Genomic DNA, 72,089 nt, shown 5'->3' with positions numbered 1-72,089 from the left:
CACTATTCTACCACTTTATGTTGATGATATGATCATTATTGGTGATGATACTTTTGGTATTCATGAGCTTAAGCAGTTTCTATGTCAGTGGTTTGAGATGGAAAGACCTTGGTTCTCTTAGCTACTTACTTAGCTTAAAGGTGTTCCCTACGTCTGATGGCTACTCTTTGACCCAAGCCAAGTATGCTTCTGATCTTCTCACACGTGCTGGTCTCATTGATTGTAAGATAGCTGATAGTCCGCTGGAGCCCAACATCGAACTCCGTTCTACTGATGGCGAGCTCCTTCCCGATGCCACTCGTTATCGACAACTTGTTGGGAGTTTGATTTATCTCACTGTCACTAGACCAGACATTGCCTATGCAGTGCACCTTGTTAGCCAGTTTATGTTAGCTCCTCGTTCTGTTCACTATGTAGTTGTTCTTCGCATCTTACGCTACGTGAAGGGAACATTATTTCATGGGCTTCATTTTTCCTCTCACTCATCCCTGACGTTGCAGGTTTATTCTGATGCTAATTGGGCGGGGAACCCTATTGATCGCTAGTCTACCACTGTTTCCTTTTTCCACTTGGTGACTCTCTTATCTCTTGGTGGAGCAAAAAGCAGACTGTTGTACTCGCTCTAGCACTGAGGCTGAGCATCGAACCCTTGCTGATACTACTTCCGAGCTTCTTTGGCTTCGTTGGCTTCTCCAAGATATAGGTGTTCCTTAGCCCTTAAGCGCTCCGCTTCATTGTGACAATTATAGTGCTGTCCAGATTGCTCATAACGATGTATTTCATGAACACACCAAACACATCAAAATTGAATGTCATTTTGTGCGTCATCATCTTCAGGAGGGGACACTTCGCCTCTTGTCAGTTCCTTGAGCTGATCAGTTGGCTGATATCTTCACGAAGGCTCATCCACCTGGTCGCCATCGTGCTTTAGTTTGCAAACTCCAGTTGGCATTTTCGATACCTTGAGTTTGAGGAGGAATGTTAGCATATCTCCCTAATTAAGTTGATTGACCAATCTCCATGATTTGGTCAATCTTCATGATTTGTGTAATTAGATCATGATTTTTGTAATTAGCATTAACATCATTAATAATTTACTTTTGTGAGCTTGCTTCCTTCACCTATAAAAGGATGACCCTTGTACAGTTTTATATATACAAGAATATAGAAGTTATTTACAACTCTTTCTTTCTTCTCTTAGTTTTAACAATTTAAAAAAAATCTCATAGCTTTCGTTAAGCAAAGCAATTTTCGTAAAATTAATCTCAGTCTTATTTGTTCAAAGCAGTCTCACCCAGACTTGGATGACTCCGCCTAAACGGGTTGATCCAGCTCTCACTAATCAATGAAAAATGAGAACATATTTGTGTCCCAAGCCCTCATGACTGAGGATTAACAGTATCGCCACCAAACCAGAAGCCAACTTGTGTGGCGGTGTTCACCCCAAGACCTCATGGTTCAGTATTGGCAGTGTTCCCACTCAGTCACTCCACAAATTACAAGTATAAGCAATTCATTTCCCACCCATATATCGCCACCAAACAGGAAAAAAACTTGTGTGGCGGTGTTCACCCCAAGACCTCATGGTTGAGTATTAATAGTGTTCCCACCAAACCAGAAACCAACTTGTGCTCAGCCTCTCCACAAATTACAAATATAAGCAATTCATTTCCCCACCCATATATATATATATATATATATATATGCATGCCTGTATGTATGTATGTATGTATGTATTTTATTTATTTTACACCTATATAATATATCTTCCTTTGCATGCTTTCACATTAACTACCCCTAACACGATTTCAGTAGACGTTTTATTGAAATTAAGCTTTCTTTGAATATTTCTTAACTCTTAATATGGTCTTATTATTTAATAAATTTCAAGAAAATTTTATAGAAATAAAACTGTAAATACAATCTACATTTTTTTTTATTATAATTAGCTAATAATAAATTATGAGTCTAAACATATATTTGTAATAATATTTTGATCATTGTAATTTTTTTTATTATTATCGAAGTTAGTAGTTACAACATAAAGAGACTTTTTTTTAAAAAAAATTCTATTATTATTATTGTAATGATCTCAAAATCCATACCATTTTTTTTAAATAAAATAAATAAATTGATACTCATCTTACTCTGATACCCCTGTAATGACTACTGAAATACACCAATGCAACACAAAATATAAAACTGTACAACCATATATATATATAATACCAAAATTCAGTATCTTCCCAAAATATACATACACAAAAAACATAATTCTCCAGTATCATCTATCAAAACTTCTGAGATCTACCCAAAAATACTTTTCTTCTGAAAATACTTAACCTACAAACAAGGCAGTGCAATCGACCTCCCTATCTCCGAGCCTGATCTGCTCGTCTAGTTGGATCACTTGAAAAATATAAAATTACTGGGATGAAACGATGCTCAGTAATTCGAAACATGCTATCACCAATGTATGGCAACTGAGTTTATATAAATAATTTACTAATAAATAATTGAACTGAGATATCATGTAAAATATAATACTATGTAACTCACACTTATATGGCTTAAAATGCAACTGTTTTATCTGAGCTTTCTATTTATTCATACTGATAATATTATAATATATTTGCTGTTATTCTGTAAATTTGTGTGTGTGTGTGTATATATATATATATATATATATATATATATATATATATAAAACTGTGAAAACTACCCTGAAAAATTGTATGTCATGATTTAACCCCTCATGATAGGGTTGTGCGGCCCGTAGGCGGAACTTAACTCTGGTTGGCCCACCAGAATAAGTCAACTGATACTCTATCAATCCTCAGACAGGCCTTACTGCAATCCGTCCAAAGGCTCGATAACTGGCCTCTCCCTCGTCAAACCAGCCACCTCTACCCAAAATTATGGGGAGCCTGCAATCCCTCCAAGGCACGGCTGACGGAAATCCACACACTATTTGAGATATGTGGTTGCACTCTGATCTGAAATAGCTATGGTACCGAGCTCTACTAACTGAATCTAACTGAAATAATTCATCACGGTCTGATACTATATAATAATAATATATAAAAATATCTAACTATTTCATCATGATTCCAAAATAACCATAACACTGTAAATCCAATCTAAAAAATACTGTAATATTTGACTGAAATAATTGTAATATTTTATCTGTAATATCTGACTGAATAAATTATAATATCTGAGTGTTATGGTTTTGTAATTTTGGAAATCATGGTATTCTGTAAATACTGTAAAATATCTGTATGTAAAATATCTATCTGTAAAATATCTTCTATAAAATATCTCTCGGTATAATTCTGTAAAATATGATATGGCATATTTTTCTATACAAAAATACTGTATATCTGGATATTCTGAAAACTATATAAATTTTGTACTGAACAAATACCTACTCGTGCCACACAATTAATAAAACTCATGTTCTGAAATATGTAAAACTGTATAATTTATACTTTATATCTTAATAAATAAATACTATAATTTACTGATAAAATTTCTGAATTTACTAGCATAACATATTTCCCTTACCTGGCTACTAAGCTCGTCTGTTTCTAACTCTCACCCACGACGTCCATAATACTAAGATCCTAAAATTACACACACACACACACACACACACACACACACACACACACACACACACATATATATATATTCCCATGCCAATCAAATGAATTTCCCAAAATAGTTTCCATACTCATATTTCCTGAATTTATAAACTATTTATCATTTACCTGGATTCCTAAGAACACCCACTAGGTTCTCTAACCTGCCTGCAATATAAGTCCCAAAACCCTGAATTCAAAACACCCGAATTTAATCATCCCAAACACCAGTATAACAACATCTAAAACCAAATTAGGGTTAAAAAAAACCTACAAGCCAAATAACCCTTAAATAACCTACTTAACTTGATTTTGGGATGGTTCCCAAACTTCTCAAATCGAAATTCTGTTCGAGTTAAGTTGTAGAGAATCTCTCCAGTATCATTGTGGTAGCTCCTAATCGTCGAACGGGGAGAAACAGAGCCGAAAATCTAGAGAGAAGTGAGAAAAACCAAAATCTAGTGTGTGTGTGTGTGTGTGTGTGTGTGTGTGTGAAAGAGAGAGAGAGAGGGAAAATTAGCTGAATTTTTCGCCCAAAATCCGATTTTGTGTATATATATAGACTGCTGTCATGTGACTTCATCGACGAGACACGTGGACTCATTGATGAGTCGAAGAAGAAAGTTCGTCGACGAGAATAATGAGTTCATTGATGAACTAAAAGGTGTGCATGTCCCCCTCTCGGTATCTCTTCGTCGACGAGGCACTGAAGCTTATCCATGAACCATATAAGGGAGTTCATCGACGAAGCCAGGGCATTCGTCGACAAGCCCTGCTTTACCTCCTTAAATTTTTATTTTCCTCTTTATTTAATTACTATTATTTTTTTAGGTCTTTACATTCTTCTCTCTTTATAAAATTTCGTCCTTGAAATTTGCTATCTATGTTGTACACCGTCCTCTGAGGAAAATTGGCTATTTTTTTTTTATTAATTACCCTCATTTATGGCGAAAGAATACCTTGGTTACTTATACGGTTATGGGAGATTACAAATATATGCATAAAAGAAAATTCTCCCAAAACACTACCTATCCTATAACCTAGTATACAACTTGTACATACATCATTCCTCTCTGTATAAAATAAAACCAAACTACATAAACTGAATTTACTTTACCTTAGTCTCTATTATTCTTTCTGTCTAATACTGGTCCCCACTGAATAGATGTGGGTATCTTTGTTGTATATCCTCCTCTAACTCCCACGAGGCCTCCTCCATCGTATGATTTCTCAATAGGACTTTTACTAGTGGAATTCTCTTAGTACGCAACTTTTGTTCTTTTCTATCTAAGATCTACACTAGCGTCTCTTCATATGCTAGGGTATCCCTGAGCTCTATCCCCTCGTAGCTGATCACATAGGAGGGATCCAAGATGTATTTCCTCGTATGGAAACATGGAATACATCATGTATTCTAGATAACGCTGGTGGTAAAGTTAGCCTATAGGCAACTGGACCCACTTTTTCTAGTATCTCGAATGGGCCAATAAACCTAGGGCTCATCTTACCCTTCCTCCCAAATCTCATAGCCTCTCTTAGTGGTGCTACTTTCAAAAACACCTGATCTTCCACATCAAACTCCAATTCCCAGCTACGAATATGTACATAGCTTTTTTGCCGACTCTGAGCTGCACTGATTCTATCTTTAATAAGTCAGACTTTATCGTACGCCTACTGAACTAATTCTGGTCCCAAAACTCGCCTCTCACCCATTTCATCCTAGTATAGGGGAGAATGGCACCTCCTATCATACAATTCCTCATAAGGTGTCATCCCGATGCTGGCCTAATAGCTGTTATTATACGTGAACTCAATCAGCGGCATATACTGGGTCCAATTACCCCTAAAATCCAGCACACACGCTCGTAGCATATCCTCAAGTATTTGGATCATCCTTTATGTCTGCCCATTAGTCTAAGGATGAAAAATTGTCCTGAATGATAACTGAGATCTCAAAGCCCCTTTCAAGCTCCTCCAAAACCATGATGTGAAACGTGGGTCACGGTCTGAGACTATAGATACTGGCACTATGTGGGGTCAAACTATCTCCTGAATGTAAATCTCTGCTAATCTGTTCATAGGGTAGCTAACTTTAATAGGTAGGAAGTGGGTCGTCTTTGTCAGCCGGTCTACAATCAGCTAAATAGTGTTCTGACCATTCAGCGTTGGTGGCAAACCTATGACAAAATCCATAGATATATGGTCCCACTTCCACTCAGGGATGTGGAGTCGCTACAACTATCTTACTAGCCTCTAGTGATCAGCCTTTACCTTCTGGCACGTCAAACACTACTCCACGAATTCCACTATCTCTTTCTTCATGCCACTCCACCAGAAGGATTCCTAGAGATCCCGATACATTTTAGTACTTCCAGGATGAACTGTGTAAAGGGATCTCTGTGCCTCCTCTAAGATAGCCCTCCTAATCTCAGCATCTGTAGGCACACATAGTCTAGTACGGAACCATAAGTCTCCATCATCTGATATACTAAACTCCTCCCCCTGTTTGTCCTACACTTTCTTAATTAGCTCAACCAACTCTACGTCATTCCTCGGGGCAACTTTAATTCTTTCTTGCAAGTTAGGCTATATCACTAGGTTGGCAATGAATGCCTAGTGACCATCCTTTACTAACTCTACACCGAGCCTCTCCAAGTCCATCTGAATCGGATGTTGAATCTCCACTACTGACAATGTTGTATTCACTGACTTTCGGCTCAGCGCATCGGCTACCACATTTACTTTCCCTAGATGGTAGCTGATGGTACAATCATAATCCTTAATAAGTTCTAGTCATCTTCTTTTCCTCATATTCAAATCTTTCTAGGTGAAGAAATACTTTAAACTTTTATGGTCTGTGAAGATTTCGCATTTCCCACAATAAAGATAGTGCCTCCAAATTTTTAGAGCATACACTACGGCAGCAAACTCTAAATCATGTACTGGGTAGTTCTTTTCATATTCTTTAAGCTGCCGAGAAGGATAGACAATAACCTTTCCATGTTGCATCAACACGCACCCAAGTCCCTTCTGGGACTCATCACTGTATATAACAAACTTATCCTCTCCTAATGGAATAGATAGTACTGGTGCAGTGATCAGTCGTCGCTTCAATTCGTGGAAGCTCTACTCATAATCATCAGTCCATTCAAGCCTCACATTTTTCCTTGTGAGTCGTGTCAGTGGATCTGATAATCTGGAGAAGTCATCCACAAAACGTCTATAGTATCCTGCCAGACCTAGAAAACTCCTGACCTCCTGAACATTCACTGGTCTCACCCAATTCACCACTGCTTCTATCTTTCTTGGGTTAACTAATATGTCGTCCCCGAAGATCATATGCCCGAGAAAAGTAACCTGCCTCAACTAGAATTCACATTTCTTAAATCTTACGTATAACTGCTTCTCCATTAACACTTGTAAAACCAACCTTAGATGATCCTTATGTTCCTTAAAACTCTTCGAATAGAACAATATATCATTAATAAATACAACAACAAACTGGTCTAAATACTGATGGAACACCCGATTCATTAATTCCATAAACACTGCTAGTGCATTAGTAAACCCGAACGACATCACTAAAAACTCGTAATACCCATGTCTGGTTCGAAAAGCTGCCTTCGAAGTAGAGTCAAACTCTCACCTGGTGATATCCCAACCAAAGGTCAATCTTGGAATAGACCTAGGTCCCCTGGAGCTGATCAAATAGATCATCAATTCTTTGAAGAGGATATTTATTCTTAATTGTCAGTTTATTTATTTCTTTATAATCTATACACATCCCTATAGTCCCCTCTTTCTTCTTCACAAATAGGACTGGTGCTTACTAAGGCAACACGCTAGGCCTGATAAATAATTTATCCATAACTCTTGCAACTGGTGTTTCAATTCTTTCAATTTAGCAGGAGCCATTCTGTATGGTGCTTTAGACATTAGTGCCGACCCTGGTAGTAGATCCACGGTAAATTCAATCTCTCGGTCTAGTGGTAAGCTAGGAAATTCTTCTGAAAAGACATCTGGAAATTCTTCTAAAAAGACATCTGGAAATTCTTTGACTACTGGAATATCAGACTGTTTCAACTCTTCCTTTGGCAACTCCTTTGTGTAAGCAATATGCCCCTAGCAACCACCCTAAAGCAGTCTCCTTGCCTGAATAGCTGACACCAATTGTGGCGAGGCGTGCACACATGAACCCATAAATCTAAGTTCTTGCTCACCTAGAGGTCTAAAAATCACTTCTTTTCGATGACAATCTATGCTGGCATGATTAGCTGCCAGCCAGTCCATACCCAATATCACATCAAACTCTTGCATGTCTAGTACCACAAGATTGGCTGGTAGTACTTTCTCCTAACTGCCCACTAGAAAATTTTTAAGTCCCCCATACATCTCATTACTGATCCAGTCGGCGTGGCTACTAATAATTCAACATCTAACTGTTGTGCCTCAATCCTAGATAACTTAGCATACCCCGACGACACGAAAGAATGGGTGGCACCTATTTCAAAAAAAACAACAAATTAATATGATAAAGCAGTAAGAATATCTGTCACAACGTCTCCAGAAACCTTGGCATCTCCCGACATCAATGCATAGACCCTCGCCGGTGCTATATTCCTCTACAGACCTCCATGAGGCGCCTGGTAACCACCCTGAAATGGTCTATGAACTGGTGCCTGGACCGACGGTCCCTAACATGACCAAGCCCTATGATCGGATCTCCCACAACAATAGCAGACATTCTCTCCTATCCTACACTCACCTGGATGCCTTTGGCCACATCTGGGGCAGATGGGATAATTCAGCTCACTCTGAAACTCTCAGTGTCCTGTCATCTGCCTTTGGCCTCCTCTGTACCGATCTCCTCTCCATGGGCCCTGATTGGAACCCGCCTGAAAACCTAGAGGCGTGGGCCTCTTCCTCTAGTTTGGTACTCCCAAATCTATCTATTTGCTCTCCTCTGTTACTATGGCTCTGTCAACTAATTCAGTGAAGTCCTCTATCTTTAAAACTGCCACCTGCTTATATATATCTCGCCTTAGACCTTTTTCAAACTTCCTGGCCTTTTTAGCTTCATAGGGCACTACGTATGGAGCAAATTGTCACAGCTCTATAAACTTTGTCGCATACTTCTGGACTGTCAACAGCCCCTGAGTCAAACCCAGAAACTCCTGCACTTTAGCCTCTCTAATAGTGGAGGGAAAATAACTGTCAAAGAATATCTCCCTGAAACTCCAAGTCATAGGCTCTGGTATGGGTCTCTGTTCCTCCAATAATTTCATGGTCGTCCACCATCTCTCGGCTTCTCCTGTCAACTTATACGTGGCATAGAGGACCCTTTGCTCGTCGGTACAGTGAAGCACCGTCAGTACTTTCTCTATCTCCTGCATCCAGTTCTCAGCAACTACAGGATCAGCTGCTCCTGAAAATGCTAGAGGGTTCATCTTAGTAAACTTCTCTATTGTGCACCCTTGTGCTGCAGATGGACCAACTTGCTCCCTGGAGCTCCGTGCAATCTCATCCCTGACCTGCTGAGCTGCGCTGCGTAAAACAACATCTGAGTCTCCGCCGCCCATGCTAGAGGGCCCTGCCCCATCATCGCCGCTAGCATGAGCACTGCTACCTCCAGGGTCCATCTTGTAATAATAACAAATTATTCTGAGAATCTGAGCCTCATAATACTATTCTAACTAAAATATCCCCCATACCTCCTATCACTAATTTAAGGTGTAGTCCTACCGTATAGAAATAGAAACTGATGATAGTTTACTATGGTTTTCTAGAAATTGTCACCCCAGGAAAAAACATAGAAACCACCCCGAAGTTCCTACTTCCAGACTGTAAAACAGAACCCTAAATTCTCATCCTAGTTTCCCAACATTAACTCACTGATATTCTATTCTATCCTTTAAAATTCCATTCCTATATTCTGGTATTGTTTTTCACTGTACTTTAGAGTCTACAGAACCTAGCAACCTAGGCTCTGATACCAAAATGTAATGATCTCAAAATCCATACCATTTTTTTAAAATAAAATAAATAGACTGGTACTTATCTTACTTTGATACCCCTGTAATGACTACATAAATATACATATGTTAGCTTTGGTGCCACCCCAAAAGGGAGGTGAATTGGTTATTTAAAAGTTATCACCTAGGTCAATCTATTTAACAACAGTATTACACAACCTAGGGTTAGTCTACGCAATCAATAAATAAACATACACGTGCAGTAAAGTAAAGTGTGGAAAAAGTAAACGATATACGCAATATGTTATCGAGGTTCGGCCAAAGTGCCTACGTCCCTGCCTTGGCTACACCAGCACAAGGATTCCACTACAGCTCACTTAAACGGGTGGAGTGGCTCCTAATACGACACGCCTTACTAGGGTGGCACACCTAACTTTCCTAACCAGGTTTAAGTCAATATGGGACTATTCCACAGGGCTAGTCTCCTCTTCAGGCCCACGTCTGGAACACAACAAAAGATATGAATTTTTTGTACATGGAAATACGCTTCTTCACAAGCAGATATGTACACCAGTATAGCTCAAGCAATAATGCAAGCACAAATGATATGTAAATATGCTCAGTGCTCTAATGTGTGCTAAACACTTAATCAAGTATGATAATCAATCAAGATCTAGAATGTGTATCTAAGCAAGATTTGAAACACAATATTTGAACATCACAATATCAGATCAAGGTTTCAAATATGCTAACAAGTTGATTCAAACAAACTCAGTAAGATGTTCTCAATATGCTAAGTACAAGGAGTGTTTGAATGCAAACTTTGAAAATAATTTTTGCATACAAAAATATAGGCTTAGGTAACTTGCAATGACAATGCAAGAACCACAACCCTTAAAGTCTTCCCACACTAGATTTATCAAATTAAATCTGTGGAAGAACTTAATGCTATACTCTTAAATAAAATCAATCAAACAATATAGCAAATGAGAGTATGAGCTAGTGAGATTAAGCACAAGCACTTTAGAAATACTCACAACACTTGAAGGATCAAGAAGAATTTAGTGTATAAGTGTTTGGGAGTAGTATAGGCTAAAAAGGGATTTTTGAATTTGAGAGAATTTTGCCTTAATTATTTTTGCTAATCCTTGCTAATTATTGCAAATGAACATATATATATATATAGGCAAGGTGGAATTTTTTACCGTTGGGGACTCAACGGGGATAATTTGAAAATTTAAAACAAGTTTAGAAAAATTAACCCAGTTTACCCCTTTTAATTTTTAGTAAAAATTAATTTAACCCGAGAGATTCGGGTGCTCAGTCTGAGGTTCGGGTGCCCGAATAGATTCAGTCAAAAAATCAAATTTTAAAGGTTCGGGTGTCCGAATTCAAGGTCGGTTGACTGAACAAAAGTTAGAAGCATTCTATCCGCATTTTGGGGGCCTAAAGCTAAGTTTGATTAACCGAACTAGCAAGTTCAGTCGCCCAAGGTCTTTTTGAACGCGAAGGTTTGGGTGTCCAGATTGGTGAAAAGTGTTTTGACACATGTTTGGGTGACCAAGGAACATACATTCAAATTGGTTTGGTCTTCCAAACAAGAAGTCAACAAATTGACCTATCCAGGGTTCGGTCGCCCGAGCTCTCTCAAGATTTTCAATTAAAGTCCAATTTTACCTTATTTAATTTCCCTAATATAATGAGCGATGTTAGGGATTATTTTACGTTTAAGTGCTGGGACCTACGGTCTTTATAAGGTCTTTGAGGACATAAAAAAAATCCGGCATCGGTCGACCATCCCTAAGGTCTTTCTATGGTCTGTGTAGGTACCTAAAGTCCAACTAGGGTCGATTTGAGCATACCTACCTATCATGCATGATGCAAATTATTGCAAGCCATATGGGTGTATAGTCCATAATAAAATTACATCTCAAAATGAAGAAAATGAATAATAATTACAAATACGACACAAATTTCTTTATTCTTCTACTTGATCACTGCACGCCATCATGATATGTCTTTCAGTTCGAGTACACGCGTAGGGTGAACCTGCAAGCAAGTCTTAGTACAAACATCAATACCAAGAATATTTTTCATTATTAAAACTGGGTGTGACCTATCAGGTCAACAATCTATGCAACAGAAAATATAAAACTGTACAACCATATATACAATATCGAAATTCAGTATCTCCCCAAAATATACATACACAAAAAACATAATTCTCTAGTATCATCTATCAAAACTCCTAAGATCTACCTAAAAATACTTTTCTCCTGAAAACACTTACCCTACAAACAGGGCAGTGCAACCGACATCCCTATCTCCGAGCCTGATCTGCTCATCTAGCTGGATCTCCTGAAAAATGTTAAATTACTAGGATGAGACAACGTTCAGTAAGTCGAAATATGCTATTACCAGTGTGTGGCAACTGAGTTTATATAAATAATTTACTGATAAATAATTGAACTAAGATATAATGTAAAATATAATACTGTGTAACCCACACCTATGTGGCTCAAAATACAACTGTTTTATCTTAGCTTTCTATTTATTCATACTGCTAATATTATAATATATCTCTTGTTATTCTGTAAATTTGTATATATAACTATGAAAGTTACCCTAGAAAATTATATGTCATGATTTAACCTCTCATGATGGGGTTGTGCGGCCCGTAGGTAGAACTTAACTCTGGTTGGCCCACCAGGATAAGTCAACTGATACTCTATCAATTCTTAGATCGACCTTGCTACAATCCGTCTAAAGGCTTAGTAACTTACCTCTCCCTCGTCAAACCGACCACCTTTACCTAGAATTCTAGGGAGCCTACAATCCCTCCAAGGCACGGTTGACAGAAATCCACACACTATCTAGTGGTTGCACTCTGATTTGAAATAGCTATGGTACTAAGCTCTACTGACTGAATCTGACTTAAATAATTCATCAAGGTCTGATACTATATAATACTAATATATATAAATATCTTACTGTTTCATCATGATTCCAAAATAACCATAACACTGTAAATCTTATATAAAAAATACTATAATATCTAACTGAAATAACTATAATATCTGACTGAATAAACTATAATATCTGAGTGTTATGGTTTTGTAAATTTGGAAATCATGGTATTCTGTAAATATTGTAAAATATCCGTCTGTAAAATATCAGTCTGTAAAATATCTGTCTGTAAAATATGTTCTGTAAAATATATGTCGGTATAATTTTGTAAAATCTGATATGGCATATTTTTCTATACAAAAATACTGTATATTAGGATATTTTGAAAAATTATATAAACTATGTATAGAACAAATACCTACTCATGCTACAAAATTAATAAAACTCATGTTCTGAAATATGTAAAACTGTACAATTTATACCCTATATCTTAATAAACAAATACTATAATTTACTGATAAAATTTCTGAATTTACTAGCATAACATATTTCTCTTACCTAACTATTAAGCTCGTTTGTTAATTTCTAACCCACACCTACGACGTCCATAATGCTAAGATCCTGAAATTACACACACACACACACACACACACACACACACATATATATTCCCCCGTCAATCAATTGAATTTCCCAAAATAGTTTCCATACTCATATTTCCTGAATTTATAAACTATTTATCATTTACCTGGATTCTTGAGAACACCCACTAGGTTCTTTAACCTGCCTGTAGTATTAGTCCCAAAACCCTAAATTCAAAACACCCAAATTTAATCATCCCAAACACTAGTATAACAACATCTAAAACCAAATCTGGGTTCAGAAAAACCTACAAGCCAAATAACCCTTAAATAACCTACTTACCTTGATTTTGGGATGGTTCCCAAACTTCTCAAATCGAAATTCTATTCTGGCTAAGTTGTAGAGAATCTCCCTAGGATCATCATGGTAGCTTCTGATCGTCGAATCGGAGAGAAACGAAGCTGAAAATCTAGAGATAAGTGAGAGAAACAGAAATCTAGTGTGTGTGTGTGTGTGTGTGTGTGTGTGTGTGAGAGAGAGAGAATTAGCTAAATTTTTTTCCCAAAATTCGATTTTGCATATATATATATATATATAGACTACTGCCACATGGCTTCGTCGATGAGACACGTGGACTCATCGACGAGTCAAAGAAGGAAGTTCGTCGACGAGGATAATGAATTCGTCGACGAACCAAAAGGTGTGCATGTCCCCCTCACAGTATCTCTTCATCAAAGAGGCACTGAAACTCGACCACGAACCATATAAGGGAGTTCATCGAAGAAGCTAGGACATTCGTTGACGAACCCTACTTTACCTCCTTAAATTTTCCTTTTCCTCTTTATTTAGTTACTATTCTTTTTCCAGGTCTTTACAATTATTATTATTATTATTAGTACTATTACTACAGGTTCAACCACCGATTCAACCTACTAGTCCAACTGATCCAACCCACTAGTCCAATTGATTTGACAAACCCAGTGACTTTTTCTGATTGATCACTGGTCTGGATCTTAAAACCATGGTCTTAACTTGTTGGAAATTTAGTGCATGAACATAGTATTAAACCATGGTTAATAGTTCATGCAAAATAATGTAAATAATAATAAAAAAACATTTATATATATATATCGTATGATGAGAGAGAGAGAGAGAGAGAGAGAGAGAGAGAGAAAGAAAGAGAAAATGGTATATATTTCACTCCTTACAACACTAAACAACCATGCCTATTTATAGGCTCACAAACTCAGTAGGTGGCTACACTATTCATATGATGGCTATGCTATTCATATGATAGCTACACTATTCATATAGTGGCTACACTTGGTAGTTAGGCGTCCATGATGATAGCCGACTTGCACCTACCCATTAGCGACAAATCTTGACTAATCTATATTAATTAAGAATGTAGAAGATGTGTCACATTTAACACTCCTCCTTGAAACTCTTTCCATGCACTCCAAGTTTGCTTCACAAGTATTCAAATTTAGCTTTTGGTCATGCCCTGGTTAAAAATGTCAACAATTTGTTCATCTGTCCCGCAGTGTACCAGATTGATTTCACCATCACTTTTAGCTTATCTAGGAAAGTGATATTTAATCTTGATGTGCTTGGTCTTCCTATGTTGGACAGGGTTTTTTATTTATTTATTGCAATAACAGATTCGCTATCACAATACAGTTTGGTAGCATTGTATTGGGTTTCTCCCATTTCTTTTAGAATTCTACTAAGCCAAATTGCTTGATTTGCAGTGGCACAAGCTGCGATGTACTTGGCCTCCACGATGGATTAAGCTACTATATCTTGCTTTTGTGAGAGCCATGAAAATAGACCACTATTGAACGAAAATGTATAACCTGATGTACTTTTCATGTCATCCATTGAACCGGCCCAATCACTATCAGTATAACTAACCAACTCTGAATTGTTTGTTGGTTCATATCATATGCCAAAGTTCATGACACCACTGATGTACCTGAGTAGTCCCTTTGCTGCAGTGAAGTGTACTTGGCTTGGAGTTTGCATAAACCTGGACATTAAGTTTGTTGTAAACATGATGTTGTTAGGCATTTATACTAAAAGACATGCTACATGCTTTTTGTAATCGGTTTTAGTATTTATTAATAACTTCAGTTATTCCAGTTTAATGAGAATCTTTGCAAGCAATGTTTTCCTGACATTATTTATTTAATGATTATGCATGTGTGTCATTTATTCTATATAGCAGGCACTATAGTATGTAAAGTATGGCTTATACACAGAAGATTAGATCATCAATTCTTATAGAATATAAGTTTATTGTTCACAATCTTAAATGGAATTGGACACACCATTGGTAAGACTGTAGCACAAGACTTTAATAGGTCTGTCTTAACTATGGGAGATGGTATAGTTCCAACTCTTTGTGCTAGTACACTTTGTGTGTATTGAACAAGACCGTCTTAGGATAATTGTTTTTATATTGACTATATAAACAATTAATACCTCATGATTATTATGAGTGCTTATGTTATTAATCCTGATATGATTATTGGACATGTGCATGTAGTTTTTATTACTTTGATTCATAGAAGAGTGAGATTCTTTATGGGTCAATAAATTCAGTGAGTTGGGTAATGACATTATATGCATGGTGAACATTAATTATTAATGTAATCCATGTCCTGGTATTGGGATTGATGATACCCCCTTGAGGAAGCTTATAAGTTTTGATTGTGTTAAACCCTGCAAGTGGATGTTGAATCCGACACATCAAATAAGTTAAGTGGAAGGTCTCAGGGAATTAATATGTCAATTAATTAAATTTTCAGTAACTTAATTTAATTAATGGGTATCTGTAATCTTTACGTGGGGAGATAAATAAGCATTTAATAATAGGAGCTTGAAATTTAATTTCGAATATAACAGGGAGTGCAATTATAATTTTTTAGTGAAATGAATTGTAATTAACGTAATTAAGGATTAATCTGAGTCGAATTAGGAATTCTTAATTACGTTGGAAGCCCTAGTCATACTTGCCCAGAGGTCCCTACTGTAGCCTATATACACGCACTCTATTTAGCGGTGAGGGTTAGACGAAAACGCACACATAAGGGCAGACATCTTCATGAGAAGCAAACCCTAGCTGCTGCTGACGAGCCCACTCTTTGAGGAGCAAGGCGTGTTCTAGGAATACAGTAGAAGATCTCTAGTCATCATCAAGAGTTCTTCTTCGATCTCGTAGATCCGGGAGTTCCTCTTTTTTCTTGTAGATTCAAGAGTTCTTCTTCGTGCTTGCAAATTCCAGATCAAACCATAGAGATCTCGCAAGTATGATCCTAATCATGTAATTAGGATTCGTAAGATCGAATTTTTATTGTGATCCGGGTTTGAAAGATCAAATTTTGTTTTAACTCGAGTATGCAAGATCGTTTTTTTTTTTTTTTTTTTTTTGTTATCCGTGTGCACTACAGCCAGATCTTAGGGCTATTCCACAGCAGGCCCCTTCAATTGGTATCAAAGCCTCGGTTGATACGATATACAGATAATAATACCATGTTCTTTTGTTTTCGAACTAGTGCATGTGTAGGGTAGAACGTGTGGATGCGCTAACTTCTACTTTGCAGCGTTCTGCCCAGTTATTATGGTCACACAAATATATGGTTTATGATTGTGATTGTTTAAAAATTCGTAGCATGTGAACTCCAGATAATGAAGGCATAGGATTCTGTAATCTGATGTAGCCTCATTCAAGAAGGAGGCACTCGTAGCATGTGAACTCCGGTTATGGAGTAATCTGTCACAGGTTCATCTAAGACGCATGCACAGTTGCGGCGCATTGCTGTGACGAAAACTAGGTGAAACCTTAGTTGCAGAATAGTAATCAGATGGTCACTAGTGGCACATACTAGTGGCGGAAAAGAAGAAAAACCCTAGAATAGTGTTGTGATTTAAATTTGAATTTGAATTTGAATTTGAATTTGAATTTGAATTTTAAATTGAATTTGAATTTGAATTTAAATAAAAGGTTTATAAATAGACTTGTAGCCACATTCTACAGGCTAGAACCCCGCTGACCGCCAGCACTCCATAATGGCAAGCAAGGAATCACGGTTTTATGATGCGAGCTGCTAGACCATAATAGCTAGGATTTTTATTATATCATATTTCTTGTTTATTTATGCTTGCTTGGCATTTTTTTTGTTCTTATGTTATGCATGTGCAACTAGAGAATAAAATTATTTTCCAAGTTATGAAAAAATTTTAAAATAATTTAAGGGAATTAAGAATTTTATTTGTTGCGTGTATTTTAGTTATCAATATTGGAATATTTTATTGGAATATTAAACACGTGTAGATATGCATCCTTCATGAATTAAACAACTAAGTGGGTGAGGGAATTTATTACGTACAAATCCCATGGTCTCCATCACTAGTTTATAGGTGATGTAATTAATTTTATGAGATGATATTAGTATCTTCCTCCCCATCAAATGGAATTAATTACAGACTCACCAAGTATAAACTCTAGTAATTGTTATTATTGGGTCACCTCTCCATCTGGGGGATTCACTATAAGACAATAGGTCTAGCGTTATGTGATGGTATACACTTAGCTATGAATAATAGTATACTCACCATTTGAGTCATTGCTTTGAGTCATTGCTATTGTTTATAAAACCAAAGCAAAGTTAGCAGTTTAATTTTTCTTGGCATAGTCACTTGCCTAGATAGTAAAATTAATAGGTCCTCACCTATCTACACAAATGTTGAGTAATAAATGACCTCCCATTGAGGCATATTACTCACGGTGTGCTAGGTTGCTGACAAGTTCTTTAAAATAAAAATATTGGTAGAGGGAATATAACTAAAAGTTTATTATTACTCATCATATTTTATTATAATATGTAGCTCTCAGGATTAAAATTTCTTTCAATCCCCTGGCTATTATTCTCAAAGAAAACAAACTGGTTGGACCTAATTATATTGACTGAAAAGGAACTTGGATATTGTGCTGACTGTAGAAGAGTACAAGTATGTGCTCAGAGAGGTATGTCCATAGAATCCCGGTGAAGGGACCGCCGATGAGGAAACTTAGGCTTACTGGAAGTGGATTAAGGCTGATGAGATGGCGTGGTGTTACCTTTTGGCATCTATGTCAAATTTTCTGCAACATCAACATCAGCTTATGCCTTCTACCTATGATATAATGAATAACCTCAAAGAAATGTTTGGGGATCAAAATCGTGCTGCTAGGCAGACTGCTATGAAGGAACTCATGAATATTATTATGGCAGAAGGGACCTTAGTAAGGGATCATGTTCCTAAGATGATTGGTCTTCTCAATGAGCTAGAGATCCTTGGAGCTCAAATCGATGGGGAAACCCAGGTCGATATCATTCTCCAGTCATTGCCTAACTCGTTTAAGCAGTTTTGCCTAAATTACAACATGAATAAGCTCTCTTATTCATTGGAAAAACTACTTCAAGCAGCTAAGGGCCTCATTAGGAAGCCAAATTTTGCTCTTGTAACTAGAAATGTTCTTCTTCTAGGCCAAAAGGTCGAAAGAAGCAGAAAAAGGTTCAAAAACCATAGGAAGCTCCTTCAGTAGTACGTGGGCCGTAGGATGGAGTGAAAAAGCTCAAGGGCAAGTGTTTTCACTACAAGTAGCCAGGGCATTGGAAAGCACAGTGTCCATTTTATCTCGCCAAACAGAACAACAAAGGTATATCTCACTCACTAGTGGTTGAAATATGTTTAGCGATGATATCTACCAGTACTTGGTGTGTAGATACAAGAGTCACTAATTATGTGAGCAATTGTTTGCTAGGGTTCTAGCAAACCTGCCAACTAAGTGATGGGGAGATTCACGTATTTCTGGGAGATGGCATGAGAGTGTCAGTAGTTGTAGTAGGAGATATTCAAATTTCTTTTAATACATATAGGATTTTAATATTTAAAGATTCTCTTTATGTACCTTCCATTAGAAGGAATTTGATTTTAGTTTCCAAGTTGGTGGATAATGGATATTCCATTTATTTTAATGAATCAGTTGTTACTAAATTAAATAAACGTTTTATTTGTTCTGGTACATTGGTGGATGGTCTTTATATTATTAATCATGCTTCTCCTACAGTGCAACTAAATGAGTTGAACAACACTGATAAACAACTATGTAAGAGAAAGAAACCTTCTAAATTGAACCAAACTGATCTTTGGCACTTATGCCTAGGTCATATTAATCTAGGATGGATTTCAAGGCTAGTTTATAATGGGTCATTAAGTTCATTAGAAGTGGAGGCAATACCAGTCTATGAATCCTACTTAGAAGGTAAGATAACCAAGCGGCCCTTTTTCAGCCAAAGGCTATAGAGCAAAATAGGCATTAGAACTGGTTCACTCTGATTTGTGTGGCCCTATAAATATCAAGGCTAGAGGTGGCTTTGAGTATTTCGTTACATTCATTGATGATTACTGAAGGTATGGATATATTTGTTTGATGCGTCGTAAGTCTGAATGTTTTGAAAAATTCAAGGTATTTAAGGTAGGAATGGAGAAGCGTCAGGGTAAATGTATCAAGACACTACAATCTGATCATGGTGGCAAGTACCTCTTAGGAGAATTTGTGGATTACTTATCAGAGGAGGGAATTGAATCCCAATTGTCTGCACATGGTATGCCATAACAGAATGGGGTAGCAAAAAGAAGGAATATGACTCTTATGGACATGGTTAGATCTATGATGAGTTATTCATATTTGCCTAATTTGTTTTGGGGGCACGCACTAGAAAAAGTAGCAAATATTCTGAACTTGGTCCCATCTAAGTCAGTACCTACTACACTCATAGAATTGTGGACTAGGCGCAAACCAAGTCTGTGGCATGTTCGGATATGGGGTAGTCCAGCACACATGGTAAAAGGGAAAACAGATAAGTTGGAATCAAGGACAGATGTCTATTTATTTGTTCACTACCATAAAGGAACAAAAAGTGGTTTATTTTATTGTACTAAGGATCAGAAGGTCATTGTTAGCACCAATGCTTGATTTTTAGAAGAGGACTATGTAATGAACCACAAACCCATAAGTAAGATTGTTCTAGAAGAGTTGATAGGAGATATACCAGTTGTACCAATAGTGCAAGAAGAACAACCACAAAATAGAGTTATTGACATCCCATTGCCTCGTCGTAGTGGGAGGAATGTTGTAACTCGAGCCGAGTCTGACCCATCATGTGCAGCTACCATCAATACGCCAGTGGTACAACCAGGGCAAAATGTTGGTGCACATAGCAAAACGTGCCTCGTCGTAGTGGGAGGGTTGTACACTAGCTTGATCGATATATGTTCTTGGGAGAGTCTTATGACAGGATCCCTGATGAACTAGATACCGAACCTGACAACTACTGTGAAGCATTTCAAGATAAAGATGTAGAACTTTAGCAGAAGGCTATGAAATCAGAAGTGGAGTCCATGTACTCTAATCAAGTTTGGGATCTTGTAGAGCCACTCGAAGAAATAAAACCCATCAGATGCAAATGGATTTATAAGAAGAAGAGAGGAGCAGACAGGAGGGTGGAAACCTTCAAGGCTAGGCTTGTAGCGAAGGGGTTTACTCAGAAAGAGGGAATCGACTATGAGGAAACTTTCTCGCTGGTAGTCATGCTAAAGTCTATCCGAATTCTCTTATCCATTGCAGCTCATTTAGATTATAAAATTTGGCAAATGGATGTCAAGACAAATTTCCTTAATGGAAGTCCTGATGAGGGCATCTATATAGTGCAACTAGATAGTTTTGTAGCAGTAGGTCAACAACACATGTTGTGCAAGTATAAGAAGTCCATTTAGGGACTTAAGCAGGCATCTAGGGCTTGGAACATCCATTTTGATCAAGCCATCAAATCTTATGATTTTGATCAATGCCTGAATGAGTCATGTGTATACAAAAAGCATGATGGAAACGTGATGGTATTCTTAGTGCTATATGTGGATGATATCTTGCTCATCGAAAACGATGTGGGGGTATTATCTTTGCTTAAGGTATGGTTATCTGGACAGTTAGACATGAACGACTTGGGAGAAGCCAATCACATCCTTGGGATCAAGATTTTGTGAGATCACAAGTAAAGGATGTTGGGCTTATCACAAGCTACTTATGTCAATATTATTCTTTCCCATTCTAACATGCAGGATTCCAAGAAAAGGTTACTCCCTTTCAGACATAGAAACTCTCTATCCAAGGATCAATGTCCTAAAACACTGATTGAGGTAGAGAAGATGAAGGCAGTTCTTTATGCATCGGTACTAGGAAGCCTCATGTATGTTATGCTTTGCACTAGACCTGATATCTATTTTGTTGTAGGCATGGTTAGCAGATATCAGTCTAACCCATGGTGGGAACACTGGACTGTGGTAAAACATATAATCAAGTACTTGAAAAGGACTAGGGATTATATGTTGGTTTATCAGGCAGATAGTCTAGTACCCATTGGGTACACAAACTCATATTTTCAGTCAGGTAAGGATTCCAGAAAATTAACCTCGAGAAATGTGTTTACCCTAGGAGGTGGAGCCATTAGTTGGAGGAGTATCAAGCAATCATCTGTTGTCGATTCCACCATGGAGGCCGAATATGTTGCAACCTCTGTGGCAGCCAAGGAGGTCGTTTGGCTTAGGAACTTTATATTGGATCTAGGAGTGGTGCCTTCGGTACAATCACCTATTACACTTTACTATGATAATAGCGGGGCAATTGCTAACTCAAAGGAACCCAGGACCCACAAGAGGGCAAAACACATCAAGCGTAAGTATCACTTGATACGAGATATCGTGTAGAGAGGTGATGTGATGGTGACCAAGATTACATCGGCAAGCAACTTGATAGACCCATTTACAAAGAGCTTACCAGCTAGTACTTTTGATAGTTATATAGAGGGAATGCGAGTGAGATGTATGGCAGCATGGCTTTGAGTCTAAGTGGGAGATTGTTAGGAATTTATACTAAAAGACATGCTATATGATTTATGTAATATATTTTAGTATTTATTAATAACTTCAGTTATTCCATTTTAATAAGAATCTTTATGAGCAATGTTTGCCTGACATTATTTATTTAAAGATTATGCATGTGTGTCTTTTATTCTATATAGTAGGTGATCTAGTGTGTAGAGTACGACTTATATACAGAAGATTAGATCATCAGTTCTTATAGAATATAAGTTTATTGTTCACAGTCTTAAATGGAAATGGACACACCATTGGTAGGACTGTAGCATAATATTTTAATAGGTCTGTCTTGACTATGAAGAATGGTATAGTTCCAACTCCTTGTGCTAGTACACTTTGTGTGTATTGAATAGGACCGTCTTGGGGTAATTGTTTTTATACTAACTATATAAAACAATTAATACCTCATGATTATTATGAGTGCTTATGCTCTTAATCCAGATATGATCATTGGACACGTGCATGTACTGTTTATTACTTTGATTCATAGAAGAGTAAGATTCTTTATGGGTCAATAAACTCAGTGATTTGGGTAATGACATTATATGTATGGTAAATATTAATTATTAATGGAATCCACGTCCCAGTATCAGGATTGATGATACCCCCTTGAGGAAGCTTATAAGTTTTGATTGTGTCAAACCCTACAAGTGGATTTTGAATTCGACACATCAAATAAGTTAAGTGGAAAGTCTCATAAGATTTAATATATCAATGAATTAAATTGTCAATAATTTAATTTAATTGATGGGTAATTGTAATCTTTACATGGGGAGATAAATAAGCATTTAATAATAGGAGCTTGAAATTTAATTCCGAATATGATAGGGAGTGCAATTATAATTCTTTAGTGGTATGAATTATAATTAACGTAATTAATGATTAATCCGAGTGGAATTAGGAATTATTAATTACTTTGGAAGCCCTAGTCATATTTGCCCCGAGGTCCCTACTGTAGTCTATATACACGCGCTCCATTCAACAATGAGGGTTAGACGAAAATGCACACACAGAGGCAAACGTCTTCATGAGAAGCAAACGCTAGCCGCCGCTGACGAGCTCACTCTATGAGGAGGAAGGCGTATTCGAGGAATACAGTAGAAGATCCCTGGTCACCATTAAGAGTTCTTCTTTGATCTCGCAGATCCGGGAGTTCCTCTCCGTGCTTGCAGATTCAAGAGTTCTTCTTCGTACTTGTAGATTCGAGATAAAACTAGAGAGATCTTGCAGGCATGATCCTAATCACGTAATTAGGATTTGCAAGATCAAATTTTTATTGTGATCTAGGTTTGAAGATTGAATTTTTTTTAACCTGGGTATGCAAGATCATTTTTTTTTTTTTTTGTTATCCGTATGCACTACAGCCATATCTTAGGGCTATTCCACAACAGGCACCTTCAGATGTCCGGTCTGGTTGCTGTCAAATACAACAAACTGCCGATAATGCTTCTTTATTGCCTCTCATCAGCATTAGGTGCACCATCATCCTTGGTCAATTTCTGATTTGGAACCAGTGGTGTGGTGACAACCTTGCTTCCTTCCATCTTGTTGGCATAATTTTCCTGGCAGATGAAGATGCCTTCATTAGTTTGAGTGATCTCCATGCTCAGAAAATAGTTCATCAATCCAAGATCTGTTATCTCAAATTCTTTTTTCATATCTTCCTTGAACGTCGTGATCGGAGTGGAACTGCTTCCTATGACAATTAGATCATCAACATACAAAGAAATAATCAAAGTATCAGATCCTTGAGCCTTGATATATAGTGTAGGCTCACTAGGACTTCTCCTAAGCTACAATCTGTAAAATAAGCATCAATTTTGCTGTACCAAGCTCGTGGAGCTTGTTTTAGATCGTACAAGGCCTTTTTGAGCTTTAGGACTTTCTCTTCTTCACCTTTTACCACAAAGCCTGGTGGTTGCTCAATGTAAATTTCCTCTTGAAGATAGCCATTGAGGAAAACAGATTTAACATTAAGCTAATAAAGTTTCCATCCTTTTTGTGCTACTAGTGCAAGAATGGTTCTCACAGTATCTTGTCTAGAATCTGGAGCAAATGTCTCATTGTAGTCTACTCCAAATTGTTGAGTGAAGCCTTTTGCAACAAGTTTGGCTTTGTGTTTCTGCACTGAGACATCTAGATTTACTTTGGTCTTGTAAATTCATTTGACTCCAACAACATCCTTGTGAACCAGTTTTTCAACCAATCCCCATGTTTGATTTTTCTCAATCATCCGGATCTCCTCCTTCATAGCAAGTTGTCATTCTTTGTGTTGAGCTGCCTCATCATAATTGCTTGGTTTATGAACAGCAAAAATAATTTAAAATAAAATAAAAAATCCAACTTTCACAAAGTTACATTTGAGGACAATTTTCATAATTGTCAAATGATAATCTTCTCTTTAGTGGCAGAGATTCAGGAGTTGAGGTTTCACCACTCCTTGGTGAATTTTTTATGTTGAATTGGTTGAACTCAGATGTGGTTTAGATTTCGAATATGATTTTGGAGTCTCTTGGGCCACTAGATTGCTATGTGATAGTTGAGATGGTCCATCATTTTAATCAAATGTTGGAAATACTATTAGTTTTGGACCATGCTTGTTTTCCTCCCAATTCCATGACGCTTCTTCATCAAATGTTACATCTCTTCTTACTAGAATTTTTCCAATTTGTAGATCGAACACTCTATACCCCTTGGATTAAGAGCTATAACCCAAGAAAATTCTTTTTTTTTTCTTTTGCTTCCAGCTTGTGCCTTTTTTCTACAGGATCATGCATGTGACAAACACAACCAAATATTTTAAGGTGTTTGACTAATAGCTTGTATCCTGTCCATGCTTCCAAAGGAGTCATGTTTGGGATAACTTTAATGGTGCTTCTATTCTGGAGATAAACAGTTGAATAACTACTTAAGCCCATAATTTTTTTGGCATCCTTTTATCTTTAATCATGGATCTCGCCATCTCCATGATTGTTATGTTCTTTCTTTCAGAAACACCATTCTGTTGCAGTGTGTATGCAACAATGAGTTGTCATTGTATGCCTTCTTTGTCATAGAATTTATTAAATTTCGTTGAGGTGTATTCCGTACCTCGATCGCTGCATAGTGTCTAAATCTGGCAGCCATTTTGATTTTCCACCATTTTTTTTAAAACTTTTGGAATGTCCGAAATACCTCAAATCTTTCTTTGAGAAAGTAGACCCAAGTCATTCGAGAGTAGTCACCAATGAAGAGGATGAAATATCGAATGTTGTCCAATGATGGAGTTCCCATCGAACCACAAATATCGGTGTGTACTAACTGAAGTTTCTACGTGGCTTGCCTTGCTTCGCCTGTTGGAAACGGTTGTTGGTGCATCTTTCCAAGTTGGCAGCCTTCACAAACATTGTTCAACTCATTGATGGTGGGAAAATATTTCACCATGACTTTTTGGGAAAGCAGTTTCAAACTTTGAATACTGCAATGCCCAAACCTTTTGTGCCAAAGTGAAGTATTCGCTTCAACTTTTGACATCAATAATTTTTCAATGGGATAGTTCCACTTGATTGGAAAAATTTTACTCACCATGTTGACACGTGTTATCTGCTTATTTTGAGGGTCAAAAGTGCACAAGCACTTTCTTCAAATAATAATGAATAACCATTCATCACCATTCGAGGAACGCTTAGAAAATTTTAATCCAAACCAAGGATGTAAAGAACATCCTTGATGAATCTAGTGCCTTTGTTTGGACAACAAAAGTGCATTTTCCTTTGGATTCAACCAAAGCTCCATCACCTATTCAAACTGGTACTTTTACGGTAGCGTCCAAATGAGTGAAAAAGCTCTGATCTTTGTCATATGGTTGGTGCAACCACTGTCAATCATCCACACATCATCCTTCTTTGTCGTGGCAGCTTGACATGCATAGAAAAGGTGGTCCTCATCCTCCTTGGTCTTAGTCACACTAGCTTGCTGGTTTTGATTCGATATGTAAGTTTGGTCGGTGTGACCAAATCTCTTACAAATTTTGCACTGAGGTTTTCCTTTATGCCAGCAATCCTTCTCGAGGTGATTGTTTTTTTTTTTTTGGCAAACACTGCAAGGAGGGTATTTTCCTTTCTTTTCACCTTCCTTGGAGTTGTTTGCGATGCATTTGCCCTTCTTATTTTTTCCACCCTTAGATGGAAATCAATTCTTGTGTTGCAACTGAAAAGAGCCTTCCATCGAAGACTCGTTTCGTCGCAAAATCCGCTGCTTGTGAGCTTGTAATGAACCCACAAGTTCGGTGACTGATAGCTTGGATAGGTCCTTCAATTCTTCGATAATCCTCACCACTGAATCAAATTTTTCAATGAAAGAAATTAAAATTTTCTCAACCACTCTTTGATCCATGATGTTGTCGTCGTAGACCTTGATTTGGTTAACAACTTCAATAACTCGCGATGAGAAATATTTTATGAACTCTCCATCTTTCATTCGAAGATTCTCGAAATCTCTTCATAGAGTTTAAAGTTTAATGGCCCGGACTTTGATGGTACCTTGGAATTTATCTCGCAACGTGTCATATGCCTATTTTTTCGAAGTCGAATTCATGATTCTTAGAAAAATGGAGTCAGTGACAGCTTGATGAATTTTGGCTAGTGCGTTAGCATTTTTTTCATTCATTCCTTCATCGGAACTGTCGGTGACAACGTCATCGAACTCTCAGATGATGCGGGTGTAACAGGCAGTTCTTTCATAGTTTCCATTTTTGTTTTTGACGGTTATACGGGTTTTGGAATGCCGCTCTCGACTACATCCCAGAAGTCGTAGGTTTGTAAGATCGTCTTGATTTTTATGCTCCAAAAATCATAGTTTTCTCCAGTGAAAACATGTACTAGTTGACTTGAGCTGGATGAGGCCATGTCGATTTTGTCGGTGTTGCTTTTTGTCGGAGTAGTGCCGAAGTAGTGTTAGACTAGTGTTTGAATTGTGCTAGCGACGTACTAGAATCATGCCCGTCGTGATCAACTTGGGCTCTGATACCAATTGTTGGAAATTTAGTGCATGAACATAGTATTAAACTATGTTAATAGTTCATCCAAAAATAATGTAAAAAAATAAAATAAAATAAAATAAAAACACACACACACACACATATATATATATATATATATATTCGTATGATGAGAGGGAATGAGAGAGAAAAAAATGGTATATATTTCACCTCTTACAACATTAAACAATCATGCCTATTTATAGGCTCACAAACTCAGTAGGTGGCTGATATTGTATATTTAATTTGATTTACTAATACGTAAGTTTACAGAAACTATAAATCAATATATTACATTTTAGATGCCTTGCATCTTTTAAACTTCTAGTAGCAGTTTTTTCTACTACTAAACAAGCAAATGGGGTTTTATTGTGAGTCTTTAGCAGTAGTTTCTATACACTTTACTAGTGATTTCTATAACCATTGCTAAAAAAAAATATCTAATACTGTGACGGTTACACTATTCATATAATGGCTACACTATTCATATGATGGCTATACTATTCATATAATGGTTACACTCGGTAGTTAGCCGCCTATACTGATAGCCGACTTGCACCTATCCATTAGCCCTAATTCTTAACTAATCTATATTAATTAAGTATGTAGAAGATGTGTCACATTTAACAAAACTTATTACACTTAGTTTATTTTGTAAAAAAAATTAAAATCTAATTTATTCTTATAAGATCAATTGTGAGGTACACCTCATGCATGTATATATGTGTATATATTTTCAAATGTTTGGTAGAGGATGAGAGGGGTGGGTGAGGTGGGTGTAATTCATTTGAGCTGGCCAATTGGGGAGGCCATAAGGACCTTTACACATTGAGAATTGAGATCTCCTTAACAAGCTAAAAATGGTGATGCTCCAAAGGGAAAACTAGCAAACGGAATAAATGGAATATAGGGATTCATGTCATTTTCATTATATTATTATTATTATAAAAGCATGGTCCACCATTAGAGTTTTAAAATGAGATGAACTCACATTTGAGTGCCGACGTTGATAGCACCCATTAACCAAGTCTTTTAATGTGAAAAGAGGGTAAGAAAGTTTTATAAAACTTTTTACTCAACTGGCAAGTTCCAAAATATTGAAGCATATAAAAACCCAAATATATAAATATATGGATGCATCCATTTGTTATAATCTATCTTATTTCTGCATTAAAATACAATTCATGAAACTCTTTTTCTACACATTGTGTTCAAGTCAGGTCAATACTTTGAATTGGGTGATATTTTGGTGCATAAGAATTAAAAAATAAAAAAATTATATAGCAAAAATTTAAAATTATAAACACAGAATCATTAAATATTATAAAATGATTAAACATCTGCTTCATTCAGTTCTTTTTTCTTTAAAGAATTCTGAGGCTGTCGCATCTGTCATAGTAGCCTAAACAGTCGTATTCTGTAAAAATTCACAAGAGACCAAAACAAAACGAAAACACCAAAAAAAGTTGGAAGAGTCAAAAAATGAAGGTATCATCACAGATTCACCATGTACCAGAGGGATCTACCTGGCTAACTTCAAACTTTATAAAATCGGGCCACTGGTATATACCATACACTTATTCTCTCTCTCTCTCTTTCACTTTCTCTTTCTCATCTATCCTCTGACAATTCTAACCTCTGAGAGACACATGCACACAGAGACGGGGAGAGAGAGAGAGAGAGAGATGGGTGCCATGCGTCCATCCTCAAAAGCAAAGCACGAAGCAAGGGAGGTAGCTGCAGGAGTATCTCAACCGAAGGACCTAGACGCTGGTGCTCTCTTTGTTCTCAAATCCGAAGGTAACTACTCAATCACCAACAGATAGATATGTTTCCTTTTATAATTAATTAATTCTATAGGAATTTGTAATCATTAATGCTAATATTCAAAGGGAAGCCCACTCGAGAAATAAAGAAAGAAGAAAGATCAATCGAGTTAATAATGATATATGATGATGCTTTTGCCTTATTTAAGTGTTACAAAAAATAATACTGATGTACATGTTCGTATGTATGTATGTATGTATGGGCAGGATCATGGGTGCACTGTGGGTACCACCTAACGACATCGATAGTGGCTCCGGCGCTGCTGAGCCTGCCGTATGCCTTCGCCGCCCTGGGATGGGCGGCCGGAATTCTAAGCCTGGTGGTGGGGGCGGCGGTGACTTTCTACTCCTACAATCTGATGTCTCTGGTTCTGGAACACCACGCTGAGGCCGGCCACCGCCACCTCCGCTTCCGGGACATGGCCAACCACATCTTAGGTAGGTGTGAGTGTTGCACGTCTTGACTTGTTTCTTTATTTCCTCCTTTCATTTGACTTCCTACGTCCTATTCATTGTATAATGCTTAGGATACGTTTGGTTCCATTGTTAAACAAGAGAGAACAGAGCCTACAAATGCATGAGTACTCTCTTCTTTCTCTCACAATGTGAGCATTGAGCATGTAGTCGTAATGAATGAACAGCATGATCACTTGCCAATTGCTCCTCCTCCTCATTTTTTTTTATATGTCCTTTATTAGGGCTCTGCAATTAATTTGTAGTTTGGCCCAGATTTGCATACTGAATTAATAATGTGATGTTATGTGTTAAAATTTTAATTTCATAAAATGCAAGCGCACCCTTTAAGTTAACGTGTAACTTTCAGTGTACCCTAAAAATATTAGGTAGACCAATTAATGGCGGGACTACATTTATAGGGTTAAGAGGACAGAGATAAGTAGTTTGAATAACACAACGAGAGATAAACATGTATTTGAGGGACATCCAAAAAATGAATGTAGGTTCAAGTTCCTGGTTCTAGACCTTGCAAAGGAGTGAAAGAAATCATAGAATAGAAAATGGAGTTTGTTTTATTATGAATCCAGCCTGTATAATGAAAAAAAAAAATGAAAGAAGTTATGACTATACATATACACAGACCCATGTGTCTTGAGATCTGAAATTTTGAATATTGAATCATGATTATTATAATATCCATGGAGAGGAACGGCGGATTTGTCTACAAGAACAGGATTGTTTGGTGACTTTTGAGTTTTGACTGCTTGGTGCCTTTCTCTCATGAGAGGCCTCAGTGTAGCACATTGGACTTTTCAAAGGAAAGCGAAGTTAGACCAAGAAGGGCCTGTATCCATCACCATTATGGGCTTCACCCAGTGAGGGTGCTGCTGAGGGAGTATTATACTATTATATCAATACTATTGTTTCATAGAATCTGAGAGCTTGAAATACTTTCACAACACCACAATTTTGACAATGCTAATGATTTTTCACATGTTAAACAAGGCAAAAATTAAGGATTTTTTTTATGTCCATTATATGTCTAGACTTGACCTGGTAATTCATCTCGTCTCTTGTACCTCATTCCTGCTCAAAATTGAAATAAATCTTCAGCTCAGAACTAAAGAAAAGTTCATGTTCTAACCATCAAGATGTCCCAGGAACATAAAAGGGCTTTAGTCTCAATACGATGAAGTTATATATTTAAAAAGAAAAAAAGGATAGAGCCAAATTTAACGAGGTATATGGGAACTTGGGATGAATGCAGGGCCAAGATGGGGTCGATATTATGTTGGCCCAATTCAGTTTATGGTCTGTTATGGTGCTGTGGTTGCTTCTACTCTTCTGGGAGGACAGTGCATGAAGGTCATTACTACTCTCTATTATCTTTTTCTTTTTTCTCCCTCTTAAATTTTTTTTAATCAAGTCTACATTTGAAAATAGCCAAGAAAAGATTCAAATTTCTATGAATGTTTGTACTGTTTGCAGACAATTTACTTGATGTGGAACGCCGAAGGAACTATGAAGCTTTTTGAATTTGTAATAATATTTGGAGGGCTGATGCTGATTTTAGCCCAACTCCCATCATTTCACTCGCTCAGGCACATCAACCTGATTTCCTTGTTTCTATGCCTCACTTACAGTGCCTGTGCGTCTGCTGGGTCCATTTATATTGGTATGTGCATATATATAATGTTGAACAAGAGATACTTTCAAGCTATTAGTTTGATAAGGATCATTCAACAAGAGCAGTGTCGGCAGTTCAAACAAAAGAATTTATATGATAAGAACTTTACTTTCTTTGTTTATTAGGAGAATCATCAAAGGGACCAGAAAAAGACTATTTCTTGACTGGCAGTAGCGCAAGTAAAACTTTTGGGGTCTTCAATGCAGTTGCTATTGTTGCCACGACTTTTGGCAATGGAATCATTCCAGAAATACAGGTTTGTTGTTGTAATTCAATTCCCACATCCTCCTTGTTTTCATTTTTCTTGAATTTTTTAGTTTATTTTTCTGCAGATGTTGCTGCTGGGATCTATTATACTGATGCTGACATTGCAAATTTGTGTTTACAGGCAACACTAGCACCCCCAGTGAAGGGGAAGATGTTCAAAGGGCTCTGCATTTGTTTCGCAGTACTCATAGTGACTTTCTTCAGTGTAGCCATTTCAGGCTACTGGGCATTTGGCAACCAAGCTGAACCCCTCGTCCTTAGTAACTTCTTGGACAACGGGAAACCTCTGGTGCCCAAATGGTTTATTTTGATCACCAACATCTTTGTCATTCTCCAACTTTCTGCTGTTGGTGTGGTGAGAACTGTCACCTCTCTCTTTCAAAAGTGCGTTGATCTTTAGCTAATTCCATTGTTCGATGCAGGTTTATTTGCAGCCCACAAACGAAGTCCTTGAGCGGATGTTTGCAGACCCAACAAGCAGTGAATTCTCTCCCCGAAATGCCACCCCTAGGTTGATATTTAGATCACTATCTGTTATCATAGCAACAACTATTGCAGCAATGCTGCCGTTCTTTGGGGACATCAACTCTCTAATCGGATCATTTGGTTTCTTGCCTCTTGATTTTGTCTTGCCTGTGGTTTTCTTCAACTTAACGTTTAAGCCATCCAAGCGGGAGCCCATTTTCTGGATAAATGCCAGTATTGCAGTGTTTTTCTCAGCATTAGGAGTCATAGCAGCTGTTGCAGCAGTAAGACAAATCAGTCTTGATGCCAAAACTTATCGATTATTTGCTAACGTATAATCAAGGCAAATGAGCCATTACAATATTCATAGCCAGCAATTCTACATATTGTATGACCATTTCAAGATTCCTCTCTTGACAGGGAAGGTCCTCTCAAGGATCATTTGTAGCATTTATTATGTCAATCAGCCTTATATTGAGAAGTAGAAACCTGGTAGTTTAATCAAAGCAACAAAATGAAGCATTTCATCCCACCACACACTCACACTGTAGCCCTTCCATCAATATTGCGATCTGAAAAGCCACCAAGTTGGTATTTAAAAAAATAGTGGGATGAGACCAACAAACCGAATGCTCATTCACGCATTGCCACACACCATTATACAGATGGATCTGACATCTACCATTTCTGATGGAGCTGAACCTTTAGCTTGACCAATTTTCAGCTGGAAGCAAAATTTCATGCTGTTGACATAACCCACCTGGGTTCTCTTCGTCTAAACAAATAAGACATGTATAAACAACTAGAACAAAAAACCAAAACAAATACATAGTAGAGCTAGTTATGGTGAAAACTCTTGCTGCTACAACTGGTGTTTAAATTAACTGCAACCAGCCCTGCCTGGGTCTCTTTTCGGTCTCCGTTGTCCACCTCAAAGAGAGATATAGAGAAAAACCCTACTTCTCAGGGACACTGGCATTGATCTCAGGAGATGTCATTTGTTCTGACAGGGGCTGTGTGGGCTGTGAGGGCTGTGAGGTGTTCCAACAGACACTGTCAAGAGAAGCAAAGTTCACATTCTGGTCACCATTGATGACGTTACTTGCCCCTCCATTGTTGGGTTCTGACAGCTCTGATGTTGGCGTCGTCACACAGTTCTCCTCACCATCCACCATTCTGGCTGCTGGTTCTGGAACTCTTGCCATATCAGAATTCCCTGGGGCACCTGCAGCCATTGAAGATTCTGCGGACCGCTTCCGTTGGAGTTCCTTCTTAGCACTTTGCTTGAAACTTCCAACTACCAGCTGAAAATTCAACAAGAACCCACTATGATTCTTACAGTAGATGACAGTAATTACAGTGGCAATAGTTGATGACTGTTAGCAATGCCAATGTTAACCAAAATGATGCTTTAGCAATGCCATCAATACAGATATAAGGAAGGAATGGCTTACTTGTATTGGACCAGCTGCTATTAGTGAACCTGCAACAGCACCACCAAAAACCCGTCCATCGGGTTTGGCTAGGGAAACACTGAGCATGCCAATTTTGCGGCGTGCACCTGCAGATTCACCAAACGCATATGATCCAGATAGAGATAAGATCTCGAAGCGGCCCTGCATCAAGGGAAAACAAATGGAGAAGAATAAATTAAAAAGGTTGTCATTTTTTCCAACAACAAAATTGTTACAAGAAAAATATATATCTTGCTTCCACCAAAAAAAGAAAGAGCAGCAGCTGTTGAATTCAATGAGGATGATGCTGTCATGATTATCATCATCATCATGTCACTTGTTTCAATTAAAATTTCTAACTGTGCTACACTTGTGATGCAACTATATTTGCAAGAGTACGAATTATGGCTATTCTTATAACAAGCTTTGAGAGGCTAAAAAGTTGCCTATATTAATCTATGAATATGGTATAACTTTTGTTTACCATTTAAGGCAAAACTTTCACATGGAAAAAAAAAATACCTGCATATAACCGATTGGGTTATATTCATGTATTATTCCCCAATCGGCGGTGTTCTGGTAAATCACTAACTCGATTTGCTGAAATGATTTTGGGGGAGCATTGGGCACATATAAATGCAGCCCATGCAAATGTAGCCCATGCTTGGGAGAGGCTACATGAAGAACACAATGGATGTAGAAAACAAAAAGAAGAGATGAGGGGTTGATTTTTTACATACATCAGAGAGTTCAAAGGCTTTGGCTGGATATTTTCATGTTCAAAGGCTTTTGCAAGACACACACACAGAAGAGAGAAGAATGTGTTGGTTTGAGTTCGGAGGCTCCAGGTGGGCGTAAATTTATTGCTACAACTTCTTGCAAATATGGAAAAGAAATAAATGTAGGTAGTTGTGAAATTAATTTCTTGCCAAACTGGATGCCACACAGACTCTTGACTAATTGGTTAAAACGACATAAGAGTGGTTGGCTACACTTAAATATTTTTCCAAAACAGGTGGTGTACATTAATTTGGTTTCCATATGTGATATATTTATATATATATATATATTCGGTGTTTGTTGTAATTTATTTTATAATATGAAAGAAAATCCAATTTAATTGAATTTCCAAATATAGCTTTTGCAATTAATATTACTCCTTTCCTAGTTATTATTCGTAGTTTAAATTGCACAAAACACCTTGGAGCTAAAAACACAAAACCCCCTGAACTATTTATAATTATCACTGCCGTCCCCCTTTCTTCCAACTTTAAAAATATCAAATCACATGATACAAATATTGTTTCATTGAAAATATCCTTGTTTGGATGGACGAAAAATTACTCACTTGGTATGGGGAAAAGAAAGATGAAAGACAACCCAACTTTTTCAGTGGCTATGCCTAGGCAACGCTATAGAAAGTTCTATGTGAGTTATAAGTGATGCTTGACAAATTGGAAGCCAGCATTAAGCAAGAATTAGATACTGGCATTGCATGGACTGATTCCTTCCAAAATTCTAACAATTCATTGATTGTAGGAGGGACAGTGACTATTATAAGTATAGTATGATTGGGCGTCAAATGATAAACTTTTTTGCTTAAGGGAGTATTTTGAAACAAACCTTTGGTACAAGGGGTTTTTTTTGCAATTACTGTTGTTTGTATTATTATTTTTATTTTCTTAAATTAAATATCTTTTCTTACATTTGCCTCGTATGCTAGCTCCAACTAACTTTCTAGTTTCTATCTTGTGTTTCAAAGCCACCAATGGTACATCTGTTGATGAACTTCACCTAATAATCTGATTGGATGTTTGATTGTTGACATAATTCAAACAGTCACGAGGTTGTGTAGGTTCTTTTTGGTGTGTTTGTGCTCAATATATACATGCAAATAAGCAAAACCCGTATATATCACCAAGTATATTTACAGAATTAACACTCAATCTTTCTAAATTTTTGTGAAAGATGCTTATACCTTTTCCATTCCACACATCTTTAAGTAGGGGTGGATGCATAGGCCTTCTAACATAATTACACTAAACTTCGTGAATAAATAGTGCATTAGTTTTAGCCACTGAGGCATTAGTCTGGTGGTAAAACAAACAAATGCTAATACCCTAGGATGAGGTGATTCCAGGTTCAAGTCCCATCAATTTATTGGTTATTCTTCCAATTATATGCTTCCTGGTAGTCCCACCTAGAGTGGATTCTTCTGTGTTTGTGTGCATTTTCAAATTTCTACACCATTTTTTTTGTAATTTTCTCCATACACATATTTCTTGAAATGTTTTCAATCCTCATGAAGTAGAAATTGGAGCCGGAACTCCAAACCAAACTGGCAATTAATACCCATAGAGGGGCAGCAAGGAAGTTGGAACTACACTTTTATTGTACCAAAGACATAATAATAGACTGTGAAAACTAAATACTATCTGTATAGCACGGAGAATAAAGAGATGAGAATTCTCAAAACAAACACAATATTGAAAAAAAAAAAAAAGTTTACAACAAAGGAAAAACAGGAGGAGAAGAAGATAGAGCAGCTTGCGCTCCTACCTCATATCTCAAAGTGCCGCTGGAAGAACCAGGTTGGCGAATAATAACACTGGAAACAGTGCCAGTAGCAGAAAGAACACACATTGCTCGAGAACTTTTTTGAGAAAAAGATAATATCTTTCCAACAACATCCTGGATAACAAAATAGAACATCATCCAATAAGCCCCAGGTAAATATTAAATTAGAAGAGCACTAAGAAAAATTATTATTATTATTATTATTATTTGCTCGTACAATATTACCTCCCCAGCATGCACAGTTTCCACATAAGGGGTGAAGCTTCCCCCAGCTGTATTGCTAAAGACCACACCTTCAGAAAAATACATAATAAGTTCCAGATGTGAGGGGGAAAAGTAGGGAAATGAAATTTCATTCAAGACAATAAATTCAATTCTTGAAATGAAAATATTGAATTCAAGAGCACATCTCTTTATTCAAAAAATTAGGGAAAGTTAAACAGGGAATTCAGGAAGGATAGAAAATAAAAAAAGCACTGATTAATTGCAAATAACTGAAGAACAGAACAGGCAGATGGCAAGCAGAAAGAGTAATTGGTAATGGATGAATTCTACTGGAAATAATTACCTCAATAACCAAACACAAGAATTTATATTTAACTAACCAGCTGGAAATAATATCTTCAATTCTTTCAATATAATAATTTACCTTCTAACTCAGTTATAACCTCTGTAGTCATATCTTCCATGCAGAAGTCCTATTTTGTATCTCATCAAGGGGAAAAAAAAGTCCCATTCTAGTAGATGAATGATCCAGCAGCACATATTCAAGTTGTGGGTGCTGTGTGCTATGTTCCATTAAGCTTTTCAGATGCACTTGGTTCATTGTGTAAGTGTTTAACTTGATGCACTGGTTATTCTCTTTGCTCTAGTTTCTTAATCTCAAGAGTCAAATAAAAAGGCAAGCAAGCAGTAGCCATTGCAAAGGAAAGCTAACCTGATAAATTGGTTCATTCTAAAAGCAGTGCCTCTTATTTAACCAGAGTATCCTGCATTGGTACAAGGACCTAGGTTCCTTAATAGACAATGCATTGAGCCAATAGACTAGAAATCTTGCATGTAACAACCCCTAATCATGGATAGCAACATAAGCATGGTACCACTGTCCTTCAAGCTTGAAAATGTCTGAGCCACATACCAACATGCAATAAACATAATCTTCCATGATATGATTAGAAGATCACCAAAATATATGTTGATGAAGAATCAATTTTATCAAAGGGGAAAAAATGGCATTTGCATAAACCTTATAGGAGATAGGGCTGAACCCAGTCGCACATGGATTAGATCTCATCAATAACACCATTGAGTTTGTCCACCCAGAAGGAATTGAAGTGGATGAAGCATTTGAATTTATGAGATATCACAATCTAAGGATGAAACCTTTCATGAGTTTTTTCAAGGACTTGAACTTTTATAGACCAGCAACGAATTGAAATGGACAAGATTCTGCTTAAGCAGTTCCAAAAAATCAAGGTAAAGTGCAGGGACTAACTGAATCAGATTAACGTTCTATCCAATTTTATCTCAAATTTAATCAAAATTCCTGTTGATATAAAAATTAGTCCAAAATGAGAATGCCTGCCATACACAAAAGGAATGTCCAAGTCAGTTACCCACTAATGCTAATCTGAGGCCTTACATGTTCATGACAGATCTTAGTTAGCAAATTCTTCAAACTAGTTGACAATTTCATTTTAGAACCCTGATTCCACCAACATTTAAAATTTCAATTTCGACGGTTAAAGCTACGAAAGTATGGAAATTTTAAAAGAAATCTCAATAATATTAATTTCAGTTTTGATTTTAAAAATTGATGGAATTAGTAATGAAGCATGATGAAAGTCATAAACTGTTAATAAACATAATAATGCAAAATTTAGAACTAATGTGGTGTATAGGGTGCAACAATTGTAATATAATAAATATATTAATTATATTCAATGAACCTAAATGATATTCATAAAATCAGTTAAATATTAGTTATTTCGCATAATTTAGAAGATAAAGGCTAAATAAAATGTTATAGCTAATATGCAATATCTAAGTTCAATTTTGCAAAAAATATCAAAAATCTAAAAGTTAGCATTCATATCCTTCTCCTAAATATATTTACTTTCAACTAAAAAATAATAATAAATTATGAGAGAAATTTAAAATTGTGTTTTATATTCAAATGTTTCAAAAAGAAACAAATCTAGCTAAAAATTCAAGGTTTTGATAAATTTTGGTAAAATAGATTTCAATAAATTTTGGATTTGTGGAAATTTCAGAAAGCAATTTTATTAGGCAAAAAAAAAATTGACGGCCATTTTAATTTTGAGAGTGAACAGAAACTGTAAATTCCAACAATTTTGTGGAAATTTAACCATGTTCCCTGCACAAAAACCTTGACAAAATCTTGCTCCAACCCTGATAGAACCTCACCTCCATCACCATGAACCTCAAAATACTTTTACTAGGACATATGCTTAGGAGTCTTTTATTTTGGAATAAATAGAAATGAAATAAGAGTATTTTTTGGAACTTTCTTTAAGGCATTGTTTCAAAAAATTCCATTTCTACATACTATTTTAGTTTACAACAATAACAATGAACCAAGCCTTATGTCTCACTAGGTGAGGTCAATTACATGAATTCTTTTTCGCCAATTTACATGATCTTAAGCAAATTCCTCCGACAATTTGAGGGTTATTAAATCCTTACTATCTAAGTTATTTAGGTCTCCACTCACCAATTCTACTACCATTAATAGTAACTATATTAAATTATAACTTGGAATTAGATATACGTGTTTTTGAAAATATTATATGTTAGTTTGTATTATTATTTTTTTAAAATTTTGCAAGTATTTTTGCCAATATTATACATAATTTCTAGACTCTTCTAATGTTTGACTCTTGTACATCTCCCCTCATATTTGCTTCACGTAAGTACGTGATAGATTCCTACCTTGAAAAAGTTGATGAGCAATTTCCCTCCTAACAAGTTGCAGACTTATTAATTTATGAAGGGGTTGGTGTTTTTTCTACTAAGCCAACTTTAAATCATTTGTTTCTCTTGCACACCATTTTGCCCCAAGGTGGGACTTGTTTAGTCCAACCAAGGCAAATGAAGCACTAATAGAATTAGTTTTTGCCCATAATTAGTGAAAGTGCTCATCATTAGAGTTGATATAATTTAGTGGTCGAAAGAGAATAGGGCCCACACCTAGCTTCTTTATGTAGATGTTTTGATATACAATTTCATCTCTCCAATCTTGAATGCGTCCCAAGATTGGACTTGCATCCATGTAATTATTATTCAATTGTTATAAATCTCGTACTTGCATTTTTGTAGGAAGTTGGACCCACAATGCATGTGCTTAACATTGATCATAAATAAGTGGTACTAGGCAGGATACCCAAATCCCCGAACGTTCTAGTGTGTTTTCACTTTGTTCTCCCAAGTTGGAGTTTGTTAAGGGCAATGGCCATTTTTAACATTTCTCTAATATGCTCAAGTATTTGTACACATGGTCTCCTTTGCCTTTCTCAATTGGACATGGGTCATCATTCAATTGGGCCGACAACTACCTCCTGCCACAAATTGGTGTAGCGTCCTTCTATTAAATGATGGCAAATGAGTCACCAGGCGGCGGATTCCCAAGGCCACAAGGAAACATTATTGCCTTAATTTGCCTAAAATGTCACCAATGCAGTGAAAAAACTACATAAAGTCCTATCTAGTCGTATTCATCCTCATTCATAGGGATGGCAAAACAGGTTAACGGGTTGCGTTCAAGTTGACCCGTTTATTAACAAGTGACTAAGAGGTAAACCCAAACCCACTCGTTTAATAAACAGGTCACCCGTTTAAAAATATAATTTATTTATTTAAAAAAAATGAAATGACTTTTTTTCCTCAAAACCAAAAACACAAGAAAACAAATCACCATTCACCCATTCGGCCATTCCTATTTCCATTTCCATCTCGTCCCACCATTTGAACTGAAGTGGAACAATGACGTGGATTTGATGATGGAGATGTCATAGGACGATAACTACCTAGATCCACCACGTCATTGTGACATTCAAAATACGTCCTATGACATCTCCATCATCAAATCCACGTCAAACGAAGTTTCTTCTACAAACCATCCTACATGAATATTGTAACCATCCAAGGAGGTAGAACAAGCCATTTGACCTTTGTCATGATACCAGAATGTAGCAAGTGACACATTTCATACAACATAACCCCTATAAATGCTCCTATTTTTACTTCATTTGGGTTGGGGATCTTTTTTATAACCTTTATAGCCAATTCCACCCCCACCCAAGAATAAAAATCCTTAGTCTTCAGACACCTTCACTTGCCACCCCACTCTTGAGCTTCCTAAATATTGTCTAGTTCACCTTGCTAGGCCCTTTCTATTACTCTAGTCACTTGTTTGCAACATCATCTCTCCTTTCCAATAGAACCCCCTCTACACTTTCTCAAACTAGTGTAACAATAGTAAACAATAAATTCAATTTTTGAAAAAAAAAAAAGAAAATGGAAGGAAAAGGAAGTGAAAAAGAAGTAACATATTAGTCTGACCTACCATAAACCATCAAGTTGAATTGAGTATTAAAACTATGGTAGCCTCCCACAATCTCCACAACATAATCAAGACTCACAACATATGCAAGGCGCAAGAGGGTGACATCTCTCCAAATGACACTAGCATACTTCCTTCCACTCAAGCTCAACTGAAGTTATAGATGTTATAGACTTCTTGGAAGGAACCTGTTTGCCTTAGCTGGCCATATGTGGCCATTAACTCAGGCCATGAAACCAAGAACCTCAAGCACAAACAGCAGGGTAAATTGAGAGTAGCTAGCTGGGATAAAGCTTCCTTATAATTTCTTCCAACTTGGGCAGGCAACATAAGCCTATCATGCTAAAAACAAGCAGCTGGCTTGAAGCAAGCAAAGAGGAAGCACGCCAGTGATTTTATTAACCAGAATGCTTATCCTAATTGCTAGTGATTTTATTGACCAGAATTCTTTGCTGAATCATATGACTACCTCTAAAAGCAACCACATGGATCCATTCTATTCAGCCTAATGTCAGGCTTCATGTTTATAAAATTCACTCATTCATTTACAATAGAATTAACAATCATCAACTAGGAAGAACAGGCAGGCCAAAAGAGGGAAATAACAGACCAAATATGAATTTTGACTAGAAAATTTAATTTAATGAAGAGATTATCAGTCTCAAAATATGAATACCAACAATGCAGCGAGCTTGGAAGCACATTTTAGCTTCTCAACATCCCACTTCATCATTCTTATTCCCTTCTTCAACTAAACAATTCCATGTTTGCTCTTAATTTTCATTTGATAATTCTTGTTGGTAGAGCCATACTGCATCAATGTCCACCTTCAAGATCTTAATTATATTTCTAAGCTCTAAACATGCATTTTAACATGTTGAATAACAGAAATTACATTATCAGTGTCCACCCATTTACTCCATTTTATTTATGATAAAAAGTTTTATTATTAAAAGCATGCAAAGTACAGGTACAAACAGTTATCCCAAAAGATTAAGCTATTAAGAATTGGTACCAACAGTATATCAGGCTGACACTGCCCCTCACACACAACTCAACCTCATATATGGAGAGACCAACAAAATGAACTTGAATAAGTATACAGCCACAAATAAAACAAAATGCACTACAAGTATAAAGGTAGAACAAACACAGATCACACAACTTGGACCTAGAACCTCTTGTAGTACCAATATCCCCAAAAGATTAAGCTGTTGGAAATTGGCTAATCTCCTATTTGTATAAGCAAGGTTCGTTAACAGGCCAAAGTCTTTTAGTGTCTCATCTTAGTGCTTTTAAACAATTAAAAAAAAAAAGATTATTATTATGTACAGCAGAGGGCACAGCTGTAAATGAACCAGCTACTCCGCTTGATCTCACATTTTAATATTTTTACAAGGCAATTAAATTGAACCAACAGGCCCTAGAAACAGTACCCAAGAGCCACATCAATGCAAACATAATGCAGAAATTAGTACACATCAAGAAGAAACTCCACAAGTATATATACCATAACGAACACCAAACTGTAAAGTTAAAGGAAACAGAGCATATATAAAACAGAATCAAAGTAAATATACCCACCAGAAAAAAAATTTTAAAAGAAAAATGCTTTGAATGATAAGAACTCACCGGCAGAAGCCAAAACTTGCAATTTGCCAGAACCCTTCGGCCGCCCTCTACCCCTCTTCGGAGAGGCTTCCACAGGGGTAGCGGAAACGCCAGAGAACATCGGAACCGCCGCCGCCGCCGCCCCCGCGTTCACCTCGTTGTCGTACTTTCTAGGCCTCCCCCTCTTTCTCTTCGCGGTGCCCAAACTTCCGACTGGTCCTCCAGCGCCGGAATCCAAAACCCCTTCTCCGGTGGCGGCTCCGGCGAAGCTCTGGTCTGTCATATTGCCGGCCCTCGCCATCTCGAGCACAGCTCCACTCTCTGGAGACTCTGTTTCTGTCTCTGGGTTCGCCGGAGACAACTCCGTCACCGTGCAATCCTTCTCTGCCATGACCCAACTTTTTTCCTAACAATTTCAACAATGAAAAAGGGGGAAAAGCGAAAGAAAAAAAAAAAAAAAAACACAGTTTTGATGAGAAGAATGCGCAAGAGAAACATGACAGACAAGAAGAAAGCATGCAGAGAGAGAGAGAGAGGGGGAGAGTTTGAAAGAGCAAATACTCTGTGGAAGGCGCGAGAAGGAAGGCTTGCTTCTTTAAAGTAGAGATTTCGAGAGCAATGTGAGCACTGTATCGTAATGGTGAAATCAACTGTTGCTGCTATGCAACTATTTATAGAGGTGGCCGTTTACAATATTCCTATAATACCCTTCTCAAATTTGATCATGACCAACCTAATTTTTTTCTTTTTGGGCTTTTTTTAAAGAAGGAAAAATATGGGATATTTTGTTTCTTATTTTCTTCCTTTTCTTTTTGATTTTTGTGGCCATGAGAATTCCTTTCAACAATTTTGGAAACAATGAAGATTTTTTATTTTTTTAATTAATAAAAATAGAAAATGGCAATTGTTTTACCGTAGAATTTATTCGATTACATTTCCAAAAATAATAAACTAAATAGTGAAAAATATTTAATTTTTATGGCGCTTATTTTTTGAAATTTGATTTTGAATTTTAAAATTGAGATTCTTCATGGTTGTAGGGGCCATAGACTAGATAACACGCGGCATATATCAGTTACTTCTAAGATATTAAAATAATTATTTATTCACAGAAAGGAGCGAAAATTATGATTCGGAACGGCCTTCTGTTTAAACAACTCATCTAGCCCAAAAAAACAAAAATAAAAACGATAACTCCAAATTAAATGAATTGCAATAATTATTACGAATAAGCCAAAATTGGCTTTAAAAGAGCCTTTAAGTTATTGACATAATTTTCTAAAAAAAATAACAAAAACTTTATTTTATGTTAATTCTCATTGCAAACATATTTTTTTATGAGGTGGAACAGTTGAGCAGTAAACAATGTTAATAGTGCTCCTCACCAAGATATTTTGTCTGAATTCAAGTCATGCTAGTATGACCTCCTATTAAATACCTAATGGTTAAAATTTGGAACTTTTGTGTTGAAAGTTTCAAGTCTGAATCTTAGTAGTTAGGTTGGAAAATAGTATAAATATGAGATGGGCTACCTCTCGTTGGGTGGCCTAGGTTTGTCCAATCGAAAAAAAAAAAAAAAAAAAAGTCATGCCAGCCTAACTGTTGAGAGTTCCAAGTTCAAATCTTAGTAGCTAGGGTTTGAAGGATACGAATGTGAGATTGTCTACCTCTCATTTTTCCTTTTTTTTTTTTCAGCTAAATATATCTCATATAAGTCGTACCCATTTTCTCCAATTTATACAATACATTGATAACTTTAGGGAGTTGACTACTATTTATAAACAAACTATTCCTCTCCCTAACACCTTGACGAGCCAAGACATCTGTCATTTTATTTCCTTCTCTACCTCTCATTATGTGACTAGTTTTCGCCTCCAATCAAACCAAAAAAAACAAGTCATGCCAATGTAGATCTTCTACATCTTCGTCCTAGAGGTGAAAACTTATAATATATAAATTAGACTATGTTTTGCTCGTAAAAAAGAATAATTAAGGTGAGAATAAAATATTCATTATGTGAGAACATAATAATTTATAATAGATTGATGCAACATCAATGTAAGCAAAATGAGCATACAAAAGTTTGTGCTATATTTGTATCGTAGTTAAATGAGGTGCCCTTAAAGAGGACATTTCAGTGATTAAATATTAGGACTTTTATATTAGAAGCCTCAAGTTTAATCTTGGAACGAGTGGGAAGTGATATGAAACGAGAGATAAGCTACCTCTTATTTGTGTAGTTCGAGCCTAACATGCACTTTCAATCAACTAAAAAATAAACATGGAGCATGACATGCACCCAAGCATATAAGACTACTATAATGAAGCCCACCATTAATTAATTGGTATTTAGTACAACGTAAGATAGCCCTGCAAACCATTAAACATAGTGTTTTTTCTTTTAGGGAAAACTCCATTTTAGACATGTTATTTCTAAATCTTTTGTTGATTTACTACTTCTCATAACCCCTTCCCTCAATTTAAAGTATAAATTCATAGTCAAAATGGGTAGCATGCATGTTAAATAGTGTTAGAAGACAATCATGCACAAAAAGATTTGTGTAAAATTTTCAGGTAACAAATTTAAAAAAGCCTAAAAAGGCTATTTGGATTATGCAAAATTCCATTTAGTAGCCCAATAACTTTGCAAGCTTAGTATAAGCTTTTTAATAGTGAACTTTCAAAACAAGATCAATCAAAGCATAACATGTCCCTTTGATGCTTAGATAAGTTAATTGAAGGTGTTGGAAGGGAAGAAGAGTGTTTTTGGCAATCTCTTACATGAACCTAAAAAAGTATAGGTAGCTTTCTCATATTTATAGATGTATCTGTGTAATTCCAAAAATTGTAGGTAGCTTTCTCATATCTATATCTCTTACTAATTAGGAGACTTAGATTGACTAAGTTATTAATACAAGAAGATCTAAATAGATCGACAAGCTATTTGGAAAAAAAAAAAAAAAATGCTACTGGTTGCAATATTAGTGTCATCATCGAAGAATAGTAGATGGTGATTGAGTGTCAATCAAGTTGGTCAAACTTAGCAATTGAAATACCAAACAAACTCCATGTTCAACTTTCATTCTTTGTGTACAATTACAATAACAAGTTCAATAAATATGAGCAAGCAGTACTATCTGAACACACAGAGACCCTAAACTTTACTTAAGTATTGGAGAAATGTCATCTTTAATTAGAGTACTTCTCGATCAATTTGTTTTTCTATTAATTTTTTAAATGCTTATATTGAGTTCACCAAACTATCCAAGCTATTGATGAAAACCTTGTATCATCAATTATAATTTTTTTTTTTTCATATTATTAGTTTTCTTTACAATACAATAAAGAAACAAGTAGCAATATCGTGTTTGTCTATATTGCAAGTCTTCGGTTTCTATTAGTTTTCAATTGTTCCATAAACCACTAAAATTTATCTTTCCTTTTAATACCTATATATCTATTGTTCAATTTTTCTTGTTGGCTAAATCATTGAGTAGACAAAAATTTTACTAAGAAAAATCAAAATAACTATGCCATGTTAATTTAAGACAAACATAAAAATGAAATATCTAAGAATTGAAAAAATAAAAATCATCCAAAAAATATTTCCCAAATTTTGAGCATTGATATGCAATGGGATTGTTCTTGGAGTACTAGAGAGTAGAGACTAAATTTTAAATATAATTGCTAAGTAGTTCCTTTTATTTATTTATTATAATGCATTTAATTTGTATTCATTTACATTTTCCAAATATTTTAAGAAAATTTTATTTAATTCAAGCTTTAAATTTATTTTTAATGTTTGATTTTTAAAATTTTAATGGCGGCATCATCAATTTACTGAGAGTACTATGTTGACTTTGGTGCAATCCCAAGAGGGGAGGGTGAATTAGAAATTTAAAAATTTATCTCCTAAGTTAAACTATCCAGCAACAGTATATATACAACCTAGGGAGTGTCTATGCAATTTCAAATGCGCAAATAAATATAATGTGCGGAAATTAAATCATGCGCAACATGCACAGACAATTGAGAATAACATACATGTGCAATAAATATAAAGTGCTGAAATGTAAAGTGGACACACGATATGTTATCGGGGTTCGGCCAATACTGCCTACATCCCCACCTCAGCTCGCAAACCCGATGATTACCACTATTGCTCACTTAACAGATGGAGCGTTACCGTTTACAATTATGTCAAATTACACCATAGTTGACCTCAACTTTTACAAACTCTCCTTACGGGGCGGAGAAGGTCCTATCGATCCTTACGAGCTAGATCAACGCCCCCTCAGGCAACGCCTGGAATATAACAGTGAATATGAAATTTGCGTACAACTTAAATGCTTCTAAACACAAGCAAATTTGTACCAATACACATATGCAATAATCAATGAACCTTAAGCAGATAAGAACTATAGGCTCAGTGCAATACGTGTGTAATAACACTCAATCTAGTATCAATATTCAATCAAAAGTAAGAGTTTATTCTCAATCAAACTTTGAAATACTTTATCAATATATATCAATCAAAAGTGGAGTTGCAAAGATTTCCAACAAATGTAATCAAAATATCTCTAAAATGATTTTCTCAAAATTCTAGCACAAGAGATATTTGAAAAATAAGCTTGTGAAAATAACTTTAATACAATAAAAAACACAAGTTTAACGAGTCTTGCAATAATGATGCAAAGACTCAGTACTAGCTAAAAATTTTCCCCACACAAGGATATATATATATTTTTTTTTTGGAAAAAGAGGGTGGCACCTCCTAGCTTTATTAGAAAACTCCTCACTTATGGTGGAAGAATACCGTGGTTCCAATCTTGAAACTTGGGGAAAAACTTTGGCTAAACTCTCAATTATTAATTAGTTATGTTTAGTTTTATTGTCCTGGTTTGGTTGGTTGCTAGTGTTGTTTTTGGAAGGGTTTTATTTTATTTTTCTATAATCTCCCTTTTACTTATATTGTAACCATGGTATTCCTCTACCAAAAATGCGGGTATATTAATAAATAAATGGAGGTGCCGCCCTCTTTTAGTAAAAAAAAAAAAAAAAAATCAAACACACAATCAACACAATGAGAGTTTTAGCAAGTGGGATAATTTAAAATCACTCAAAGATACTTTGATTTAGCAAAAGGAATGACAAAGGATTAGTGTTTTTGGCTTTGGGTATGAAGAGGGGCTCTCAAAAATTCAGAGAAAATTTTGGCTAATCAAACCCTAATCATATCTTAATTTTGCAAATGAGTACATTTTTATAGATATACCCAAAATTATGATCGTTGGGGACATCAAGGGAATTATTAAAATTATTTTAAATGAGTTTAATAAAAATAACCCTAATTTACCCTAATTAACTTGCTGTAAATTTTGTCCAACCTGAGAGTTTCGGTCGTCTGAACAGACACAAAAAAAGAAGTGTATTTTGAGGTTCGGGTGCCTATTAAATAGTTCGGTTGGCTGAAAAAGGCAATTCTCCAACCTGCTCGAGGTTCGATCACCTGGGCATAAGTTCAATATGCTGAACTTGTACATTCGGCCACCCGAGGTCAAAATGACTGTGAAGTTTGGGCGCCCGGGTTGTCGGATTCGGTCAACCAACAATGCTTAGTTCTTTTCAATTCGCTCGCCCGAAGTTAGGTCAATATTTTGACTCTCCAATGGTTCGGTCGACCGAGGCGTTTTCAACGCCAAGGTTCCGTCGCTCGAAACCTTTATCATTTTAGGACTTAAGTTAAATGTGTACCCTTGATTGCATAGATGATAGTGGGGACTTATTCTAAGTGTTTGTGTAAGGTCCTAAGGTCTTTTTACCTAGACTCAAAATTTGGTGTATCCCTAAGGTCATTCAATGGTATTGAGGTTATAGGTTCCTAGATGCATGATATGCATCAATTATTACAGACCGTTGGAATTTGAATAATATTACAAACCCGAATTAAAAATACAAAGAAATTAAACACTTATGGTCTTCTTTTTCTTCAAGTCAACATGTGTCGTCATATGATTTCGCCCATAAGATACACATAGAAAACATTAAATACCAAAGTATTTGTCATAATCAAAATGTGATATGACCCATAAGGTCAAAATACTAAATAGTGAATTTTTTTTTTAATAGTAATTCAATGACAGTATGATAATTAACTATTATTTTATTCAATGACAAAAATAAACACGGGCTCAATCACGTTTTAAATTTATTTAAAATTTGAGAATACCATCAAACGAGTTTTCAATTTTCAGTTTTCAATTTTCATTTTTAGTTATTGGATTCATTATATTTTTGGGAAAAAAATTATAAATAAATAATTTCACGAATATTTCCGTAACTTAAAATATCCTTTGTAATTTTTATCCCTCCCTTTAGTGTCTAGCATACATAATGATAAAGAACTCCCTAAAATTGAAACATAAAAAAATTTAAAAGAACAAATAAAACATAACAAATATGTGGCCTATTGATGAGACTTAGATTTGCTGAGATACTATTGGAAAAATAAATATTAGCATGCCATAGGATTGTCCACTAATTGCTAGCTATGCTTCTTGATTTTCCTATTTCTTTTCAATTTTAAATATTAAATTTCCCAATTAAACCTACTTTACAGTAGTTTTGTATTTTTCTATGGATGCTTTTGAAAAAATTGCCAATGGTTTTAGACAATGGTTTTTCCTTCCCAATAACTCTCTCTCTCTCTCTCTCTCTCTCTCTCCTCTCGCTCTCTCTCTCTCTCCTCTCTCTCCTCTCTCTCTCTCTCTCTCTCTCTCTCTCTCTCTCTCTCTCTCTCTCTACTTCATAGTTATTGATGTATGAATTTTATCATGCAAAACATGTTTATTCAAGTGGCGTGAAAACTCTGGTAAATATTATTTTCTAGAAGTGTGATCAATTAAAGTGTTTTTTAATTTAGTGTATAGAATTACTCAATCAACGATCTTACTGATAATTTACGAAAATTTCGGGTCCTTTACTTATTTCATATTATTTTATGAAAATTTTGTCTAAAAGAAATTGATTGTAGTTTGAGAAACAAGGGTATTTTCAAAACTTCTTTTCAAATAATTTAGGTAAAAAAAAAATAATATATGCATACATATTTATTTATTTATAAACCTTTTTAGTTTTTTCTTTTATCAAGCCCCTAATTAAAGAGAGCCCCTAAAGAGATATTGTTTGTGCAGTGCCTATAAATCGAGAACCGAACCTCAAACCTTCTTTGGGGAGTCAAGAAATTGAATAGGTGGCTCAAGATTTGACTCGTAATATATCCTAAATTATTTTATATCACAACATATCTTCATTTTATTTGTAAGTCTTATGTTTTGACAATTTGATTTACCTACTTAATTTAAACTTAGGTCATTCTTTGTCTACTAAAAGTTGCTTCTACATTTTTATAATCTCCTCGACAAAATTTTTATTCATTATTTTTTGTCATATTCATGTCGTTTGAACTTTCAATCAACTTGCTTTTTCCTACAAAATGCAAAGTACCATTTGCTAGACTCAAACCAAATTGGAGAAATTAATCAAAATTAAAGGCTTGAAATTCTAGTGCATTAGCTCTTGGATTAAGCTTAAATCACAGAAAAGCTAAAATTTCCTTAATGACAATAAAAATTTTGTGCCTTAACCTAATCATATCTGTGTTTCTGCTTTGATCTTTATTATTTCTTCCGATATTTTGTACTAATTTTTGTAATAATTTTAATTCCTTCCTTGGACTTGGATTCCAATATTAGAGATGCATCTTAGGAAGTATGAAATTTAGATATGAGAGATAAAAAGAATTTGGATAATTTTACCATGGTTCATTTTTGTTTGACGTCATTTTACAAATATGTCGTGATTATTATAATATATCCTATTAAAATTAAGGATTATAATGATATATTATAATTATAGTTCAAATTAGCATATTATGAGACCCTATTAATTACAAAATACCACAATAATATATATCTGTATTAATTTAAATAATTATACTATTATTTGCTAAACATATTTTCTTAGATAAATAACATATTTTTAATGAAATTTTCGGTAAATTTAAAAAATTAAAGTCTTCTTAATTATTAGTCTTGTTTTACTAAATAATTTTAATAGAAATTAAATGTTTAATACGAATCCAAACGCATTAAGTAGAATATTTATTTTATGAACATACTAATTATTTTTTAAAAATATCGTATTAAATTCCATTAGCCATTTATTCAATTATTAATAGCATAACTTATTTTTTTTATTATTTTATTTAATAAATCCACATTTTGTCATATTTTTCAAATTCGATTTTTCTATTTACATTAATAATCGATATATCTTGCCGAATTTGTTCTCCTTTTAACACCACTAATATAATTCAGTCAATTCCTTTTATTTATACTTTCAAAATTTCTTTGCTAAATAAAATTATTCATCAATTCTGATTGTGATGGAAATTAAAATCTCTAATATTAAAACTCAAGAAACTCCATGTAAATGAGGGAAGGAAAATGGGAAGCGTATGAATATCATTAAATGTAGGGACTCAACTGTCAATATTTGAATAAGTCAGGGCAAAAACGTAATTTCGGTGCACCAGCTTTTGCCGCTGCTCAACCGCTAAAACCGCCAGCGTTCCGTTCGAAAAATAAAATAAAATAATAAATAAAAAGGGCACCCTACTACCCGGAGGCGGTGAATTGGGGAAAGGATTTTGCTTTGAAAATAAATTAATAAGCCAAAATATAAAATAAGATAAATTACAAATGAATTAAAACAATGAAAATTCGTAATCAAGTGGCACCATGTTTGATTAGCGAAATTAGTTTTTGAATGAAGTGAAAGTCAATTTTGAAATGCTCATTCCAAATGAGAATAAAAAATTAGAGGGAAAAAAAATCTTGGTCTTCAAATTTTACAAAATTTATTTTTAATAGATGCGGAAAGAAAATATAATGAAAAATATATTTTTAAATTTTTTTTTCTGAAACAAATTATTGATCCAAACAAGTCTTACCGAAATTTTAAAAGTCATATTAATCACTTTGAACATTTAGTTTTTGAGACCTGATACCTTCTTTATTAATTTATTATCAAGTAACCAGATAAAATTTTGGAAACCTGATAAGACACAAGACGTTGGCTCAATAATAAAGTCGTTTCATGAGCTCAACGTATATTAAAAGCGCATTTAAGAATAATTAAAGAGGGACTAAAACTTTTGTAACCCTCCCTCCAAAATAAAGGCTAGAGAATTAAAAGTACATAACCCCTCAATAACTCCTCCTTATTGGGAGAATTAATGAAACAAGGGCTTGGACGATTATAAAAGTGATAGCCCGAGAAGAGGTAACGTAAGGTATTTTACAATAACTTATTTTCATATTCTATATTGTTATTTCATAATCTTCAATTTTATTGACTTAAGCATCAAAGTGATCCCCTATCGTATACTATGAGTCCTCCAAACTTTTTTTTTTTAGGTGACTGAGGCCATGATCAATCTACCAATCCCGACTCAAATTTAGTGACGGAAGATCTATTTAGTTGTGGGAAAATTATTTTCATTTTTTATTATAATTTTATAAATAATTACAAAAATATAGTTCATCCATTATGCAATATCTATATAAAAAATAAAAAGAAAAATAGTTTTGGTATTGATCATTTGTGAAAATAGTTTTATTTTTTATTTTAATTTTTAAAATAATTAAAGAATATGTGGAAAATAACTTTTATTGTTTGTAAACTTATAATTTCTTATAGGCTTCATTTAGGAGTATGGAATTCATACCTTAAATTTAGATTTGAGTGAATTTAGACAAATTTTAATAGAATTTTATATAACATCTTATCCAAATTCAATAGAAATCCAAATCTAAGACCTCTCTACGCATAGGGATATAGTTTTTGGCAGAAAAAAAAAGGGTGTCTTTTGTTATTATTTTGAAATTTTGAAATAAAAATTCAAATGATTTTGTACAACTAAACAAATTCTTTATTTTCTACCTTCTTATTACGAATCTAGGAAAATCGATCAAAAAATAAGCCTAGATTTTTAATTCTTTGTAAAATTAAAAATAAAAAAAAATCTTTTCCGCAACTAAATAAATCCTTAAATATTTTGATTTTTATTTTTTGGGGTCTGTTGATTTCATTGGTCACTCCTGGTTTTGATTATGACAAATACTCATTGTATCTAATGAGTGTTTGAGGTTTTGTGTAGGAACTAAAACTGTTAAGATCAAGATGTGCACAAAGCAAACAAAGCCTGAAAACCAATTCATAATTCAGCATTGTAATATATTTAATTGGTCTGTAATAGTAAGTAGGTATTTGGTTTGTAATTAACTCACACACATCACATGTATGATTTATTACGTAAGCTCAAACAAACCATGAATGAAAAAGGACCTTAGAATGACCTTAGATAAAGTGTACCCTTCGGTCAGCCGATACCGGACTTTTTCGGTGTTTTCAAATTGGACCTCAAGTGACCCTAGGACACATACATTTACACATATATTTGTTAGACACTTCATTAGGGTTTGTATGCTTCAAGATTGGACCGAAATGCACACATGGTGCACTTTCGGTCGACCAGCACAGTCAGTTCATTTTGGCCTGGTCGACCAAAGCCCCTTGGAGTCAAAAGTTTGACCATCTAGTCGACCGACCCTTTTTGTACTCCAACTACTTGGTCGACCGGAGGGTCCTCGGGAGAAATCCCAGCGGTCTGGTCGATTGAACCAGGTAGTTTAAAATTTCCTAGTTGACCGAACCTCAGAAAATTAAAAAATCGTCCTTTTCTGGTCGACCGAGCCTTCAGTTCAAAAGTCCCTTGGTCGACCAAAGCATATAAGACTTGGTCGACCAAACCTATTCTGGTTGACCAGACCTCTCGGGTTGCCCTGATTTTTTTACCGCAATTAATATTTTTTAAACATGGTTAAAATGCTTTAAATGTCATTAAACTTCCCTAAGAATACCCAATAGGTCCCCAACGGTCATATTTTCTCTTATGCCTATATATATAAGGTTATTTGAGAAAATTAGGATGGATTAACCACTTTGATTAGGAGAGAATTCTCGGAAAACCTAAAATCCTATACTATTCATTTTCTTACTCAAATCACTCATACTTGCCTTTTATTATTGCTTACATCATTTGTAAGTTGATTGAGTGTTTTGCTTAAATAGGTTTGCTCTCCTTGTGCTACTTGTTTGACACGATTTTCTTGAGAGCCAAACCTAAGGATTCTTAGGGGGTTTTTGTTAATAAGCCTATCCTAAGAAGACTTTGTTTGATCTTCAAAGCTTGCACCTTTATTGTAAGATCTTGAGAAGATTGAATTTGTTTTTGGTTGCAAAAACTTTTCAAACACTTCCAAATATCTATTGCACTTTTATCTTGTAAAATATTTGAAGAGATATTTGTTTGTGTGATAGTGATCTTTGTTACAATATTCTTTCACTCATATGTTATTTATTGAATACAAAGATTACACATCTTTTGCAAACCAAGCATATACATCATTTAATACTTACATGCTTGAGATATCTTGCTGATTGAAATACTGAAAACTTGACATCTTTGTGTGAACTTATTGACTGAATATCTTATGATACAAAGATTGCTTGTTTGACACTCTTATGTATGCATTACACTGATAGAAAATACTTTTTGAGAGTTGAACCATCTAGACCACATTGAGCTTACATATTGAATCATATTGTGGTGTATGTTATTGCTCGCATTTGGGTACATATTTGCTTTACACGAAGCACAATCACTGTACCATCTGATTATATACACATTTATTGTATATCTAGGCACGGGCCTAAAGAGGGAGACTAGCCCTGGAATAGTCCCGGATTAGCTTAGATCCGGTTAGGAAAGCTAGGTGCGTCGTCCTGTTAAGGCGTGTAGGTTGAGGTTAGCCCCGCTAATTGACCTAGTTAAGGTTGAGGTCAGCCCTGTGTTAATTTGACGTGGTTGTAATTGATGTCGCTCCACCTGTTTAAGTGAGCTATTAGTGGAATCCTCTAATTTGCGAGCTAGAGGCGGGGACGTAGGCACAGTTGGCCGAACCTCGATTACATATCGTGTGTTTGTTTATATTTCCGTGCTTTATATTTACTGCACATGTATGTTATGGGTGAATGATGCGTATGACTTAATTTCCACATTATATTTATCTACGCATTTGGAAATTGTATAGACTGACCCTAGGTTGTATATACACTGTTATTGGATAGATTAACCTAGGAGAAAAAGTTTTAAATTCCAATTCACCCCCCCTCTTAGGAATATACCTTTTCTGACAGGGTCTTTGATACACATGAACTTATATAAAACCACTTCATCCCCAATTTGAAAAAAACATAACATTGAAGTATTTTGGGGGTGGAGGAGGGAGGAGATTGTATAATTTTTGACTAGAAAATATGTAACAAATAGTTTTATCAACCTCCTCACCCAAAAGCTCAAGTTATTATTTTGCCATTTTATTCATGTGAGGGGCAAAAAAGAAAGGACAAAATAGTCAATCCATTAAAATTTTATTTAGTTACCAAATGGAGTAGGTATAAGTCTTCCAAAACTCAAATGTTTAAAAAGATTTATGAGATTTTTGAAAGTTCAAAAGAGGTTCAAGTCTTTTGGCAAAATTTAGGAGAAATCAATGACTTTTACCTTAAAATCAAATAAAATAGGTATTCGAAAACTTTTAAGGGGTGTTTAGCTTATGTGATTTTAAATGTGTTCTTGAAATCACTTTTTATTTTTTGATATCATTTACTCAAAGATAGGATTATTATCTCGCAAGAATTTACTTTTATTTTTGTTCATTTATCAAAATTCTTGTGAATACAATATTACAACACTTAACATAACATTGGTATTCTGATGTTATTTTTTTATTTTTTTTATTACATAGGAACTCCAATCAACAACAAACCCTTCAGACTTCTTAGTGCGGCACCAAACATATGGATCAGCATCCTCCCCTTAGGTCTCGCTGAGTTCTAATCCTTGAATCAAAGACAATCACCTGCTACCCCTACCCCTACAATCATAAAAGAGAAAAATGCATGAGAGGTTCACATTGATCTCTGAGGGAATTATTTAATGCTTAAATTAGATTTCATTAACATAGAGGATAACAAGTGTTTGAGAGGTCCAAAAGAGAATTCTTTACCCTAGAGCCAAAAAGGCCTTTAAATACTAGATCATGCAATAGATAGTTCAATGATACTAAGAGCATAGGAGAATTAAAAAACTACCACTTTTGCTTTTAAATTTAGTTATAGAGATCTCACGTTATTGTCATGACACTATTTTATTGGAAGGTTATTCTTCACATGTTAATAGCCCACCACTTTTTTATTAGGAGACATTTCTTTAGGGTCGACAGAATAAATTCTATGTTCTTCATCTTTCTCAATCAACACCTGCATTTGAGAATTTTTTCTAGTTGAGCAAAATATCTTTGGGAATTTTACAAGCCTTCATGCCTTTCTACCTAATTAGACCTTTATGTCTTAATTTTTGGGATTTTTTTTTGAGTTCAATGCTCTTTTTTCCTTTTTCTCTTGTAGACCTAGGGAGTTTTTGCTGAAACTTCTATACATTTAGGGTTTTTCTAACCTTTATGTCCTCTACTTGCTCCAAGCTCATAACTATTGGGTATTTTTGTCCAAGCTTTTATGCAACTGGCCTTTTTGTAGGCTTTGTGCCTTCTTCTCATTTTGGGCTTGTAGCCATTGGGAACTTTTGCTTAAGTTTTATATAATTAGGGATTTTCTTGTGCTTTATGCCCTTTCCTCCCATTCTGGGCTTCTAGCCCTATGAGTTTTCCTTAACTTTTATGCAATTGGGTATCTTTCTAGGCTAATAACCCTTGCAAATTTTTCCACAAGATCTAATACAAATGGGGTTTAGACTCAATGCCCCCTTCATATTTTGGGCTCATAGCACTTTAGAATTTTCACTAAGTTCGTATACATTTTGGGCTTTTTTTCCAATTAAGCTTAGGTAATGATGACCTTAAAGCTTTATGCCGAGGATTAAAGCCCATATAACCTAAAGACCATGGACTAAGGGTTGAAGTTCAATCAACTAAAGGTTGTAGATTGAGAACTAGATTTCAGAGGAATTGAAATCTTTTAGAGGAGGTCGATTTGAAGCCTAGTAGATATGAGAGCTCCATGTTGAAAGGTGAAGGCTTGACAACCTAAGAATTTTTTACTAAGATCTAAAGCCTTGAAAACCTAAGAGCTCTAGGTAAAGTGTAACGCCCCGAACCCTTAAACCCGGGTTCGGTGCGTTATACCTGATAAAATCCTGATAACCATAATTCATAATATACGCAGCGGAAAACATAAACATATCTCCATATATAATACCATAATACCGTAATATCAGAGTTTACTATTCCTATCTAAATTCAATATAATTCATCCATCAACTGCATTTCTATAAATCTACATAACTCCCAAAAAATTTAAGTATTTTCACAACCATTCCTTACTCAACATCCTTAAAGCATAACGACGGAAAACATAAAACATATACTTAAACTTAATACAATCCCATAGTATATAAAAAATATACCCTTTCTTTTTTACAATCCTAAAAAATGCTAAAAACCCTCGAGCTCTCTAAGCCCGACCTCGAGGATGTCCTGAAAAAGAGATAATTATATTCAGGTGAGACACGTCTTAGTAAGGGAAGAAACAACATATTAAAACAGTATGTGACTAACATGATGATATAAATAACATTTTAATAGAATTTGCAAAACATTATCATATCACTAAAATCATTCTCCAAACCTAATCAATCACATGCAAAGATTTAACTCACGAGATTACCTAAGGATAAAGGTGATTACCCGCCTATACAAGTAGCACCCCTCTGCTCTGATACTTTTGGCAACTAGAAGGTCACTACTGAAGCATACCAGAGCACTCACCTTACTCAATAAGCCCTCAAGTATTAGAATAACCTCGCACTCACACAATTCAAACAAAGGTTTACTAGAGGAGGCTCCAAGGATAGGGAATTCTACCCGCCCATACAAGTAGGTTCCCTATGCCCTAGTTCGTTATGCAATTACTGCCACATCTGAAGTTACTAGCGCACTCACCTTTCTCAGCAAGCCCTCAAGCGAAAACTATGCCTCGCCCAATCGTAACATGTTCTACATACATAGATACTTTTAATATCATAATACATTATTCTTTCTGTCTTTGTTCAATCACTCATATCCATTTGTGTTCATAGCTTAAACATAACATTACATTTCACTTTAAGTGACTCTTTCCATTTGTATCATTCACATTTCACATTTCATTCCATGATCATTGCATTGCCATTACATTGCATTTTCCTTTCTTTCCTTCGTACTACAACTGGTCTTTAGCCATTATCAGTTAGTCTACAACTCTTTTTTGCTGTCATCAGTTAGTCTACATAGAAATATGCCAGATCTACTAACATGACTCTTTTCAGCTGTTTTACATTTACATGATTGTATTAACATACACAAGCAACATAGTTCATAACATAATTTATTCTTAACGCTTTACTTACTTAGCTTGCGTCTCATACATTTAATATATATTTGCACAGAATTTACATTTACTCATGCCATACAATTTAATAGTAAAGTTCATACATATTCCTGAAAAATAGGCTAATTAACTTTTAATGTTCATATATTGAAAATATAGCTTTCATTTCTCACATAATAATCATGAAAACATTATTCACTTTCACTGATTCATTTTCACATATACATAGCTATATAAGCAATTCTAGGCTCAGAAAACATAATTTACATGATTGACATTTTATACCCAAATAAAAACCCATATACATATATATAATATGGTCCATTTTATTTAATACATAAAAACCATATTTAATATATCATTTCCCCTTATCTGACTTACGAACTACGCTGGTAGGATCCTCGAACTAATACCCACAATGCTTGGACCCAGAACCAAAAATCCTAAATTAATTAAAATAGATTCCAACGAACTCAAATCTTAAGAAAAACACTTATTTACTACTTCCTAGGCTCCAAATAAAATTATTCATTAAGAAAATACCAAAATAATTCACTTACCCTGATTTTGGGATGTTTCATAAACCCCTCAAACCAATGATCAGCTCCTACAGCCTTGTAGAGAACGATCCTATGAACCTCATGGTGATCCTGGATCATCAAACCGAGTCAAATCCGGCCCGAAATCGAAGAGAGAAGGTTGAAGGTTCATTTTAGAGAGAGAGAGAGAGAGAGAGAGAGAGAGAGAGAGAGAGAGAGAGAGAGAGAGAGAGAGAGAGAGAGAGGTTCGTGAATTCTCGCTGAAAATGAAAGAAAACTCTATTTATAGGCAGGACTTTGTTGACGAGACACGTGGGTTCATCGACGAGGCACCGTAGATACTTCGTCGACATGAAGATACTTTTGTTGATGAATTTCAGAGTTCCAAAATTCTCTCTCAGGATTCCTTCGTTGACGAGGGGCTGAGTTCGTCGACGATCTTTAGGAGAACTCTCGTCGACGAAGCCAGGACATTCGTCGACGAGACCTGCTATTCCTATTCTAATTTCTTTCCTTTTCCCTTATTACCCATTAATCAATTTCATTTATTGTATTTCCTAATTATTTTAAATTTTTGGGTCATTACATTCTCCCCTCCTTAAGAAATTGTCCTCGAAATTTTATTGACTAATCATCCTTTTAATTACACAAATTCATTTGCTAACTACCATCATAGGAACTCAACATACATATCATCATATAAATCATTTAGTCATTTTCCATTAAGTTAAATCATTATTATCTTGAATATAATCTCATACCTGCTTCTTTGATGGCATCCTTCTCAGCTCGAAGTGTGTATAGTCGGGGTGGAGCACCCCTTCCAAGTGGTAACTACTATTTTCCCTGGTCCTGATTCTGAACAGATGCCATAGGCAATGGTTCCCAGCAATCTTTCTTGATATACCCTGGCTTACCGTGCCTGTAGCAATTTGGAGTGCCAAACCAGCATTCGCCCCTATGCCTCTTATTACACTTTGGGCATACAGAGCCCACTACTTCCTTCCCTTTCTTCACTGATCCCTAATTGGCCTCAGAATGAAAACTAGATGGTGCAGGTCTTTTCTTCTGCTCTGAAGGCTCAGCGCTGCTCTGGATACTCTTCTTTAACACCGAGGTCTTATCAACTAATTCTAAAAAACTTTGGACCTAAAACCCAACCACCAGCTTGTAGATTCTGCACCTCAGGCCTTTCTCAAATTTCCTGACCTTCCTTGCTTCATTTGGGATCAGAAATGAAGCGAAACGTGACAATTCCAAAAATTTAGCAGCATAATCCGCAACCGTCATATCCCCCTAGGTCAGATTAGTAAACTCCTCAATCTTTTCTTCTCTGACAGATGAAGGAAAATACCTGTCAAAGAATAGCTCCTTGAATCTCTCCCAGGTAAGAGCTATCTTTACAGCCCTCTGATCCTCTAGCAGCTTCGCAGAAAGCCACCTGCGCTTCGCTTCTCTAGTTATCTTAAATGCAGCATAACGAACCTTTTGCTCATCTGTGCAGTCGAGTATAGCCATAATCTCCTCTATCTCCTGTATCCAATTCTCTATTGCCACTGGATCAGGTCCTCTTGTAAAGGATGGAGGGTTCATCCTCATAAATTCCTTAATGTTGCAGCCCTGTCTTGTAAGTGGACAGTTCTGCTCCTTTGGATCCTTCTTCATCTCTACTTTAACCTAACGGCCGATACCTTGCAGCACCCTAGAGGTATCTATCTTTTCTTCACTAGAAGTCACTAAATCCTCTCTTCCTTTAGCCTCTACATTCTTATCTCCAGAATTCATTATGAAACTAGGATAGAGAAGAGATAAAAATTCCATATCATAACTCCAAACAACATAATCATTAAATTAAATCTAATAATAACAATCCAAAACCTTCATATAAGGATCAGTCTCACAATTCAGAAACAAAAACATCTAAGGTTTACCGTGGCTTTTCTGAGGTTGTTGACTGCTTTAGAAAAATCACAGGAAATCGTCGACGTATTTTTGCCTCTAAATTACAAAACAAAATCCTATACTTCCCTACACCAAACCTATTTATCAATACCTAACCTACTCGTATCCTATTTTCATCCTAACTTATTCCTATACTCTAGTATAGACCATTTCCTAAGTTCTCAAAATCCCAAAATCTATTGCTCTGATACCAAAATGTAACACCCCGAACCCTTAAACCCAGGTCTGGTGCATTATACCTGATAAAATCCTGATAACCATAATCCATAATATACGCAGCGGAAAACATAAACATATCTCCATATATAATACCATAATACCGTAATACCAGAGTTTACTATTCCTATCTAAATTCCATATGATTCATCCATCACCTGCATTTCCATAAATCTACATAACTCCCAAAACATTTAAGTATTTTCACAACCATTCCTTACTCAACATCCTTAAAGCATAACAACGGAAAACATAAAACATATACTTAAACTCAATACAATCCCACAATATATAAAAAATATACCCTTTCTTTTTTACAATCCTCAAAAATTCTAAAAACCCTCGAGCTCTCTAAGCCCGACCTCGAGGATGTCTTGAAAAAGAAATAATCATATTTGGGTGAGACACGTCTCAGGGAGGGAAGAAACAACATATTAAAACAGCGTGTGGCTAACATGAGGATATAAATAACATTTTAATAGCATTTGCAAAACATTATCATATCACTGAAATCATTCTCTGAACCTAATCAATCACATGCAAAGATTTAACCCACGAGATTACCTAAGCATAGGGGTGATTACCCACCCATACAAGTAGCACCCCTCTGCTCTGATACTTTTGGCAACCAGAAGGTCACTACTAAAGCATACCAGAACACTCACCTTACTCAGTAAGCCCTCAAGTATTAGAATAACCTCGCACTCACACAGTTCAAACAAAGGTTTACTAGCGGAGGCCCCAAGGATAGGGAATTCTATTCGCCCATACAAGTAGGTTCCCTCTACCCTAGTTCATTATGCAGCTACTGCCACATCTGAAGTTACTAGCGCCCTCGCCTTTCTCAGCAAGCCCTTAGGCGAAAAGTACGCCTTGCCCAATCGTAACATGTTCTACATACATAGATACTTTTAATATCATAATACATTATTCTTTCTATCTTTTTTCAATCACTGATATCCATTCGTGTTCATAGCTTAAACATAACATTACATTTCACTTTAAGTGACTCTTTCCATTTATATCGTTCATATTTCACATTTCATTCCATGATCATTGCATTGCCATTACATTGCATTTTCCTTTCTTTCCTTCATACTACAATTGGTCTTTAGCCTTCATCAGTTAGTTTATAGCTCCTTTTAGCTGTCATCAGTTAGTCTACATAGAAATGTGCTAAATCTGCTAACATAGCTCTTTTCAACTATCTTACATTTACATGGTTGCATTAATATACACAAGCAACATAGTCCATAACATAGTTTATTCTTAATACTTTACTTACTTAGCTTGCGTCTCATACATTTAACATATATTTGCACAGAATTTACATTTACTTATGCAACACAATTTAACAGTAAAGTTCATACATATTCCTGAAAAATAGGTCAATCAACTTTTAGTGTTCATATACTGAAAATATACCTTTCTTTTCTTACATAATAATCATGAAAACATTATCCACTTTTACTGATTCATTTTCACATATACATAGCTCTATAAGCAATCCTAGGCTAAGAAAACATAATTTTCATGATTGGCATTTTATACCCAAATAAAAACCCATATACATATATATAACATGGTCCATTTTATTTAATACATAAAAACCTGATTTATTATATCATTTCCCCTTACTTGACTTATAAACTACGCTGGTAGGATCTCCAAACTAATACCCACAACGTTCACTTGGAACCTGAACCAAAAATCCTAGTTTAATTAAAATAGATTTCAACAAACTCAAATCTTAAGAAAAACACTTATTTACTACTTCCTAGGTTCCAAATAACATTATTCATTAAAAAATACCAAAATAATTCACTTACCCTAATTTTGAGATGTTTCCAAAACTCCTAAAACCAACAATCAGCTCCTACAGCCTTGCAGAGAACGATCCTATGAACCTTGTGGTGGTTCCGAATCATGAAATCAGGTCAAATCTGGCCCGAAATTGAAGAGAGAAGGTTGGAGGTTCGTTTTAGAGAGAGAGAGAGAGAATAAGGTTCGCGAATTCTCGCTGAAAATGAAAGAAAACTCTATTTATAGGCATGGCTTCGTTGACGAGACATGTGGGTTCATCGACGAGCCATCGTAGATACTTCGTTGACGAGAAGATACTTTTGTCAACAAATTTCAGAGTTCCAAAATTCTCTCTCGGGATTCCTTCATCGACAAGGGACTGAGTTCGTCAACGATCTTTAGAAGAACTCTCTTCGACGAAGACAGGACATTCGTTGACGAGACCTGTTGTTCCTCTTCTAGTTTCTTTCCTTTTCCCTCATTACCCATTAATCCATTTCATTTATTGTATTTCCTAATTATTTTAAATTTCTGGGTCATTACATTAAGAGCTAAAGTCTTTATGACCAAAATGATTTAGGCTGAGAGTTAAGGCCTAAAGACTTGAAAGCTTTTAGGCTAAATGCTAAAGGCCTAACAACTTGAGAAATTGTGGCTAAGATTTAAATCCCCAAAGAGTAGAGTGCTACAAGCTTATGGATAAAGCCATAAACACTTGAGATCTATGACCTAAAGGTTAAATCATAATAGCTTAAGAGCCCTTGGATAAGAGCTAAATCCTTGGAGAGCTCTAGGATGAGAGCTAAAAGCCTGAAAATGTGGGAGCTACTGGATGAAGCCAAATCCCAAAGACCTAGGAATTCCTAGCTAAAGGCTGAAGCTTTAATAACTTAAGAGATCCAAGTTAAGAGCTAAGGCCTTCAAGTCCTAAGATTTCTAAATTGAGGCTTAAAGTCTTGATGACTTGAGAGCTCTAAAGTTGAGAGCCAAATACGGTACCTAAAGACTTGAGAGCTTTGACTTAAGGATGAAACCTCAATGACTTGAGATATCTTAGTTAAAAGCTAAAGCCTTAAAGACTTGAGGGCTTTGGTCTAAGAGGGCTTCAAATAATGTTAACCTAAGAGCTCTAAGTTGGGACCTAAAGCCTTAAAATCTAGGAGCTTTAGGGTGAAGGCCAAAGCCTTGACAATCTATGTAAGAACCCGAACCGTGATATATGAGTTAAATAAATAAGAGAGGGGCAAAATGGGAATTCAGCAGGATGCATCGACGAAGTCAGAGTTCATCAATGAAGTCCATGAAAGTCTCGTCGACAAAGTTCAAAGGCTCATTGACGAGGAGAAGCTGAGAGATTTCGGGAAAACGGAGATATCAGGATTCGTTAATGAATCCATCATCTCGTCGATGAGTTGTCTACATGACCTCGCCGACAAGGACACCATTTCTTCAATGAGGATGCCCGAGTCAAAGGGCTATAAATAGGAATCTCTTTACTTCCAACCTAAGAAAACTTAAATACTATCTCTCTCTCTCTCTCTCTCTCTCTCTCTCTCTCTCTCTAGAACTCTCCTTACTCTCTATCTCTTTAGTTTTATTCCCTATTCGCTGTGAGAATCGTAAATCTAAAGTTACCACGAGGATCGTGGAAGGATTCTCTACAAAACCTACGGATCGGAATCTCGTTTCTGAGATTTTTGGGTTTTGACGTAAAATCGAGGTAAGGCTCGATTTTCAGTTTTGATCAGGTAGTTTAGTAGAGAACAGTGTTGTGAGTATCTTTTGTACTGTTGGTTGTAGGTTTTGGAACTCGGTTCGTTGTTTAGGGACCTTAGAGTTCGAGATTTGCTATTTGGGGAAAAGGTAAGGGGAATTATGTTTGTATCGGTTATTTTTGAAATTGGACTCGTTGGAACTGTGGTCCATGGCCCTGTGTATGTTTTGGTTACTCATTTTGGGGGGGGGGGATCTAACGGGGAAAACTATGAATTTTTCATGATTACAGTTTGGGGAAAAAGGGGGCGACGGGCTGCATCCCTAGTTTTGTTGAAAACCGAACGTATATGTTGATTTATACTGTGTTATAGGGATGATCGTGCCTTGACTTGTTTTAAACTATATATGTTCAAAAAACCATGATTTTAGATTACCAAATGGGTGTGGTTTATTTGGTTATATGAGCATGCATGTGTGTGTGATTGGTTGAAATGCTAGTAGGAAAACGGTTTCGAATTGTTCCAGGTACTGAGAGTGTCCAGCTCTATATCCGAGGGTGTATGAAATCACTAGCCATAGATTGGTAGAGGTCTGACTCTATATTCGAGGGCGTGAACCTATTTCGACAGATCAGGCCGAAGGGTGTGGATCCACTAGTTTAGCGTCAGTACGATGCCATGGGAGTTGGGGACTAGCCATGTGCCAGTGGCACCTTGTTCGCAGGTTGGCTACGGGCCAACGTCATATGTCACTGGCCGACTTCAGGCTGATGGGTGTGACAACACTGGGATTGTTGATCGTGTGTGCGCGGGCGTGAATGCACTGTTGTGAAATTAGTACTGGAACTGCATTTAACTACGTGTATGTTGCATCATGATAACACTCAAATGCCACACACCGATATAACCTGTGTTCTTCCTTATTAAGAGGTTTCTTACCCCAACTTTACGTACATTTTTACAAGTCCTTCAAGTAACCGGAACTAACTCCCTGGTGTAGGGAGCGTAGTGGCCGGTGTACTGTGGTTAGTACTTGGGTAAGTGCTAGGACTGTATTTTTGTGGGTTGCCATTTTGGGATGTATTTGGGCACCCGTTTGTACGTTGTATGTTAGAGCATGTTTCTGCTCTTGTATATACTCTGGTATGGTACTGCATATATATATAGAATGACCTTTTCTACTGCGTATATTCTGTTGTGTTGGAAGGTTTAGGGTGCCTGGGAACCCCACGGGATTGGACCCTCATCCTTTGTATTGTATCTTTGGATGTTTTATTGGATACAGGGACAGGTTAGATTACATTTTCACCCCTGGGTCCCACTTTCGGGTTCGGGGCGTGACAACTTGGTATCAGAGCTAACCAGGTTGTTAGGTTTTGTAGACTTGGTTAGGCTTCGCTATGAGTACATACCAGAGTATAAGATGTTGGATATGGGTAGAGTTGGTTGAGGGTTGTTCGGTTGCTAGATCGGGATTTGCCGACGGTATTCCATGTTTTTCCTAGGATGACAATTTCAGTAAAAGCAGGGCAGATCATTGATGACTTTCGTGTTGGTGCGATAGGACAAACCTAGACCTGGCAGGGAGTAGTTAACAAGATTAGTTGTGGATCATTGTGTTAACAGTATGTGTTGTAGGAATACTAATAGATTTCGATTGTGCTATAGAATGGAGCCCAAGGATAATGACCTGGGGAGTGGCTCCGAGGAGACTGCGAGTGATGAGTCCACTTCTGTGCCTCGAGGTTTGATGAGGTAGCTGTTACAGGAGATCGGGTGGAGTGTGAGGAGACACGAGTGCTCTCCTATTGCTGTGGGGTGCACCATTGAGAGGTTCACACATATGCATCCTACGACGTTCTCTGAAAGACCTGACCTAACGATAGCAGAGGATTGGGTAGAGAAGACCGAGAGGATCTTAGAGGTCTTGCACTGCACTGATAGGCAGCGAGTTCTCTATGTGACCTTCTAGCTATCTGGGGAGGTGGGTCGATGGTGGACTGCGGCGAGTCTACTGGAGAAGTAGAGAGCCAGTCCTGAGGAGATGACATGAAGCTGTTTCAAGGAGGTGTTCTTTGATAAATATTTCCCGGCTTCAGTACGTGATGCGAAGGTGGATGAGTTTTTTGCTCTGACTCAGGGGAGTATGACAGTGCAGGGGTATGCAGCTCGGTACATAGAGTTGTCCTGGTTTGCGCCATGCTTGACCCTGAGTGAGTATGAGAAGACTCGGAGGTTCGAGAAGGGCCTGAGGAAGGATATCCACACATTAGGGGGTATACTTCAGATCCGTGAGTTCTCAGTGTTGGTAGACAAAGCCATGGTGATTGAGACTGGTATCTGAGAGGATAAGGTGTATCGGGAATCAAGGAAGAGGATAGTACCTTCTGGTTCTCAGACAGGATCTCGTCAGGGATCATGGAAGAAGAGGAACAAGAGCTTGGGTTATCGCCAGAATACCGAGCGCCAGGATTCTTAGATGAGCCAAACTAGTGGACATTGTACCAGATGCCACAGATGGCACGAGGGTGAGTGCTGGTCATTTTGGGGTAACTGCTACAACTGTGGCCAACTAGGTCACATGTTTCATGATTGTCGTACACTGAAGCGAGATGTGCCTGCATCCAGTGTGAATCGAGGGAGCAATCAAATACCTCAGGGAACCATTCAGATGAATACAGCTCCGGCCAGAGTATACTCTCTTACTCCAGCAGATGCTGAGCATGCAGGGAATGTGGTGACAGGTACCTTATTATTGCTTTCAAATAAGGCTTCTGTTTTGTTTGATTCGAGGGCAACGCATTCATTTATATCTGTGAATTTTGTTGGACGATGTGGGGTTGAGATCCAAGTCATGAACGAGGTGTTGTCTATTACTACACCATATGGGAGTATATCATTCTGTAGGAAGATGTTGGAGGATTGCCCAGTGGTAATTCAGGGGAAGTTGCTACCAATGAATCTGGTGGTATACGACATGTCGGGGTTCGATATCATTTTGGGGATGAATTGGTTGTTCTCCAGTTATGCTGTGATCGACTGTCATAGGAAGGTAGTAGTGTTTAGACCTCTTAGGGAGCAGGAGTATGAATTCATGGGATCATGTGTGCATTTGACGCCATAGATTCTATGGGCACCATAGGCAAAGAGGTTACTCTTGGACGGGTGTCAGGGGTACCTAGCTTGTGTGAAGGAACCTCCGCGAGATGAGCTGAGGCTTGAGGACATTCGGGTAGTCAGCAAGTTCCTGGATGTGTTTCCAGATGATTTACCCGGTTTACCTCTGAATCGTGAGGTGGAGTTCGCTATAGAGTTGTTGTTTGGTAAGGCACCGATCTTTAAAGCTCCGTACTGGATGGCTCCAGATGAACTTCGAGAGTTGAAGGAGTAGTTGTAGGAATTATTGGACATAGGTTTTATTCGACCTAGTGTTTTGCCCTAGGGAGCTCCAATATTGTTTGTGAAGAAGAAGGACGGGTCGATGCAGATGTGTATTGATTACCATGAGATTAACAAGGTGACTTTGAAGAATCACTATCCTTTGCCTCGTATAGATGATCTTTTTGACTAGTTGCAGGGGACGCGGGTCTTTTCAAAGATCGACTTGCGGTCAAGATATCATCAGGTGAGGTGAGAGCTGAGGATGTAGCGAAGACAGCTTTCCGAACCAAATATGGCCACTATAAGTTCTTAGTCATGCCTTTTGGGTTGACGAATGCTCTGGCGGTGTTCATAAATCTTATGAATAGGGTTTTCCATGAGTACTTGGACCGGTTCATGGTGGTGTTCATTGATGACATTCTGATATACTCGAGGAGTGAGGAAGAGCATGAGAACCATTTGAGGTTAGTATTACAGATTCTGCAGGAGAAGAAGCTGTACGCTAAACTAAAGAAGTGTGAATTCTGGTTGGATCGGGTGGCGTTCTTAGGCCATGTGGTTACCGGTGATGGTATATCAGTTAATCCTAGCAAGATTGAAGCGGTGGTCGACTGGGTGAGGCCGAAGAATGTGTAGGAGGTTCAGAATTTTTTGGGACTGGCGGGTTATTATCGTTGGTTCGTGGAAGGGTTCTCTAAACTGTCTGGACCTCTGACATGAATAACCCGAAAGGGCGTATAGTTTGAGTGGACCAGTGATTGCGAGCAGTGTTTTCAGGAGTTGAAGCACCTACTGGTTACTGCTCCAGTGTTGACCATTCCTTCAGGGGATGGTGGGTTTGTGATTTATAGCGTCGCGTCTCTGAAGGGTTTGGGATGTGTACTTATGCAGCAGGGTAAGGTAGTAGCATATGCTTCTCGGCAACTTAAAGAGTATGAGAAGAATTATCCTACGTATGATCTAGAGTTGGCTGCTATAGTATATGCACTGAAGATTTGGCGACACTATTTGTATGGTGTGCAGTGTGAGATCTTCACTAACCATAAAAGTCTCACGTATTTCTTCATGTAGAAGGAGTTGAACGTGAGACAGAGGTGGTGGTGGTGGCTTGAGTTGATTAAGGACTATGATTGCACGATCAGTTATCACCTGGAAAAGGCTAATGTGGTAGCCGATGCATTTAGTCAGAAGTCGGGACCTACGGCTGTATCTGCGGTTGTAGCTCAGCATCATATCAGACAGGATTTGGAGAGCTCATGTATAGAGTTGGTGTCTGGTGATCATCAGGCTTTTTTTTCTAGTTTGGTGATCCAGTTGACTTTATTTGAGTGTATAAAGGCCACACAGGCTAGTGATGCAGAGTTGATAGAGATTATGAAAAAGGTACAGCAGAGACTGACTATAAAGTTTAACATCTCATAAGGAGGTGTACTAAGGTTTGGGACTAGGTTATGTGTTCCGAATGAAGATGAGATCAGAAGGACGATTCTAGAGGAGGTGCACCATTCCTTGTATACGGTACATCCTGGTAGCACAAAGATGTATTGGGACTTGTGTGAGACCTTCTGATGGTTTGGGATGAAGAGGCAGATTACTCAGTTCGTGGAGCAATGTCTGCCATGTTAGCAAGTGAAAGCTAAACATCGGAGGCTGATAGGGCCGTTGTAGCCTTTTCCTATTTCGGTGTGGAAATGGGAGCATATTTCCATGGATTTTGTGACCGGATTGCCGCCAACACTTCACGGGCAGAATGCTATCTGGGTGATCATGGATAGGTTGACAAATATGCTCATTTCATACCAATGAAGGTTGGCTATTCTTTGATTAGGCTAGTTGATATGTACGTGCATGAGATTGTGAGAATGCACGGAGTACCGGTGTCCATTGTATCATATCGAGACCCGAGGTTTACTTCTCGATTCTGGATGAGCTTGCTGGAGGCACTGGGGCCGAAGCTTACTTTCAGTTCAGTGTTTCATCCCCAGACTGATGGATAGTCAGAGAGGACGATACAGATCTTGGAAGATATGTTGCGAGCTTGTGTGTTAGACTTTGTTGGTAGCTGGATACAGTTTATGCCACTAGTGGAGTTCGCTTATAATAATAGCTTCCAGGCTAGTATCGGAATGGCACCGTTCGAGGCTTTATATGGTCGGAGGTGTCGATCTCCTTTGCGTTGGGATGAGGTTGGTGAACGTCAGGTGTTAGGACCTGAACTTATGCGGCAGGCGTCTAAAAATGTGGGTTTGATCTGGAGAGGATTAGATTAGCTCAGAGTCGGCAGAAGAGTTACACTAATCTTCTTCGCCATGAGTTAGAGTTTGAGGTGGGGGGTAAGGTATTTCTACGTATCGCTCTGATAAAAGGGGTGATGAGATTTGGGAGGAAGGGCAAGCTGAGCCCGAGGTATATCGGACCATTCGAGGTACTTGAGCGAGTGGGTCCTGTAGCCTATATGATTGTACTAGCCCCAACATGCTTAAGGGTCCACGATGTGTTTCACGTATACATGTTGAGAAGGTACGTGTTGGATCCTTCACATGTTATCAGTTATGATGAGTTGGAAATTGGGGATACTTTAGCGTATAAGGAGATACCTGTTCAGGTTCTATACAGTAAAGTTCAGAACCTTCGTACTAAAGAGATACCGTTAGTGAAGGTATTGTGGCGAAACCATGAGGTTGAGGAAGCTTCTTGGGAACTGGAATCGGAGATACATCGGAAGTATCCACAGTTGTTTTGAGCACTTGTATATTATCCTACTTTAGGTTGGGATAGGTGGTTAGTCGTCAGGAGTGTGTGTATTGTGAACTCTTGAGACGGTTGTATATGAACCACGGTATTCCTTCGCCATAAGTGAGGGTATGTATGTTTATGTGTATGATGGGGCTGCGCTGTAGTAGTCACCAGTTTCTTTCTAGAGTTGTGTATATGTTTCTGATTGTACGAATGAGTTTGTGAACGAGAGATGGCAAATTTCGAGGACGAAATTTTTGTAAGGAGGGGAGGTTGTAAGAATCTGAACCGTGATATATGAGTTAAATAAATAAGAGAGGGGAAAAATGGGAATTCAGTAGGATTCGTCGACGAAGTCCATGAAAGTCTCGTCGACAAAGTTTAGAGGCTTGTCGACGAGGAGAAACTGAGAGATTTCGAGAAAACGGAGATATTAGTATTCGTCAAAGAATCCATCGTCTTGTCGACAAGTTATCTACATGACCTCGTTGACGAGGACACCATTTCGTTGATGAGGACACCTGAGTCAAAGAGCTATAAATTGGAATCGCTTTACTTCCAAGCTAAGAAAACTCAAATCCTATCTCTCTCTCTCTCTCTCTCTCTAGAACTCTCCCTACTCTTTATCTCTCTAGATTTCTTCGCCGTTCGTCACGAGAATCATAAATCTGAAGTTACCACAAGGATCGTGGAAGGATTCTCTAAAAAACCTACTGATCGGAATCTAGTTTCAGAGATTTTCGGGCTTTGACGTAAAATCGAGGTAAAGCTCGGTTTTCAGTTTTGATCAGGTAGTTTAGTAGAGAACAGTGTTGTGAGTATTTTCTGTATTGTTGGTTGTAGGTTTTGGAACTCGATTCGCTGTTTAGGGACCTTAGAGTTCGGGATTTGCTATTCGGGGAAAAGGTAAGGGGAATTGTGTTTATATCGGTTATTTTTGAAATCGAACTTGGTGGAACTGTCGTCCATGGTCCTGTGTGTGTTTTGGATACTCATTTGAAGGGGATCTAACGAGGAAAACTATGAGTTTTTCATGATTACAGTTTTAGGAAAAATGGGGCAACGGGCTGCATCCATGGTTTTGTTGAAAACCGAACGTATATGTTGATTTATACTGTGTTATAGGGATGACCATGCCTTGACTTGTTTTAAACTGTATGTGTTCTAAAAACCATGATTTTAGATTACCAAATGGGTGTGGTTTGTTTGGTTATATGAGCATGCATGTGTGTGTGATTGGTTGAAATGCTAGTAGGGACGCGATTTCGAATTGTTCCAGGTACTCAGAGTGTCCGAGTCTATATCCAAGGGCGTATGAAATCGCTGCCCATAGATTGGCAAAGGTGCGGCTCTATATCCGAGGGCGTGAGCCTATTCCGGCAGAACATGCCGAAAGGTGTGGATCCACCAATTTAGCGCTGGTACAATGCTATGGGAGTCCGGGACTAGCCATGTGCCGGTGGCGCCGTGTTTGCGGGTTGGCTACGGGCCAACGCCTTATGTCATGGGCCGGCTTCGGGCCGATGAGTATGACGACACCAAGATTGCTGATCGTGTGTGTGTGTGCGTGAATGCACTGTTGTGAAATTAGTACTGGAACTGCATTTAGCTATGTGTATGTTGCATCATGATAACACTCAAATGCCACACACCGATATAACTTGTGTTCTTCCTTACTGAGAGGTGTCTCACCCCAACTGTACATACATTTTTTCAAGTCCTTCGAGTAACCGGAACTGGCGTCCTGGTGTATGGAGCGTAGTGGCCGGTGTACTGCGGTTCGTGCTTGGGTAAGTGCTAGGACTATATTTTGGTGGGTTGCCATTTTGGGATGTATTTGGGCACTCGTTTATACATTATATATTAGATCCTGTTTCTGCTCTTGTATAGACTATGGTATGGTACTGCATATATATATAGAATGACCTTTTCCGCTGCGTATATTCTGTTGTGTTGGAAGGTTTAGGGTGCCTGGGAACCCCACGGGGTCGGACCCTCATCCTTTGTACCGTATCTTTGGATGTTTTATTGGATACAAAGACAGGTTAGATTACATTTTAACCCCTGGTTTCCACTTTCGAGTTCGGGGGGTGGGGGGTGACAATCTAAGAGCTTTGGGTTAAAGCTAAATCCAT

The 72,089-nt window shown here is 36.7% G+C and overlaps 2 protein-coding genes across 3 annotated transcripts; one reads left to right on the top strand and one right to left on the bottom strand.

Moving 5' to 3' along the window:
- Nucleotides 1–28,683: 28,683 nt before the first annotated feature.
- LOC131149310 (GABA transporter 1-like) lies at nt 28,684–32,293 on the top strand. 2 transcript variants are annotated; one of them, XM_058099655.1, is made up of 7 exons: nt 28,684–28,904; nt 29,138–29,368; nt 30,654–30,751; nt 30,875–31,061; nt 31,199–31,329; nt 31,462–31,695; nt 31,763–32,293. In XM_058099655.1, the coding sequence occupies exons 1-7, from the start codon at nt 28,754–28,756 to the stop codon at nt 32,141–32,143; spliced, it is 1,413 nt and encodes a 470-aa protein (XP_057955638.1). In that variant the 5' UTR covers nt 28,684–28,753; the 3' UTR covers nt 32,144–32,293. The 2 variants fall into 2 exon arrangements, with proteins under 2 accessions (XP_057955638.1, XP_057955637.1); XM_058099654.1 differs by having other exon boundaries at nt 31,199–31,695.
- Nucleotides 32,294–32,417: 124 nt separating this feature from the next.
- Nucleotides 32,418–42,714, bottom strand: LOC131149312 (AT-hook motif nuclear-localized protein 9-like). Its single transcript, XM_058099656.1, has 6 exons — nt 42,591–42,714; nt 42,051–42,435; nt 36,062–36,129; nt 35,819–35,950; nt 33,260–33,421; nt 32,418–33,109 (listed from the first exon to the last, which is right to left on the bottom strand). Exons 2-6 carry the CDS (start codon nt 42,418–42,420, stop codon nt 32,762–32,764), a joined length of 1,080 nt encoding a protein of 359 aa, XP_057955639.1. The 5' UTR covers nt 42,421–42,435; nt 42,591–42,714; the 3' UTR covers nt 32,418–32,761.
- Nucleotides 42,715–72,089: the final 29,375 nt, after the last annotated feature.

Source organism: Malania oleifera, chromosome 2, assembly GCF_029873635.1.
Source record: "Malania oleifera isolate guangnan ecotype guangnan chromosome 2, ASM2987363v1, whole genome shotgun sequence".
Taxonomy (NCBI): domain Eukaryota; kingdom Viridiplantae; phylum Streptophyta; class Magnoliopsida; order Santalales; family Ximeniaceae; genus Malania; species Malania oleifera.
This window is presented reverse-complemented; position numbering and strand designations above follow the sequence as displayed.

Excerpts from the sequence above, each read along its gene's own strand:
- LOC131149310 (XM_058099654.1), top strand. The coding sequence starts at position 28,754 with ATGCACACAGAGACGGGGAGAGAGAGAGAGAGAGAGATGGGTGCCATG. Across the intron at positions 28,905-29,137 it reads CTTTGTTCTCAAATCCGAAG|GATCATGGGTGCACTGTGGG; the intron begins GTAACTACTCAA and ends ATGTATGGGCAG. Across the intron at positions 29,369-30,653 it reads CATGGCCAACCACATCTTAG|GGCCAAGATGGGGTCGATAT; the intron begins GTAGGTGTGAGT and ends GGATGAATGCAG.
- LOC131149312 (XM_058099656.1), bottom strand. The coding sequence starts at position 42,420 with ATGGCAGAGAAGGATTGCACGGTGACGGAGTTGTCTCCGGCGAACCCA. Across the intron at positions 36,130-42,050 it reads GCAAGTTTTGGCTTCTGCCG|GTGTGGTCTTTAGCAATACA; the intron begins GTGAGTTCTTAT and ends ATTTTTCTGAAG. Across the intron at positions 33,422-35,818 it reads GCGGCACTTTGAGATATGAG|GGCCGCTTCGAGATCTTATC; the intron begins GTAGGAGCGCAA and ends CCCTTGATGCAG.